This window comes from Vigna umbellata, chromosome 5 (assembly GCF_029865625.1).
Source record: "Vigna umbellata cultivar VRB3 chromosome 5, Vumbellata_1.0, whole genome shotgun sequence".
Taxonomy (NCBI): Eukaryota; Viridiplantae; Streptophyta; class Magnoliopsida; order Fabales; family Fabaceae; genus Vigna; species Vigna umbellata.
Genome location: NC_142169.1, coordinates 20,112,123 through 20,172,884, shown reverse-complemented (window position 1 = coordinate 20,172,884; position 60,762 = coordinate 20,112,123). Strand labels below are relative to the sequence as shown.

The following is a 60,762-nucleotide window of genomic DNA, read 5'->3' as shown; positions in this document are numbered from 1 at the left end:
GCTACATACATGTTCCTAATCAAAGGAGACACAAATTTAAAGATAAGACTATACGAGAAAAATTCTTGGGATATAACACCTAGTCAAAAGGCTATCGAGTCTACAAACTACAAAAGAAAAAGCTCATCATCAGTCAAGATGTTGAAGTTGATGAAAATTCTTCTTAGAATTGAAAGAAGAAAAAGTTGTTAAAAGCAACATTTTAGTTCTAGTGCAACAATCTTAAGAAGAAAAAAAAAGAGGCAAGAAATTAAGGTACACTTTCTCCACTCCAAGAAGACTAAGATCTTTGGTAGACATATATGGATCTTGTAATACGGCCATGATTGAGCCTAACTATTATGAAGAAGCATCAAAATAGAAGTATGGGTCAAGACTATGGAAGAAGAGATTAAAATGATTGAGAAGAATAACACTTGAGAACTCGTAAATTGCACTGATGGAAAAGACATTATTGGAGTGAAATGGATATATAAAACAAAGCTCAATCCCAATGGAATTATACAAAAGCACAAAGCAAGATTAGTTGTCAAAGGCTACTAATTAAAATCAGGAATCGACTACAATAAGACATTTTCTCTAGTTGCTCGCTTAAATACAATTAGAGTTTTAATAGTTCGTGCAACACAAAAAGGATGGATTATCTATCAATTGGATGTCAAATAAGCCTTTCTAAATGGAGTGCTCAAAGAAGAGATTTATGTTGAACAACCACAAGGCTTCATCAACAAAGGCAATAAAGGTAAAGTACTAAGACTTAAAAAATCATTATACGGCCTGAAGCAAGGTCCTCGAGCATGGTATAGCAAGATTGATCAATACTTCATCGATCAAGGATTCAGGAGGAGCAAGGGTGAGCCAACACTATATATTAAGACAGAAAGTCAATATCATCTCATTGTCTCTTTATATGTCGATGATCTTATCTATATAGGAAATAATATAGAGATGATGAAAGAATTTAAAGAGACATGATGAAGACATTTAAAATGACCAACCTTGGCTTGATGAACTATTTCCTAGGTATAAAAGTGAAACAATAAAAAGAAGGTATATTTATCTCTCAAAAGAAATATATTGAAGCTCTATTAAAGAACTTCAAGATGAAAGATTGTAAACTTGTCGCTATTCCGTTGGTGGTAAACAAGAAGCTAGAAAAAGATGATGGAGCATAAGAGGCAAATGCATCACAATACACGAGTTTGATTGGAAGTCTCCTGTATCTCACAGCCACACAACCAGACATTATGAATGGTATGAGTCTTCTATCAAGATTAATGCAAAAACCAAGTCAGGTTCATTATGAAGTAGGAAAAATAATTTTAAGATATCTACAAGGCACAAAGGAGTTTGGTATATGGTACAAAACCATGACTAACTCAAGAATGATTGGTTACATAGATAGTGATTGAGCAGGATCAAGGGATCACATGAAGAGTACGTCAGAATACGCTTTCTCACTAGGACAAGGTATTTTATCTTGGGCATCAAAGAAGAACGCAATCATGGCACAATCAACAGTAGAAGTAGAGTATGTAGCAACTGTTGAAACCACGAGTCAAACAATATGACTACAAAGAATACTTGAAGAAATGGGTGAACCACAAGATGAAATGACTATTATTTATTGCGACAACAAATCAACAATAACAATAGCAAAAAATCCAGTCCATCATCAAAGAGCATAACACAGCCATTAAATATCACTTCAATCGAGATGAAGAGACAACTAAAAAAATTCGACTCGAGTACTGCCCAATAGAAAGCCAAATTTCATATATTTTTACGAAGGTGTCACCAAGACCAAGATTTGAACTACTGCGCGTTATGCTTGGAGTTACCGAATTTGCATTAAGAAGATTTATTAAATTGCAATGCAAATTTTAAAAGAATATAGAAAATCTTAAGATAGAAGTATTAAAATGTAATAAAAGTTCTAAAATATTGTAGAAATGCCTAAGATAGAAATAAAAAATCAAAAACATTCTACATACGTAAAAATCTAGAACATTTCACATAAGTTCTGACTAGCATGTTTTAGAATAATCTATGGGTCTATAAATATCCATGTACTCTACCATTTGATGTAAGACAACATTTACCAGAACTAAGACAATTACAAAATACACTTATTCTAACTTCTACTTTCACATTCTACTATATCCAAATTTTCTCTACCCCATCAACTATTTCTTTCACAACTTCAAAATACTAACACAAGTTTATTAGCTTATTCTTTTTATCTCTAAAATATCTTTATGATTACGAATTTTGGTTAAAAAAGATATTTAACCTCAATATATAATAGTTAATAGAGCTAACGATATGATAGGCTATAACTCAGACAAGACATGTATTACAAAGTTCATGTAATAATAACATATATCTATCTTACTAGCTTATTCAATGTAAGTTATTGTTAAAACTCTTTATAAAAGTTAATAATTCTAGTGGAGAAATGACATTTTATGACGTACGAAAATGATGTATTATGACGTAGTTACTGGAGACATAGTTTTGGGCGTAATAGTAAGTCTGCACATTTTATGACGTACCAGAAATTTACGTCATAATAGCTTGAACATATTATGATGTAGTTTCTGAAATCAGTCATAATATGACGAAAGATATTATAATGTAGATTTTTTGGTAAATCATAAGATGGAAAAAGATATTATAATGTAGATTTGTTGGTACGTTATAATATGGCGAAAGATATGTGGTTTTCATATTCAACGTATTATGACGTACATTGTTTAGTACGTCATAATATATGTTTTTTTAGAAAAAATATTATTACAATTGACATCCAAAGAAATTATAATCTATTCCTGTATTATCATCTCATCGAATCAATTTATAATCAATATAGCTTCAAATGAACAAATTCAATGGAACTAACAAAATAGAATTCATTTCAAACATTAAATTGTCTAATAATATTTAATACATCAATTATACATGAAACTATATTATTAAATCCAAATATTATATTAATGTACATAGACTATTGAATTGTAGCCAAGTTTCTACTAACACTTAAAATAAAAGAAGCCCAATTCCTTTTAATATGAATGATCTACATATAAATTAATAAAGTTAAACAATATTGTAATGAATAGTTGGATAAGTATTTAGTTAGTTTTCTAATACCTTATTCCATGATTCAGTAATGTTTGTACAAATAATGGTATGCATGTGTTTCATTATATAATACTCACACTCATAGTTGCCCAATTGACGTCGACACTGCAAAAACAAATAATCAAGACTGATTCAAACCAAGGACACAAAATATCATATTATACTCTAGCTAGCCTTTGCACCATGTAGCTTTGATCAATTTTGCAAAACCAATTTTCACAAAACCAACAACACAATCAATTCCTCATAAAAGTAGCAATAACAAAACAAAGGTCAACTTCTCTTACATTAGGTGTGATTATTTGCATCTTCTTCCTAGAAACAGATGGAACACCCCGCAACCTTGAATGAGCTTCCAAAGACCTATACAAAAGGTAGACATCTATTACATCATAATAATAGTATAGGAAGGAATCAAAATAGAAAGGAAAACTTACGCCTCTAATATATTTTTGATGGATAATGTGTTAGCTTTCTTATGCAAGGAACATAAGAGAACGGTGAGGAACAATAACTAGCAATTGCCAATGACCCCTACAAGTTAGAATAATATTAATTAAAAGAAACCTTTAAACTAGTCATGAAGAATTCAAAAAATATGTACTTACTTATGCAAGTAAGGTGCTAAATAGACCTCTTTACCAGCTTTTTCAAACATTTCTATCAAGTACTCTTGCAACTCCTTTGATTTATTTTCTACACTTTGAATTATAACATGACCAAGAAATCCATAGATAGTAGCATTCCTTCTCTCAATGCAGAGGTGATGCAAATAACTTAAATATGAACAAATAATGTTAAAATAAATACACAAATGCAATATGATAGTATTTTCATGGTTTGTGAAGGTTTACTTACAAATTCCAAAGTTGTAGGACTGTTGTAGGGAGGAGATAATTACCAATGACAATTTCAAAAATATCTCTATTACATACAAATAAAGTGGTAGTAGCAGTCTTACATGTGAGTTCAGGAGGCATATCTATCTCAATAGTTTTATTCCCTATTGTGACTACCGCTGCACCAAGTTGTTGGAGAGGAGACAATTGTGGTTGTGGAGGTGTAACAATGTTTGTCTTCTTAGAAACGTCTTACATTTGACCACAAAATAAGTCCAATGTTATATGCATCTAAATACAACAAATACATAAGTAATTAAGGCAAATATGAATAAAAATACTTACTAAAATTGGCTTTGCCAATCTGGCTGGCCAAATGATAAAAATACGTACTCAAAGCACTTTAATAATACAATTTCATTCTTTTACTAATGCAACCACATTTTTATTCAACATTTAACCATAATTCTACATTAATGCTCACTTTGTTCAGAGACAAAGAGCTTACCTCCATGCTACAACCTCCCTAGGCGAAGACAACCTCCTAACACCACACCTTTGCCCTAGAGTGCGCTTCACTCGACCTTCGACGCGCCACTACAATTGCAATCATTTTCCAGTGATATTTAGTGTTAACAAAATCTCTAATGCAAACCAAAAGCAATACGCATATACAGGTTAACTTATACATGCATCACAAAGAGGGCAACCACCAAAAGGTACATAATTTGAAAAGCAATAACTTACCTCTACGGTAGCGATAGCCCTAGGTGTATTAGCACCTTCGATACCCTCTCTCGCAGCGAAAGCCACTTCGTCACACAGCCCCTAGATTAGCCTCCCTCGACAACTAGAAGCTCTGCCCATGCCGCGACACAAACCCTCACGCAGCGACAACACCTCCTGACACTGCCAAACCACCGTTGTAAAGAAAGAAGAGCTCGACAAAGTGAGAAACAATGGCAATGATGGTTTCAGATTGTGAGCGACAGAGGGAGACAAAGATTAGGGCATGAGAGAGTGGAAAGCGGGGACCTGACAAATTGGGAGTGAAAGTTTGGGGGAAGCTTTCGCGAGGAGAGTATTTGGGAAAATGGAAGAGGGAAATCCCAAATTCTGATTTCATTAAGTGAATGCCTATACCGACAGCCAAAAGCCTTTGGTAAATTTTCTGCCCAATACCGAAGGGCAAAAGCCTTTGGTAATGACCATCTTAATTGACCGTCGGGAAATCCTTCAGTATATCAATTTTACCGACGGTCAAAAGGCCTTCGGTAATCAACGCATTTCTTTGTATAAACCGAGGTAAGATACAGACGTAAGAAACATATGTAAGAAACATAAACTACTCAAAAAATAACTTTAATAATTTGAATATAAGTTATGGATCCACAGTTAACTTAATCCAATGTTAATATGCAATTGTACTTATAACTAATATTTTTCTTATTTAAAATTCTGAAACTAGAAAAAAGAGGAGGAAAGAGAATTGTATAGTATGACTGATTGGGTCACCTCAAAACCGTCGGTTTAGAGCATTCAGAAAATCGAGCGAAGGACCTTAAGCGATGGTTAATGTTAAGGACAATTATGTTAAACTTAAGTATGATCATTACCAGTTGGGTCGTAATTAGACCAATGTTAATTCAAAGCCTATTCCGAAGTCTATCAAAACAAATTTGAGGTATTATGATATGTTAGTTTCATTTAATACATATTTATTGCTAGTATTATCGAATCCTTATTGATTTTAACATCGAAGTGTCATTTGTAGGTAACTTGCCAATTCAATCGAATAGTAACAAGTACGAAAAAAAAGAGAAACTTTGACCTGGATTTGGAGTTAGAAAAACACGTCAAGAAAAGGAGTTGTCCTAGATCTCACAAACCGAAACAGGAATAAAATTAGACATCTTTAAAATTTAAACGAAAGGAATAGGCCATGTATTACAATTTATTGATAATATAAAAAGGGCACAAAGCTCCTTTGGAAGGGACTTAATGTTTTACATTACTGTCCCTGTGTTGAATTGTCTTCTAATAACTTAAATCCAATGATGTCACTGAATAGGGTGAGAGAATTGCTTCTATCTTGCTTCCAACATTCTCTTCCGAACTTCTTAGTGGCACCACCTGCATTTAAAATGAATAGAACATAAAGTATAAATCACACGACTTTTTTTACATGTTTGGCCAACTTTACAAGTTTTTTCATTAACAAATGTCAGTAATTAATGTTAGTTTTTGTATTCAACACACTTTTCAGGACAGAAGTACCAATAAACCAAATGGTACCTTCGTAGGCTGTGCGAATGAATTCTCATCCATTAAATTGGTTGATGTAAGCACTGTCGTTATACAACCAAATCGTTGTGTCTCTGGGAACCCATCTATGCCTATGTCGATTGTCTCTGTGGCTGTTCCGAAGTTAACTACCTGTGCAAAATCAAAATCAACAACTCAAACATAGATTTGTTGATCAAAGGTAAAAAAGAAACAACTAGAGCTAGTCTAATTAAAGACATGCTTTTATGTTGTTTGAGGTTGTAGCACATTAGCAACACTCAGAATCTTACCTTTATTCTTATGTAATTTTTGTTATCTGTAGAATTTTTCCAAGTAATTGCAGATGCAATTAATTGATTAGATGAATTTGTGTTGAGTGTTGAGGGAAGAAATGTTGCTCCACTAGACTCAACAAAAAGCTTTTGCACCCAATAGCTGGGTGTTCCATACAGCTGATAAGAGTCGAACACAATTGCATCGGGAATCCATCTGAAAAATAACACAATTTGATCAACCTCATCTTATAAAATCTTCAGTGTTCATTCTGGGTACATAAAATATGTGATAAATGGTAGAAAATTACTTCCTGTCGTTTATATTTGAGAAAAGTGGTGCATAAGCAACCATGTCCACAATATCACTGCGTCAGGAAAAAAAATGTTAGAAATGGTTAATGTAAAAAAAGATCTTCAAAAAACATAAATTACATTAAAAGAGAAAAGAACTAAACCTATTCTTTTCAAGGCCAATAAGAAATGCAGCTTCAGCTACTGCAGCTAGAAGACTTCCATTTCCAGCATCTTCTCGCCATACAGCATACTCACTCACAAAAGCCTATACAATCATACACATTGACTATTCACGTATCACACTATGCATAAATGAACAATCTATAAAAAGTGAATTGGATAGAGTTCATACCTTTGGACCAGATCGTGACGTGCGATCGAACTGAGTAGACTTAGAAAATAAGTCTTTGGAGTTTGTGTAAGTCTAACAAAAATAAAACATTAAGAAGGATAAGTTGACAAATGAGGAAAAGACAAATTAAGCATGCTCGCCAAATATAAAAAGCAACAAACAAAAGTTCAAGAATTAATATATATCAGAACGCATTATTACATGAAAATCAAACAAATCAGCTTGATGGTTTAATAGTGCGCCAGAAGCATCACAATTTGAGATTATTTTAATATCTGGGTAGGCAGATCTTATAGCATCATGAATTATAAGGTAATTTCCTGCAAAAAGAAAAAAGGTATAAAAAATTTTAGTCGTTAAATCAATAAATTTAGAATCGTGAAAACATAACATACATACGAAGGTTTCAAACATAAATGTGCTGAAAGAATGATAAAAGTGCGTCTACCTTGATAATTAGAAAAGTCACAATCTTCATTTCCAATGGCAACATATCTCAAATCAAATGGTTTAGGATGTCCCAATCCAGCTCTAACAGAACCCCACTTTGATCCAGGAGAGCCTCTAGCGAACTCGATGCCGTCAAGGGCATCCTTTTAATACAGAGATTTCAAAACAAAAAGTAAATTGCATATAGACTTTCATGAATACCAAAAGGAAACGAGTGTCAGAAGAAAATTATACTTGCACGTAAGGTGCTAAATCTGATGGATTAATTTGTTCATGACGGCTGAAACCTAAATCAAACACACAATTAGTTAGAAAAGAAAGATAGAATCAAAATATATATGTTGTTGAGGATGAATTTGAGCTAAGGCAAGAAGAACATCAATATACCAGCGTTGAACACCCATATGGGCAATGCACCAAGGTCCTCTGCTAGCTGCTCAAGAAATATTAAATCATTATATTTATTCAACTAAAGTAGGGCTAATTTAATCATAGTTGTAAGAGAATAATATATACTCACTTGAAGATATTCAAAATAACCAATTCCATCATCACTCCAATAGTTCCAGATATCATTGTAGTGACCAGGTCTCTCTTCCCATGGTCCAATTGTATCTTTCCACTGATATCTGTTTTGCAGATGATCACCTTCAACATAGGTGCCACCTATTTAATGCAATGGACAAGGATAAATAGATTTAATTAGATTTCAGAATTTTTAAGCGAGTCTTACATATTGCTACCCCAATATACCTAATTACATAGAATTTGAACATATATACCAGGAAATCTCATAAACTTTGGTTTTAAATCTGCCACCATTTGAAAAAGATCCTTTCGGAAGCCATGACCCTGCTTAAAGAGAAGATATTGATGATGTGAAGAACAAGAACAAAACAAAATAGATTACATTATCAACAAAGGGTCATTAAGGGATGTGCCAAGTGTGATTACTGTATCATTATTGATCCAATTATTTTCTTAAAATTTAATAGCTGCATCTGTTGATTTAATGTGTTTGTTTTACTAACCATGTAAGTGTCCAATGGCATGACTGAGATTTGGTCAAACAGGTAAGTCCCTTCCTTGGTTGTGGTTATTTGAAGACTTGAAAAGTGATTGGTAGCGTTTGCTTCTACCAGTGTCTCCACCCTTCTCCATTTTCCATCTTCAGAAATTTGCCTGAACCATAACAACAAATATTTTTAAGTTGACGTTTATTCGATCAAACTACACGTATGTTTATCCGATAGTAATCCGAGATAATAAAGTAAATCTAATAAATAATAAATTTTATATATAAAATTATCTAATATTAATTCGATAATGATTGTATAGTCGATAATTCTAATAAATAATAAATTTTATTCAAATAAATTTTGGATAAATGTAATACTATATTTAAAAAGAACTTTAAATTTAATTTAATCTTTTATAAGATAAAATTTGAATTATTTTATATATTTGATATTATTTTTTTTGGAGTTAATGTAGGTCTCGAAAGACAATTATGAAAAAATATGAACTTACGTAATATTTGATAACATCTCTATGACATCAACACCAGACAATGAAAGTAGAATATTAAAGTCTCCTTCTGATTTGATATGATACACCACCTTGTATCTTTCCCCTTGCTCAATATTCTGATAATGAAAGTAGCAGTTTTAGAACGTGAAAAGTTAATAGACTATTAACATTTTCTCAATTTCTTATGAAAATAAAAGCATAACATTATGTGAGTTTGTAAATATATATCATTTTTATTTTTGTTATATAGAGAAAAATAGAAAAAAAAATGATATGTTGATGTGTGAATATGAAGTATATATTAATTTTACTTACCATGCCCCAATAACCAGGGTTGGAAATACCAACGCCACCACTTGGACAAGGATTGTGATCATTACAATACACGTTCATTTGTAACGCAGCTTTATTACGCTCAAAGCATGAGCTATGATTAATTGATACAGAAATTAATGATTCATTTCCTATAGTTGACCAATGATAAATATCGTTCGGGCCTCCAGCTTCAAACCCTATAATTAAATTCATAATATTAGTAGAAAAAATTAAAAATCAGTTAAAGTATATTGAAATCTAATTGACTTCAATCTATGGAATGAAAAAACAAGACGAAGAAAAACATAGAATTAAGGAAATAACCTCTATTGCGAACAAGTTCTGCCCACAGTCCTCCAGCACAAGCATGATTAATCTCCTGCAAAAATAATTTCAAAGAAATTGGTTACTTTTAGGAAATTGAAATGAAATTGGTTTTTCTTGTATATAAATGAATATGCATTAAATTTTTTATAACTTTTTTATTTAATAAAAATTTCTTGATAGTTAAAAATTCTATTTAAAACTAAAAATTGTATATGTTTATATATAATTGATAAACATAATAATTAAATTATGCAGAATTTAATGTGCTTATGCATTTATATAAGTAGTTATATAAATAAAAATCAAATAGAGGTAGTAGACATAATTCACAAAATAAACATAGGGGTGCGTAATGTAATCATTCCATCTTTTCACTGAAATATGAATATGTGTGTGTGTATATATATATATATATATATATATATATATATATATGTATATATATATATGTATATATATATATGTATATATATATATATGTATATATATATATATGTATATATATATATATGTATATATATATATATGTATATATATATATATATATGTATATATATATATATATGTATATATATATATATATATGTATATATATATATATATATATGTATATATATATATATATATGTATATATATATATATATATGTATATATATATATATATATATATTTAAAAGTACCTCAACGAATACTCCAAGGAAAGTGTCAGGAATTGCTTTACGGGAAACATTGGTGGCATCATGCACAATTAGGTTTGAGTTTGCATCAACACAGCAATGCTCAAAACTAAGAAAATAAATGGCGAATAAGAAATAGAAGAGGACATGTAATGACGCTTTTGAAGAACAAAACGCCATTTCTGTGATGATATATTCTTGGCTAACTAATATACCATATTTATAAGCAAGCAAAATCTATGGAAGGAAAAATAAATCGTCGTGTTTATCTATTATGAGAAAGGAAAAACTTTAAATCCTTTAAACACTTTAGTAGGAACATTAATATTTTAACATTTTAATAAAATATATATTTATCAGCTACAAATCTCTTGTTATTATTATTAAATTTTATTGAATCCTTCTTATTGTTGATAATAGTGTCGTCAAAATGGGTTAAAACCCGTGAGCCAACCCAGTTCATCATGGGCTTGAGTCGGGTTGGGTTGAAAAAAAATTTAAAAAGTTTGATGTGAGTCAATTTTGACTCGGCTTACTAAGAATCCAGCTCACATGGGTTGAACCCGTGGTGGGTCGGACTGGCTCACCAACCCACCTATTTTTTTTAATTAAATCAAATTAATTAAATTAATTATTCAAATTCTATTTTTTTTATTGAAATCAAATTAATTAAATTAATTATTCAAAACGCACAACCTTTACTTAGCAATAAAGCCTTTCTCGTTGCTGTTTTTCCAAAGTTCCCCTCTGGAAATAAAACCGTAAGATTACAGATTGGATAATATTATAGATGGAGATAAAGAAGAAGATGTTTCAAGAAAGCATAATAATGTGGATTTATCCATTCATGACTCCAATTTAATAGATGGATAATATTATAGATTTGATAATTCAGGATTTGTTTTATTTGTTTTTAGCCCTATGTACAAGCATGACAGTTTTATCTTGTGCTATATATTTTTGTTAACGGTTATATATGTAGTTTCTTGGTCAAACGGTTGTGTATGTCTTATTAAACTAAATTGGCAAAATTTTATACTTAATAGCTTAGAATATATATAACAATATATTTCTTTTGTTTAATTTTCTTTTATATCAATTGGTCCAATTATTATTGTTTCAATTTCGTCGATCAAAGTATAAGAATCTCAGAAAAAAAGATGAAAAAAAAGTTAATTAAGTGAGTCAATGAACTAACCCGTTTAACCCACCCGTGGTGGATTGAATCGGATTCGATTTTTTTTGACTCTCTAACAAATGAGTCGGATTGAGTTGGCTCACTAGATTACTAACCCGTGGTGGGTCGAGTCAAGACGGACAGCGAGTTACCCGTTTTGACGTTCATAGTATCATATCAAACTAATAACTTTATTGCACCAGTACTACTAAGTCTAATTACGTGTCATTACGAAAATTTTTAATTCCAATATAAAAAGGTTTATTTATATGATAATCTAGAAACACTCAGTTCGAAATTTTAAATGGATAACTACGAGAGAATGAATAATCTGAAATATAAAAAATGCCTTATATTGATATATAAAATAAAGAAAGAAATATGTATAAAGATTTTCTTATTATATCAAGGATAAGGAATTAATGTATGAGAGCTGGTTACAGATTTATGCACTAGTTGAAACATTCCTTTTAACACATCTTCTAGAAACTTATAAAATCATAACTAAAACCTACTCACTTATGTATGAATCCTACAACTTTCATTATTTTGGCTAAATTTTAATAAATAATATTGTACATATCCGATAAAAAACTCTGTTAAGTTAGGCTCAAGAATGTCTATTTTATTAATCTAAAATGATGGAAATGTTTTGAGATATATTTGTTGGTAATATTTGGGTTAAATATATTTTTCGTCCATTAAGTATCACATGATTTTGATTTTAGTCTCTACTCGAAACTTTGATGGTTTTCAGTCCTCATAGTTTTGAAACTCTTACTATTAGTCCTTAAAATTGGACGGCGTTAACTTTTAGTAGATGTGGCAAACGACAAGGCCACGTTTTATGTCAGCTACCCTCTTCACTCTCTGCCACGTTGGTTGTTTAAGTTTTGAAATGAGATTAAGTATGTTAAGTGCGCATTTGGTTGAAGCGCACTTCGTCATCTCTTATAAATGAGATTTTAAGAAGTTGGGTTCTTCTTCGTGAATGCAGTTGGGGCAAAGAAAGCTGAGGAGGTAGATCTGAAGGTTGGAGTTCGTCTTCTTGAGGAGGTAAGTTGATACATTTTGTTTTGTTGTTCTTCGTGTGAATATAAGGATTGGGGATATAGGGTTTGGGTGGGCACGAAAGCTGATGAAGGGATTTCTTTGTTGTAGTGAAATGAAAGGTGAGAGTGGAGGAAATGGTTGGACGCGAAGGTCAATTGGTTCGGGAAAGTCACAAAGTTGTGATCATCTTCACGGTTACCATCTAAATTGTGTGTTGTGGTGAAACATTGTTGCTTTTGAAGGCAACTATTGTGAAGAACAAAGGAAGACTGTTTTATAGATGTAGAAATTGGGCAGTAAGTGATTAAATCTTTCAGTTCATGTGCTGAATTTTGTATCAATCGTGTGTTATTTTGATTGCAGAGTAATTCAAGTTGTAATTACTTTGAATGACATGATGAAGGAGTTTCTAAAATTGAAGGAAGCTTTGAAAGAAAACATGAAGAACTTGGAATGTGTTTGGAAAATGAAAAACTTGTACTGGATTTAAGGAAGAAGAACGACAAGCTGAAAAGGAAATTAGAACAAGAGAAGAAAGTTGGAAAAATGATATTGTTGTTTGTTTTGTCATGGGCGTTAACAATTTTCTTTTGTATTATGTTTTTGTTGAAGATGAATTGTAATTAAGAATTATGGTTGAATAAAATGAGGTACTTGAGTTTGTCTCCAAATTCTGCTGACTAAATTCTCCAAATTATTTACTTGTGTTGCCACTTGATGAATTTTTTTCCCTTTAACATTCCACTGTTAATGGACTTTTGTTCTATGTTAATAAAGAAAACATTAGGCAACATAGACACCGAACGATATTAGTATAGACACCGAACGGTCTATACTTCCATACTTCCCTTTGGCTACCGCTCGACATCTACTTCCCTCCTCCTTCCAACTGCCGTTCGGTACTTCCCTCCTTCATTCTGGCTACCGATCAGCCTTTGCTTCCATCCTTCCTTCCAGTTACCGTTCGGTAGTTCCCTCCTTCCTTCCAACTACCATTCAACAATCCTATAGCTTTCTAAAAATAATTATTTTACCCAAATAGCACTAGCAATGAATAGAAGAACATGTTCTTAACTCCTTAAAATTAATTATAAACAGCTACTCATGGTTCACCCACTTCCATCTCCCGGAACTGCCTCCACTCAGAGATGCCACTTGAGTTTACCTGCTAAAATTGACGAAGCAGAGTATCCTGCTTGACTAAGCAGCCAAACATTTGTAAGTAAAAGCCTGACCAAACATTTGTAAATCTGAACTTGGAATAATATGAAGTGGTCTCATACTATTAAATATTGTAAGTTAAGTGGTCCCTTACCACTGACAAAAAATATTGTAATAGCAGTACTAAAGTAAGTTAAGTGGTCCCTTACAGTTACATATGATGGTAGATGTTAAAAGCAACCACTGTACCCACTACTGCTGTTCCCTAACTGGGTGATGTGACTTACAAAATACATTAAAATAATGTTTGGCTACAATAAATCTTCAATTGGTACTAGCTTGGGACCCTAGATGTTGTGCAGCCAGTAGTCGTGAGGATGTTCTTCTTCCACCTTGGTGACTTCTTGCAGGTCCTACTCCACTGTCACTTGATCCAGGTTGTGATGTTGTTTGAGGTCGTTCTACTTGAGAAGTCCCCCTTCTTGATGTTCCTCCACCTTGTGACGTTGATGGAGCTGGTTGTGCTTGTGAACCCCTGCAGTGGAAGTTGCCCTTGTGTTGCCAGATTCTCCTGCACTTGAATTGCCCCTTGTGTTCTGTAAATGGAAGTAAGTGACATTGTAATTACATAGTGTAAATAATTATGAATGTGTAAATAAGTGAAGTTGTAAAAGAGTGATTTTGTATCTTTTCCTTTCCCCTTTTACATGTTCTTACATTATGACCAAATTCATTGCAGCTGCTACACTTCATAACAAGATTCTTCTTTGACAATTTTGTATGACTCACATATTCATCAGCCTCCCTTCTTCTTAGTTTTTTAGGCCTCCCAGGGGTGTTTTATAAATTGGAGGCAGTAGCGCACCAGATTCAAAAGTAGACCACAGTTGTTGTCCATTGATTGGAACAATTTCAGGGCCATAACAAGTTTCATAAGTCTCTTTCTTGTAATAAGGATGTACATAGTCTTCAGGGTTTTCTACTTTGTAATTTATGGCAGCCATAGCGTGTCTGCAAGGTATTCCTACCAAATCCCAAAAGTAACAACTACATGAATGATTACTTAGGTCAACTACAAACTTGTCCATTGTAAACCCGTGAGTGACTTCAAATTTTGCAGCCCCTGCCCAAGTTGGAATTCAATTTCCACTCTTCTCTACTTCCCTATCAAGCCTTTTTCGTGGTTTAGGCATCACAACTCCTATATATGTCTTTGCGTTTTCACTAAGTGTTGCAAACCTACTCATAATGTAAGTTCTAATCCATTCCATCATAGTTATGATAGGTTTGTCTCTAGCTATTAAAATTGTACTATTAAATGAGTCAGACAAATTATTTATCAAGACATCGCATCTAGGATAACTACTGAATGCATGTTTACACCAACACTTGGTTGGAATAACTAGCAACCAATTGTAAGCATCAATGTTAACATTCTTCAACTCACCCATTTTCTTTTCCCAGTCCCGTTGAAATGTGGCCTTCGCAACCCCCATCATAAGATTTCTAATAAGCACTCCTCCACCAAATTTCTTCTTGTAATTGTTATACAAGTGCCTTAAGCACAATCTATGTTCCACTCCATGCAAGATGTCATAAAAAAACTGTCATTAGTCCCTGCGAAACCCAAAAGGTCTTGGTCAATAGTAAATAATGTCACTACTACGAAATAAAAATAGGAAAACATTAAAATGAAAATACCTTTTGTTGATCAGAAATGAAAACCCATCATTGACAATCAATGCCACCAATATCATCCAAAAGTAGTATCAAAAACCATCTCCAGCTTTCTTTGCATTCATTTCCAACCACAGCAAAAGCTAGTGGGAAATATTGGTCATTGCGGTCTCTGCCCACTGCCACCAACAACTGACCACCATATGTTGTCTTCAGATGATAATCATCTACCCCTATGAAGGGCCTGCAACTTCCTAAGAAGCCTTGCTTACAACCCTCTAAACACATATAAAATGACCCAAATCTTGGTGGCAAACTTGGTTGGGGTTGATTCACTTTAATTTTAAAGGTTCCAGACTTCACTCTTACCAATTCACCTACATAATCATATAGACAACCATATTGTTGTTCTCCATCACCAACCAAAGAATCCAAAGCAATTTGTTTGGCCTTTCCAGCTTTCCAAGCAATTATTCCAACACTGAATGACTTCTTAATGTCATCAATGATTTGGTTGACTGTCATGTTAGCCACATTTACAAACCTGTCTACTAATACTCGTGCAATTCAGTTTACATTTGCACTTTTGTTTCCAAAAACCCTTCCACAACAGTGTCGTCCAACCAAGGTTTTGACCCTAAATGTTTGCTTGCCTCCTACCTTGCTAGCCATAATAAGAAATCCACATTTGTTTTTACAAACTGCCCCTACTCTGTTCAAGTCGTTCTTCACAAACTTAACCTCTTTTCCATTTAATACACTATGCTCCATTAGTGCATTTTTAAATTCCTTCAATGAACAAAACTCCATCCCCAATTCGAATTTGAAGTTCTTGTTCATATCATCTTGTCTATACTTTTTAAAGTTGCCCTTTTTCAACCTCACATCCTCATCACTATCTACATTTGAATCCAATTCATCACTATTGTATTCTTCATTGATGTCATGATCTCCAACTTCTTCATTCATTATAAATGAACCTTCCTAACATTGCCTCTTCTAGTCACACGTTTCTTCTACGAACTTGGTTCACCCTATCCTTCTCAACACCAAACCCATCATCATCATTAGTCATTATGTTTTCTTCACTGTCATCCAGACATTCTTCAGCTGAAGCTTCTACTTCCCCCTCAACCACATTCCCTCATTCCTCTTCTTCACGAAGATAATCATGTTCATCACCACCATCACACTCTTCTTCTTCCTCACCCATTTCAACCTCTTCACGTTCATAATCACCATCACACTCTTCCCTTTCCTCACCCATTTCAACCTCTTCATGTTCCTCACCATCATTACACTCTTCCTCACCCATTTCAACCTCTCCGGCCACATTAACACCCTATTGCTCAACACATTCACCCTCTTCTACAGCACCATCACCCTCTTCTAGACCCATTCCACCCTCTTCTACAATCTCAGCCACTTCTTCCTCATGTAAATTAACCTCTTCGTCACCCACTTTGGAAACCACTTCCTCCATGTCTATGTTTCCTTTATCTGCCACTTCACCACAACTAAGAAAGTGAACTTCCACTGCCTCACTAGGAACATGTTGAACATAGATTTCTACCTCTTCCTTATTCTCCTCTACATAGTTAGCCAAATACAGTTCTTCCCTGTCATCACTCAATAATCTCACATTATTCATCAGCCTTTGTTTCGACCCTTTCCACCATAGTTTGAAGTCTGCATCATACTTAAATTCTTTAACTATTCCAACTGCTTCAAAATATGACCAACGATCCGGATCAAGTCCTTTGATCACGTGTATCTCTCCTCCAACATACTGTAGCCCCTTATTAGTAACAAACTTCCCCATGTGATGCAAACAAATGTCGAAAACCATTTCTAGACCTACATTCAGACATCAACACTTTATGCCCAAATTGGAACAACAACCATAACCGAAAAAGAAAAACAATAGCTTAGCTTACCTTTACGCTTGTCTTTCACACCCATCTTTTCTTTCACGAGCACCACAAAGACCACCACAAGGACCACCACAAGGACCACCGCAAGGACCACCTTGATAGAATGCTTCGAGTGGAAGGTTTAGAGGACAATGCTTGGAGTACAACCCTTCGAGTAAAACAACTTTTTCCCAATTGAAAAAAAAACTTTGCCTAATTAAGAACCCTAATTGTTAATCTGATTTCAATCAACAACACATGTCAATCACTTAATCTCATTTAACTTAAACAACCAACGTGGCAGATAGTGAAGAGGGTAGCTGGCATAAAACGTGGCCTCGTCGTTTGCCACATCTACTAAAAGTTAACGCCGTCCAATTTTAAGGACTAATAGTAAGAGTTTCAAAACTATGAGGACTAAAAACCATCAAAGTTTCGAGTATGGACTAAAACCAAAATCGTGTGATACTTAAGGGATGAAAAACATATTTAACCCTAAATATTTATATATTAAGTATATATGTGACAAAATGTTAATAGTTTAATTACATCATGATATTCCTTAATAATATATGTTAACAAAATATTTTGTATATTAGGTCAGATATCACATTATTATTATTATTCTAATTATTTTATATTTTTGTACTTTTGGACAAGTTGTCGAGCTCATATATGTTTTCAACCAGACTTTTTTTCTTGTAGTTGGACTCTCATGTAAACCTGTTGTGTTTCTTGCTCGAACCGAACTCTTGTATGTTTGGATGAGTTATCCTACTTCTAATTGGACTCCTAGGTTGAGCTGGTTGGTTTTTCTATTTTAGTTAGACTCATAACTTGAGTTGTTTCTTCTAATTTAAGCTTAAGGACCGATTTGTTTAGCTCTAGGACTGACCTACCAGGTTCCTAAACCAAGATGTCAAATTCTCCTAAAGACTAATCAAGTTGTTGGGTTCTAGTCACAACTAGATTTTCAAGCTCTTTCTCCTAGACTAAGCTATCTCATTGCTTGAAGTCAGGTTTCCAGGTTCTCGTCATAGCTAGGTTGTCGAGTTATTATTCGATTGAGTTGTTGAGCTCTTCTTTTAGATCAGTTACCAAACTCCCTAACTAGGTCTGTTGCCAAGCTTTAATTACAAAAAACACACAGAATATCGATGGACAAAATCTGTCGATAACAACCAAAATTCGTTGATAATTGATTATTTTTGATAGTTTATCGATGGTCAAATATCTATCGATAATTTTGCTGTTTGTAACCATTATCAATGGATACCGACGAATATACCCGTCGATAATTATCGAAGAATGACTGCAATCAGTAATTACCGACAATCCATATCCGTTGATATATGGTTGATAAGTGACAAGTAGAGTTCAATGCAAAATCGTTGGATATGATTTATTGCTTAACTTGCTATCTTGTGGTAATTAATGTAACTGGAAATTTCTATTGATAGGTAATTATTTTAACTGTTTCTTGACATGTATTACAAAGTTCCAGTAATAATAGCATATATCTATCTTGCTAGCTTGTTCAATGTGTATGTTATTGTTATTGTTATAGATTCACGATTAACTTAATTCAGATAATTGACTTTAATAACTAATTTTTCTTATTAAAAATATCCGAGACCAGATTAAAAAAGGAGGAAAGAGAATAAAATGAAACATCTTAAAAATTTAAACGAAAGGAATAGGCTGTATATTACAATTTATTGATGATATAAAAAGGGCACAAAATCTCCTTTGGAACCGACTTAATGTTTTACATTACTGTTCTTGTGTTGAATTGTCTTCTAATAAATTAAATCGAATGATGTAACTGAATAGGGTGAGAGAATTGCTTCTATCTTGCTTCCAACATTCCCTTCCGAACTTGTTAGTGGCACCACCTGCATTTAAAATGAAAAGAACATCAATTATAAATCACACGACTTTTTTCAGATGTTTGGCCAACATTACAAATATTTTCATGTCAGTAATTAATGTTAGTTTTTGTATTCAACACACGTTTTCGGAAAGAAGTACCAATAAATCAAGTGGTACCTTCGTAGGCTGTGCGAAGGAATTCTCATCCATTACATGGGTTGATGTAAGCACTGTCATTATACAATCAAATCGTTGTGTCTGTGGGAATCCATGTAGGCCTATGTCGAGTCTCTCTATGGCTGTTCCGAAGTTAACTACCTGTGCAACTCAAAATCAACAACTCAAACATAGATTTGTTGATCAAAGGTAAAAAAGAAACAAATAGAGCTAGTCTAATTAAAGACATGCTTTTGTGTTGTTTGAGGTTCTAGCACATTAGCAACACTCAGAATCTTACCTTTATTCTTATGTAATTTTTGTTATCTGTAGAATTTTTCCAACTAATTGTAGATGCAATTAGTTGATTAGATGAATTTGTGTTGAGTGTTGAGGGAAGAAATGTTGCTCCACTAGACTCAACAAAAAGCTTTTGCACCCAATAGCTGGGTGTTCCATACAGCTGATAAGAGTCGAACACAATTGCATCGGGAACCCATCTGAAAAATCACACACAATTTGATCAACCTCATCTTATACAATCTTTAGTGTTCATTCTGGGTACATAAAAAATGTGATAAATGGTAGAAAATTACTTCCTGTCGTTTATATTTGAGAAAAGTGGTGCATAAGAAACCATGTCTACAATATCACTGCATCAGGAAAAAATACTGTTAGAAATGGTTAATGTAAAAAAAAAAAAAAGAACTTCATAAAACATACATTACATTAAAAGAAAAAAGAATTAAACCTGTTCTTTTCAAGGCCAATAAGAAATGCAGCTTCAGCCACTGCAGCTAGAACACTTCCATTTCCAGCATCTTTTCTCCATACAGCATACTCACTCACAAAAGCCTGTATACACATTGATTATTCACGTATCAAACTATGTATAAATGAACAATTATAATAAGTGAATTGGACAGAGTTCATTAAAACTAAAAATTGATAAAACCTTTGGACCAGATCGTGACGTGTTATCGAACTTAGTAGACATGGAAAATATGTCATTGGAGGTTGTGTAAGTCTAACAAAAAAAAAAAATCAATAAGTTGACAAATGAAAAAAAGACAAATTAAGCATGCTTGCCAAATATAAAGCAACAAATGAAAGTTCAAGAATTAATATATATCAGAACGTATTATTACATGAAAATCAAACAAATCAGCTGGATGGTTTAATGGTGTGCCAGAAGCATCGCAATTTGAGATTATTTTAATATCTGGGTAGGCAGATCTTATAGCCTCATATATCTTAATGTAATTTTCTGCAAAAAAGAAAAATTGTATAAAAAAATTTAGTGGTTAAATCAATAAATTTAGAATCGTGAAAACATAACATATATACGAAGGTTTAAGACATATATGTGGTGAAAGAACGATAAAAGTGTCTACCTTGATAATTAGAAAAGTCACAATCTTCATTTCCAATGGCAACATATCTCAAATCAAATGGTTTAGGATGTCCCAATCCAGCTCTAACAGAACCCCACTTTGATTCAGGAGAGCCTCTTGCGAACTCGATGCCGTCAAGGGCATCCTTTTAATATAGAGATTTCAAAACAAAGAGTAAATTGTATATAGAGTTTCATGAATATACCAAAAGGAAATGAGTATCAGAAGAAAATTATACTTGTACGTAAGGTGCTAGATCTGATATATTAATTTGTTCATTACGGCTAAAACCTAAATCATACACACGATTAGTTAGAAAAGAAAGATAGAATCAAAATATATATGTTGTTGAGGATGAATTTGAGCTAAGGCAAGAAGAACATCAATATACCAGCGTTGAACACCCATACGGGCAATGCACCAAGGTCCTCTGCTAGCTGTTCAAGAAATATTAAATCATTATGTTTATTCAACTAAATTAGGGCAAATTTAATCATAGTTGCAACAAAATAATATATACTAACTTGGAGATATTCAAAATAACCAATTGCATCATCACTCCAATAGTTCCAGATATCATTGTAGTGACCAGGTCTCTCTTCCCATGGTCCAATTGTGTATTTCCACTGATATCTGTTTTGTATATGATAACCTTCAACATAGGTGCCACCTAATTAATGCAATTGACAAGGATAAATTAAGTTAATTAGATTATAGAATTTTGAAGTGAGTGTTATATAGTTCTACCTCATATATCTAATTACAGAGAATTTGAACATATATACCAGGAAATCTCATAAACTTTGGTTTCAAATCTGCCACCATTTGAAAAAGATCCTTTCGGAAGCCATGACCCTGCTTAAAGAGAAGATATTGAATTGATGTGAAGAACAAGAACATAACAAAATAGATTACATTATCAACAAAAGGTCATTAAGGAATGTGCCAAGTGTGATTACTCTATCATTATTGATCCAAACATTTTCTTAAAATTTAATGTGTTTGTTTTACTAACCATGTAAGTGTTCAATGGCATGACTGAGACTTGGTCAAACAAGTAGGTCCCTTCCTTGGTTGTGGTTATTTGAAGACTTGAATAGTGATTGGTAGCGTTTGCTTCCACCACTGTTTCCACCCTTCTCCATTTTCCATCTTTAGAAACTTGCCTGAACCAATAATGACATAATAATCTTAAATAATAAATATTTAGTGTAAAACTATCTAATAGCAATTCCATTTTGACAGTTCGTATTGCAGAATAATAAATTTTATTAAAATAAATTTCTAATAATTGTGATATTATATTAAAAAAGAAAATTTAACTTAATTCAGATTATTTATAAAATAAAATTTGAATAATCTTATATATTATAAATTTATCTTATTATTTTTAGTTGTTAAATTACATTTGATAATCATGTGAAAATATCAACTTACGTGATCGTTGAGAATATCTCTGTAAGATTGACACCTGCCAATGAAAGTTGAATATTAAGGTCTCCTTCTGTTTTGATATGATACACCACCTTGTACCTTTTCCCTTGCTCAATATTCTGATGATGAAAAGTTTTAGAACGTGAAAAGTTAATAGACTATTAACATTTTCTCAATTTCTTATGAAAATTAAAAGCAAAAACATTATGTGAGTTTGTAAATATATATAATTTTTACTTTTGTTATATAGAGAAAAATAGAAAAAGAAAATGATATGTTGATTTGTTAATATGAGTATATATTAATTTTGCTTACCATGCCCCAATAACCAGGGTTGGAAATACCAACGCCACCACATGGACAAGGGTTGTGATCATTACAATACACGTTCATTTGTAACGCAGCTTTATTACGCTCAAAGCACGAGCTATAATTAATTGATACAGAAACTAATGATTCATTTCCTATAGTTGACCAGGGATAAATATTTTTCGGGCCTCCAGCTTCAAACCCTATAATTAAATTCATAATATTAGTAGAAAAAATTAAAAATCAGTTAAAGTATATTGAAATCTAATTGACTTCAATCTATGGAATGAAAAAACAAGACGAAGAAAAATAGAATTAAGGAAATAACCTCTATTGCGAACAAGTTCTGCCCACAGTCCTCCAGCACAAGCATGATTAATCTCCTGCAAAATAATTTCAAAGAAATTGGTTACTTTTAGGAAATTGAAATGAAATTGGTTTGTTCTTGTATATATATGACTATGCATTAAATTTTTTATAACTAGTTTTTATTTAATAAAATTTATTGATGGTAAACATTCAATTTAAAAATAAAATTGTATATGCTTATATATAATTTAATAAACATAATAATTAAATATGCAGTGTAATTATATAAATAAAAATTAAATAGAGGTAGTCGACATAATTCACAAAATAAACATGGGGGTACATAATGTAATCATGACAATCTTTTCACTAAAATATGAATATATATATATATATATATATATATATATATAGTATGTATGTATATATGTATGTATGTATATGTGTATAAGTACCTCAAGGAATACTCCAAGGAAAGTGTCAGGAATTTTTGTTGGTGAAACATTAGTAGCATCATGCACAATTAGGGTTGAGTTTGCATCAACACAGCAATGCTCAAAACTAAGAAAATAAATGGCGAATAAAAAATAGGAGAGGACATGTAATGACGCTTTTGAAGAACAAAACGCCATTCTTAACAAGATTCAGATGACAAATATTCTGTGATGATATATATTGTCTAACAAATAGACCATATATATAAGCAACAAAATCTATAACAGGAAAAATAAATTGTCCTTTTTATCTATTATGAGGGAAAGGAAAATTTAAATCCTTCTAAATTCGAGCACGTTGTAAAAGCTAAAACGTATTCATTATTAAATAGAAAAGTGCTTTAAATTTATTTAAAGGGAAAACTTTAAATATATTAATGCTTAATGCTACAAAAGTTGATAAGATAATGTTTTGATTAAAGTATTTATGTATCTAAGATTTATTCTTTTAACTAATTAGTAAAATCATCATGAAAAATAGTATTAATTTAAAGTAGTATGGTTTCTTTTTTTTTGTCAAAATGAAAGCATTTCATCGAAGTGGTTAATGACAAAAGGATAACATTCATTCTCCGGATAAGTTTTCTATATGTAAGATAGTTTTTCTAATTTTAGTCTCAATAAAATCTTTTATTTGCTCCTTAAAATATTACATTTTTATTTTGATCTTAATGAAATGTGTTGACTTTTGTTTTGATGCTTTAAATTACGTTTTCTTTGTTTTTAACCCTTGAAATCGTTACTTTTATTTTCTAAATGTTATTTTAAAATGAATAAATAATACGTGTTGTGGTAGTTAAATCTGGTTCATCCAACGTTTGGAGATTGGCTGGGAGGTTCCCACTTCAACGTCATTTTCACCGTTGGTTTCTTCCATTGTTTGTAAAGCCAGCGTCTAATATTTTCTTCAAGGCTTAATTGGTTACTATCTTTAAGTGGTTTTTTTAGTTTAATACTTGATTTTAAAAGTGCATAGATTAAGTTTTAAATTCGTAAAAATTTTATAAATGAAGTCTTATTTGTTAGGTTGACAATAACGTTAACTCCGTGTTAACGTGATGAATAAATCCGTACTTTTTTCTCCTCTCTCATATGTTGTGTTTATTTTTTTCTCTCTCTTCCATATTAAAGGTTTCTAATTTTATTTTTTTTTCCTTTTTCTAATTGTCAAATTCACTAATTTTTTTTATCATATTAACTTTCATGTTCTTCAATTTTCCAAGTACGAGGGAATCTGATTACTTATTTATAATCAATAATAAATTAGCCAAACTTTCTACCATGCTCCCTTATTTATTTTCTCACCAGTACATTTTCATTTTTTTTCCCTGTACGTCAACTTCTTAATTGATAAATTATAAAGTCACTCAAAAAAAGGAAAAAGAAATTTAATTTTTTCATAAGTTTAATTGATAAATTCACGCGTACACTTACATAATTTAATTAAATTTAATCTTTTTATAAATTTTAAGGAAATTTATACTACTTCAATTAATTTATAACTTACAACCTATTTAAATTGTTTCTATTACTATTCTTATCTTCAAATACACTTTTTTTTATCATTTTTAATTTTGTTTTAATTATCATTGTTTATTAGACTAAATTAAGAATTAAATAGAAGTATTAAAAAAACAATACGAATACCATTATTTAAAAAACCTAAATTAATAATTATGTTTTGAGGTCGGCAGAGTGGATTTTGAACAATTTATATTTAAAATTTATATTTATTATTAAGTTTGATATGATAAAGATAATATTTAATATATTTGTATGTAAAAAAGGATTCCTCTCTTTATTTTAAAAAATTAATATTTTTATTTTATCATAACTGTTATTAATTAAAATTTAAACAAGAGTAAAACGACGAATATAGATTTCATATTTAATTAAAATATATCAAGAGAATATAATCAATAAAGTAAACAATAAAATAAAGTCAAAACGAGACAGAATGAAGTATTAACAAACATGATAAAAAAATACAATAAAAATAAAATTATAACTTATAATATAAAAGCCAATATGTTTCTTTTTTATTAAGTACAAATAATATAACTTTTAAATAACATCATCTAAATTGTTACACTATTACAAAACTTATTAAACACAAATATTGAATTTTATCAATAAAAATAAAAATATTAAATTTTTTCTATTTTATTAAATGAATAAAAATTTAAAATTTATTAAATCCTTAATGTGTTTATTAACCTTCACAATATATATATATATATATATATATATATATATATATATATATATATATATTATAATTGATATACTTGTATTATATTTAAAGTTGTATTATATTTAAAATAAGAAGATATTATAAAAATTTATTTGATATAATATAATAAATTCATTTAATAAATTATTATAGAATGACTTTAAATTTTTATTTTATTTTATTTTTTTTGCATGAAGTTGAATGTTACATGAAGTTGAGTGTTACATTTAAAAATGAAGACATTAGGTCCCTATGTTATGAAAAGTGTATGAATAAGGTCCTATCCATTAAGTTGACAGCAACGTCGTTAAGTCCATGCTGATGTGGCCGTACTTTTTCTCTTCTCTCTTATGTTGTCCAACTTTTTTTCTCTCTTGTTCAGCTTTTTCTTTGATGATTTGTTTAACTTGTTCTTTCTTTGTGGACCTTATTCATGTACTTTTCATACATAGGGACCCAATGTCTTCATTTTTAAAATCGAGTACTAAACAGAAATTCACCTCTTAACATGACGATCAAGTAAGCATTTAAGCCAAATTAATAATAAATATAAATTTTAACTCTGCAAAGCTTGACCTCAAAACATAACTATTAATTTAAAAGTTTTTTAAATAATTATTAATTTATTAAGCAATGAGATGCAGTAGTAGTGGGAAAATTTAAGAACATGAAAGTTAATATAATAAAAAGAATTAGTGGATTTGACAGTTAGAAAAAAGAAAAAAATAAAATTGAAAACCCTTAATACGGAAGGGAAAGAAAAAACTAGACACATTAGAGGAGAGAGGAGTAAAAGTACTGATTCATTCGCCACGTCAATATGAAGTTAATGTCGTTGCTGCCAGCTTAACGGAAATGACTTTATTCATACAATTTTTACAACTTTGGAACCCAATCTATGGACTTTTAAACCTGGGTACTAAATTTAAAAAAATCACTCAACATAAGGACTAAGTAAACAATTAAGTCTTTATTCAAAGAATGGTTGACTGTTAATTTGTCATCGTATGAGGAGCCCACCTAGAGGGACGATCGGGGTTATGTTGATGATGGGTTGTCATCATCTGTTTACTCTTCAATTTTAGGATCAATCAAGTGGTTCGTCAAACTCGGTCGACGGAGTGGATACCAGTGCACCAACACCCACTATCTATGTCGAAGCAAATGTCGCGTTGGAAATTGACACCTCAAATGAAGGAGAGATAGTTGCATGATCCCTCCTGGACAATGCGGATTATGATTGGGAATCTCATGAGGTGGGGGAATCGTTACCTGTTTTTGGATGGAAAATCAATTACAAGGGTGGACCTATAGGTGTTGTTTCGTTAAGACTCCTGAGGATGGTCAAAGCTTTAACCTCATCTCCTGCACAGGAAATGAATTAGTATATAATGGGAAGGAAGATAGTCCTAAGGATTTCTTCTATATGTATTGTTACATTTTCAAAGAATTTTTCATTTGTCTCCCATTCGACAACGTCCAGATGTGTGTTCTTCATGAGCTTAATGTGGCGCCTACTCAACTTCACCCTAATAGTTAAGCTTTCATGGAAGCCTTCATTTTTTTTGTATGCGACGCTTCGCGTCACTTGCACCCTTGCCATTTTTTTGCATTTTTTCTAAACTCGCCTGAATGCGAGGAGAAGGTAGGTGTCCCTCATCTCTAAAAAAAGGGAAGTGATTGTTCACTCTATATGTCACTTCATCTAAAAGATTTAAGAATAAATACTTCAAAGTTGGAGTGAAAGATGTCGCTAGGTCCAAAGTTTGTGACGAGGTTAGTCGGCCAAAATTTCTGTTGTATTGGATTGAGAGTCTAAAGAAAATAATGACGTGGTTTAGGACGACAGTGACACCGACCAAGGTTGAAGCCATGGAGATAATCAACGAGTTACCTCATCATCTCTCTCGTTAGATTCTCATCAATAGCCTTGACTTTGTTAACCTCTGTACTAAGGTGTTTGGTAAGTGTTTCGATTGAATTTGTCCGAGAGTCGGTCGTCCTTCTTTGCTCTACTCTTTTTTTATTGTCCAATGCTCTCCGAAAACGTAATCCACTCCGATGGGTGGTTGACCTGCAGAAGACACTCCGACGCTCAAGTCAGATATGTTTCATAAAGAAGTCTATATTTTATTACGATAGAAAAGGATATATGTACCTGGATACCAATTGTATATTTATAGGACTTGTGACAGCCAAGTCCATTGATTAACCATTAGTGTAGTATATTTTTGGGCAATATAACATGCAAATCACTCATAAATAGCGTATATTCGCATTTAATATGGCCATTAAATGTATTAATTGGTCATTAATGATATTTACCTTTCCTGATTAGTTTGTCTAACAATCAGTCGGTTGCCAGGTATAGTACATTAAGCCCCCCAAGCCCCAAGCAGCTGTTTGCAGGTGCGAAGGGGTTTAAATACGCCGGACGAATTTAAAGTGGCGGGAAAGAGTGATTACCCTTTTGAATCCCTGGGCGGTGTGTTGTGGTTTGAGACCAAATGGCTGAATACTTGTGACCGCTCGGTTTAGGGCCAGCAGTTCTCGGAGAGCGTACCCTGAGTTTAGTGGACGAGAGTGAGAGTTCACGAACACTCTTCACCGCATTTTCCTCTCGGTCTTTGACTTCAGCTTTGATAAGAGAGATTTACCTCTCGGGTAAGAGGAATTTACCGCTTGATCTTTAATTGCAACGAGAGGAGTTTACCTCTCGGCCTAGTGGGATTTACCGTTCGGTCTTTGTCTTCAATCTTGACGAGGAATTTACCTCTCGGCCAAGAAGGATTTACCTCTTGGTCTTTAATTTCAACGAGAGGATTTTACCTCTCGGCCGAGTGGGATTTACTGCTCGGTCTTTGTCTTCAATCTTGACGAGAGGGATTTACCTCTCAGCCAAGATGGATTTACCTCTTAGTCTTTAATTTCAACGAGAGGAATTTACCTCTCGGCCGAGTGGGATTTACCGCTCGGTCTTTGTCTTCAATCTTAACGAGAGGGATTTACCTTTCGGCCAAGAGGGATTTACCTCTTGGTCTTTAATTTCAACGAGAGGAGTTTACATCTCGGCCGAGTGGGATTTACCGCTCGGTCTTTGTCTTCAATCTCTATGAGAGGGGTTTACCTCTCGGCCAAGAGGGATTTTACCTCTTGGTTGAGAGGAGTTTACCTGTCGGTCGAGTGGGATTTATCGTTTGGTCTTTGTCTTCAAACTCTTCCTGAGAGACGATCGTTCACGATGACGATTTGGACTGCGACTATAGCTCCTAGGGACGGTGGCTTTCCTTCGGTTATCTTAATTGTCCCGTTGATGGACCAATCACATGGCTATGAAGGTTAGGGATCAGTTGATGAAAGAACTGTATACACCATTTCTTTTAGCGGCTGCAACTAAGAATAAATGGTGGACAAAAACATTGACATTTAAGTTAGCTATGTCACAAATTTAAGATTCATGTCCCAAATTTAATGATATGTAAATATCAATTTTTAGAGAAGTCCACGTGCTCATCTGCTTTTTAGTTTACCGCCCGGCAAAGTCACGACCTGAAAGTTCCTGACAAGGTTAAACGTAAGACTTGAACCTTCCTGACAAGGTTGGACGTAGGGTTGAACATTCCTGAAATTTCTCAAAACAAAAGACATGCCTTTAGAAATTATTATGAAATTTTGTACTCTTGTTGCAAAACCTGGTATTGATCTGAAGTAGCAATGTCGAGGCCGAGTGCATGTATACACGTCTGGTTCCTCGTGGTTTCATGGGGATGTCGCTCGGCCCCACGGTGGGCGCCAAAATGTTTCGATTGAATTTGTCCGAGGGTCGGTCGTCCTTCTTTGCTCTGCTCTTTTTGATTGTCCAATGCTCTCCGAAAACGTAATCCACTTGATGGGTGGTTGACCTGCAGAAGACACTTCGACGCTCAAGTGAGATATGTTTCATAAAGAGGTCTATGTTTTATTAGGATGAAAAAGGATATCTGTACCTGGATACCAATTGTATCGATTGTATATTTATAGGACTTGTGGTAGCCAAGTCCATTGATTAACCATTAGTGCAGTATATTTTTGGCAATATAACCTGTCAATCACTCATAAATAGTGTATATTCGCATTTAATATGGCCATTAAACGTATTAATTGGTCATTAATGATATTTACCTTTCCTGATTAGTTTGTCTGACAGCCAGTCGGTTACCCGGTATAGTACAGTAAAATATCTCTTTTACCGTGTTTGCTGACCGATTATTGTTAAGATGGCTAAATTTTTTGTTTTCTTTAGATTTAATGGTGTCCCTCAATCAAAAAAGGGTATTTTCATGAAGATTGATACCCAAAGAGGTGCTGGTGAGGTAGGAACTCACAAAGCTTCGCATACTAAAGCTACTAAAGTCGAGCGGTCATTGCTGCTAAGGACGTTCAAACAACCACTACAGAATATCCTCCAATCGAGAAGCCTGAAGTGTGCCTCCTCCCCGACGGTTTGAAGCAGTTACTCTAAGTTTGCGTATTATTCAAATTTTATTTTCATTATTTTACTTTCTACGCCCCTAACTTAATTTATGTACCATTTAATGAAGGTAAATGATCTTTTTGTCCCATCGGCCAAAAATACAATTAAAATATAAGTTTCTCCCATAATCTTTTTCTTAGCATTAAACCCATATCCATTCATCCTAAACAACATTCTACTAATCAAATCAACACATCATATTGGTAATATCACACACACAATCAACATAACAACTATAATTTTAAGAAACATATAAGCATTATACACCAATTACCAAACAAATATATTCAAGTCTCAAAACTACTTTATTCCTTATTTACTGCATTTTCTATTCCTTATTTATACATTTTTCACAGGTCTTACACAAAATGTGTACAACAATCAACTTCAGAATTAAATATTTTTTTATATTTTTTAAAAAGATTTGACTTTCTAGATTAAAGATATAAAAGTATAATGTACACTTATAGGGATTTTCGTGCTTTTCGTACTTCAGTTGATAATTATTTAAATTTAAGAACCACATATATCGTCTTTAGTTTTTCTTTTGAACTAAATTACTGCTTATGAATGTAAATTTTATCCAAGAATAAAATTTAAACATATATGAGTGAGATGAAATATCGAATTTGAGTTCCAGAATATAAAATATAAATAAAATTACTCGAAAGAATATTAAAAAGAACTAAATGTTGATAATCGAATAAATAATCGTGAAATTTTTTAAGTAGAGATTTTGTTAACAAACATTCTGGTACTAAATTTCAGAAAAGTATGTCTCCAAGCTTGGTGGACAAATTACTGAGCATTAATGGAATCCATCTAAATATTATTATTCACAGTGCAACATTGTTTATTTACATGGCAAGGTATAATTCAAATCTTATAAAGTTGGTTGCAGCTGATTCATATATTCCATTCCTTCCCCTTTACTTTTTCTTCTGCATTTTGGTCAAATTTTTCATTGCATTACATAGAAGACCACGTAGAAGAACCACTCCCCTTCCTCTTCAGATTACTGGATTCTTTCAGCAAGTCAAATGATGTGAATGAACGTGGAGGGACTGTCACATTCAGGTCCTTCCCAACATTCTGAAGTCCACTCTTAATTGGCACCACCTGGTTCCATAATAGAACAATCAACAAAATCCTAAGCTAATGTTTTCACATGCATCCTAAATAGCCATAAGAAATTTCCAAGTCTAGATTCTCTCCTGGATTTTATGATGATGTTCTCCACTGAACATTAACAAAACAATGATGTTGGTACTTTAAAAATCTTTTGAAGAAGCGGCAAAGGAACAGCATAGAGAAACCCAGTAGAGAATCCAAATTCCAAATTTCCATCTTTGTTGTGTCTTCAAAATATACTTGATGTAAATTGATTTTGATGTTTGAAAATATATCAAAACAATTTTTAATACACCAAAATCACTTTATCTTGAAGATACACGGTTTATGCAAGGAGTTACAATATTAGTGTAATAAAAGGAACAATATTTCAGAAGGGTAAATTAAAAGATGGAATATGAAAGAGTGAAGATTGAGGGTACCTTCTTTGGCTGTGAGAAGGAGTTCTCATCCATTACATTTCCAGATGTAAGCACAGTCTTTGTTGATCCAGATAACTGCAATGAATTTGGTTCTAGTCCATCAATAGAGATCTTCAGGTTCACTGCGCTGGTGCCAAAGTTCACAACCTGCAAAAGTCAAGTGATTCCCAGTGATGACAGTGCTAATGAAAGAATTTCCAACAAAACAAATTTAGTATGTTGGGGGGTTTTATAGGAGAAATATACTCAAAATGAGGAATAAATGCTTCTGCAAATTCAGCGTTATGCCATTAACTATAACTATGAAAATACAACTGATTCTCAAATTCTTTAAAAATTACAGAAGAGTAACTTTTGCAAAAAAACGTGTTACCTTTATTCGTATATAATTTTTGTTATCTACAGAACTTTGAAATGTTATTGCTGATGCAAGGACTGAATTGGAGGAAGAATTCGATTGAAGTGATGAACTTAGAAGTGTTGCTCCACTTGACTCTGAGAAAAATAATTGCACCCAATAGCTAGGAGTTCCATAAGCCTGATAAGAGTTGAACACAATTGCATCTGGGTTCCACCTAATGACAGAAATACAGACAATCTTAGTTTTGCCATCAACGAAGAACAATTCTACATAATTTATTAATCACCTTAGCTTATGAATTGAAACAACTTCTTCTCAGAATATTTAGAGCAATGAAATCCTCTGAAAGCACCTTTTCTTTTCTAAATTTTTGTATACATTTAGGTGGAAAAAATTTGTTCTTGAAGCAATTGTTTAGCTGAACAAAAAAAGTTAGTAATCTGCTCAACCACCCTTTTATCAGTTTACAACCATGTCTCCTTGGAGAAATCAACAAACTTTTTTGTCTATTTTATGGTGGAATCTTTTCATAAACATCTTCTACTCAGAAAAGAACATACTGCACAGTAGGCTAGACAAAAGGGCAAACAAGATGAAAAGATAATAGAAATGTCCTGGTAAAATCATTAGAATAATTACCTCCTGTCATTGGCATTAACAAAAAGTGGAGCGTAGCTGACCATTTCGATAACATCACTGCACCAGAAAGTAAAAAATGAAAATGGTGAGTACTAACTATTAAGTGGACTGGATCAGAAACTCAGATTTCATAATGCTACAACCCAAGAATAGGAAAGGAAAAGAAAGATTTCAATGCTTTTCAGCTTTGGTTTGGGAAAAAAGTGCAAGATTTCAAGTTTGACCGTTGTATAAAATAACATCATAAGATGTCTGAGTAAACCTGTTCTTTTCGAGTCCAATAAGGAACCCGGCTTCAGCTAGGGCTGCCAAAAGGCTTCCCGTTCCAGCATCTTTTCCAGTCACAGCATATTCACTTACAAAAGCCTGTAAAAGTGTCCAAAATAGATTGAGTACAAATGGAAATGCCAATAACTAATTAAAGAGAAGAGTTTGACAGAGATCATAAAACCTTTGGACCATTTCGTGATGTGCGGTCAAATGTGTTAGCTCTAGAAAACATGTCATTCGCATTTGTATAAACCTAAGAATAGAAACAAAGTATATGAGAGATCAATTTTTTGTACATCAAGTTAAGAATGCTATTGCATCACTATACAGGTTATAATTCTAACTAGGCTAGCATTACAACATGTATCAACCACGTGTAGCATTCTTGATATTACTATACAAAAAGAAGGGGAAATATAAAAGAAATTGTGTGAAGGGATTTGTTATGAAAGACATGTGTGAAGACATTACATGATAATCATACATATCAGCTGGATGATCTAAAGCCCGAGAAGAACCATCACAGTTTGAGATAATTTGGATATCAGGATAAGCAGTTCTTATTGCATGATAGAATTTCAGGTAGTTTCCTGGCAGTCAAAGATGTAATATAGAAGGAAAAGGCATCAGATTACTCTGTTTCAATTAGAAATGGGAAAAAATATGAAATCCAGAACTATCCATTAGAATCTGTAATTATCATATATTAATAATAAATTCAACAGCAGCATTTGCCCCTCTTGGCATACATAAATAATACAGTGTCATTGTATGCTAACAATGAAAATGTTGCTTTTTCTTAGGACAGAATGAACAAGAAAAATATGCATACCACGATATTTCGGTTTTCCACAATCTTCATTCCCAACAGCAACATATCTTAGATCAAATGGCTCAGGGTGTCCCATAGCAGCTCTAAGAGAACCCCATTTTGAAGTGGGATCACCTCTTGCGAACTCAATTCCATCAAGGGCTTCCTACAATAAAAAAAAAATTCAAGACTCTTATCAACATACTTTTGAGTCAAGTTTCTTTAAAAAATAATGGAAAAAATACCTAATAAGAAGGGGAAAGGGAGTAGAAGAGTATGATAACATACTTGCACAAGAGGTAAAACCGCAGATGTATCAACTTCATCATTGTGGCTGACACCTAAACCAAAAATTCAATTAGAAAACAAAGAATTTTGTCCTTTCTCCTCGTTAGTAAGAAACTCAGTGGATGTTTGGTTTAACTATTTTGATGAAAATAATAGGTTATTTTTGGCAGCTTCGTGAGAGGGCTTTCGAAAAACTGTTATGAAAGCAATTCCAAACAAGCATTTGGTTAACAGAGATAGACATAAAATTACCATTGTTAAATACCCATATTGGTAAAGCACCCAAGTCCTCCGCAAGCTGCTCAACAATAACAACAACAACAACAATAACATGGCATCATTTACTGCTGTAACAAAAAATGAAAGTAAATTCAACTATATAGGAACTTAATAATCCTTAATATATGAAAATCAGCACTTACTTGAAGAAACTCGAAATAGCCAAGTCCATCATCAGTCCAATACATCCAAACATCACCAAAGTGCCCAGGTCTCTCCTCCCATGGTCCAACAGTTGCCTTCCACCGAAATGCATTTCTTAACCATTCTCCTTCAACGAAACAGCCACCTAATGCAATGTAATGAAAAATAGCATTCCCAGATGTTACTTCTGTTCAAACTTGAGTAAAATGGAATTCGACATTGTCAAATGATGCTTACTCACACTAGAATATGCACTAAAGAAAGTAAATAAAGAAACATTATAGTAGATATGTATCTCAAGATGAATCTTAAATGACTTTGTATCTAAAGATACATGAACGAATCTAAGGGATTCCATATCACTTATACAGTTCATATGCTTTTACCTTTTCACCCATTCTTGTGAAAATAAAAAACTAAAAAGGTATGTGACCTTAAACTTATTCTATTCAATTATTCCATTTTTATTTATCACTCACTCATTCAATACATATACTCTTGTAGATTTTTATTAATTTTGTTTTTATTCTTCTAAAATAAAGATTTCACGAACTTATATATAACTAATAGTTTGATTTGTTCGACTTTCATTCAAGTTATTTTATCTTTCTAGTTTTAAATTGCTTACACTGAACACTGTATATCATCTACATGATACAGTTGAAGTAATTTTTCATTGTATCTAAATGATATGATTCCATACAAAATTATGATTGAAGATTCAAAAAATAACTCAATGGTTCATTATTTGAATCTCGATCTGAATAACCTATCACAATTACTGTATTTAATGTATCATATCTTATTGTCTTTTTCCATAGAATCTGGTTTGTTTGTTGTATCCTGTAAAAGAAAGAGCCCTTCACGCTAATGCATGTCAGTTTAGAAAAATGTTTATCTTCTAATGCCATCTAATAGAATTTTCACCTTCATGTTTTATTTCAGAGTTGAAAAACATATAAGCAAGTGTTAAAAATACATTGGGATAGTTAAAAATACGTTAACCTTTTCTTATTTGAGCAATTATAACCAAACAAATTCCGTTTCTGACTTTCCTCTTACTTTTCTAACCTTTCAATTAAGTACACCTCCATTCAAGTATACTCATTTTGGAGATAAAAACTAGAGAGCACATAACACAGAACAAAAGTAATGTTTAAATTGTTTCATGTGTGTAAGACAAATTCTATTCGAAATTTCTCAATCTGAACCACAGTATGCTTACCTGGAAATCTGATAAATTTGGGTTTCAAAGCTGACAGCATTTCAAAAAGTTCAGTTCGGAAACCATGTCCCTGCACCATAAGAAAAGGATACAAATTAATCACTTTAATATGTACACAACTCTTATGTTCTAAGATATAGTTAATCTACTAAAGCTAAATGGTTTCAGAATGTAACACAACCTTATATGTATCCACTGGCATAGCAGACACTTGGTCCAACCATATCACACCTTTGGTGGTTGTCGTTAATTGAAGTCTTGAGTTATGATCTGTTGCTTCGGCAACCAATAAAGTCTCCACCTTTGTCCAGTTTGAAAAATCATCAGCAGTATCCCTGAAAGATCAGTATCAATATCAGTATTAAAACTACAGCACGTAAAGTCTCTGTATCACATAGTCTCTGTAGTACAAAAAACTGGTGCTCACGTGATTGCAGATGAAGCCAGGTTCCCTATACCATTTGATCCTTTTAAGGAAACTGTTAGATTAAGTGATTCAGTTGAACGAACATAGAAGATCACTTTGTATTTCTTCCCTTGTTCAATATTCTGCAAGAAGATCAAAGTAGTAAATATTTTACTTGCAGTCTCAGACATGAAAAATACAAAAATGTCAATGAATGTAACAATATAAAGATATCACAGAATCTGCAATCAGCAATTGAAATTAAATAGCAGTTTAGACTTCAAGACTACAATTTTTATGTTGTTCAGTCTTTTGTTGTTTGTTTTCTATTCAGCAAATATTTGCACTTAGGATTCATGATCAATTTGACGCAAGTGTATCAATTAGCCTCTCACCATGCCCCAGAAACCAGGGTTATAAATACCAACACCTTCATCTGGGCAGATGTTGTCACCTTCACTGTCACATAACACCTCCAATCGAAGTGCAACCTTGTTACGGTCAAAGCAAGAGGTACGATCAGTTTCAACGATTATTGATGATTCATTTCCAATGATTGTCCAAGGATCAATATTAGAAGGAATGTTAGGGCCCCCAGCTTCAAATCCTAAAACAATAATTCATAATATTTAAGCTATAGTTTAAAATAGTGACTTAACTATAACAATACAACAAAGTAAACAGCAGATCCTCCATTTGTTCACATTTGAACATTGATAAAGTAGTATCATCTATAATATCTAAAACCCTCCTTTTCATCAAATATTAGGATTAGGATAAGAAGTTTGAGGCAACCACACATTAAAAAGTGCAAAAATAAAAGGAAATCAACAGAACGACAGCTGCAGATGGGTTGAAAATATCATTTAATAACAGTGAAAAGTTCATCAATTTTATGATGGATACCATAACTAAGGAAAGAAAAATCACAAACCTTTACATATGTTAAAGTGTATCCATTTTTAAAGTTTAGTCAGTTAAAATCATGATGCATTTTAAATCAAGGTTTATGTCATGAATTCTATGTTCTCATATTCTCTTTTATTTTGTTTCAGTTATTATCACGCTCCGTATCAAGTACAACTGATCGATGGAATACTGTGCTTGTGCATCTGAACATGTAACTTGCATGAAAATACCAGAAAAAGAAAAAAGAAAAAACCCTAGAGAAACCTTCTACTGCTGCTATTGTCATTACAAAGTGTGAAAATTATGAAAATGACCTCTGTTGCTGACAAGCTCAGCCCATAATCCCCCAGCTCCAGCATGATTGATCTCCTGAAGATGAAATTCAAGAATCTGGTCATTTTCTGATACTTTCACGTGAGGCATCATCAAATTGAACACAGAGTTTAAACTACAATCCCATAATCCTAACAATGTATGCAGTTTATTTGATTAATTATTTCATATCTTCATGCTTATCTCTTACAGATCATGCATTGCACATGTTCTATCTAGTCCATTTAAAAAGAACACTCATAATAGAAAGGCAGTGGAGCTAATAAATAACAACCAACGAGTGCTAGAAACCAGACCTCAAAGAATATACCAAAAAGTGTGTCTGGTATTGGCCTTCCAGTTGCATCAGAAGCATCTACTACTAGAGTTGTTCTCAGGTCAGTAGCAAAGCATGGGAAGACAAGGCAAAGCACTATGAACAATTGGAGCAGAGAAACATTGCATAAGGGCTTGAATGAACCCATTGTTCACAACATTCAATCTACCTGCAAACTAAGTAATGGAAACGAACATAAACTTAGATTATAAAGGACGAAAAGGGAATAAAAATGTCAAAACAATCAATATGTCAGGCCAAAAAAAAGAAGCACGTTTACTGTCACCACCGTTTGATCCTGCAATATGACAATAATAATAATAACAAAGAAAGAAAAAGAAATAATATTTCAATAACTGCATGGAATTGTTCCAGTCAACTTTATCCGGAAAATCCGAAATCTAGATGTTCTTTAAAGAATTTGGTTAATTTATCACAAACAACACAAAAATAAACAAAATAGGAATTTAATAAATGACAATAAAAAGTAAATCCTGAGCTCGAATTTGACGTTCTGAATGCAATTATTACCATGCCTCATGACAAATATTGTGTGAATTTAAATAATGTTCAAAAATCCAAAGAAATAAACAGTGAATTATTGCAGGTAGCTGCACCCATGCCATGTTTACTAATAATAGCAATAAAATAATGCATAGATTATGAAACAGGTGTCACCCATAACACGATCAAGTTATAAGAAGAAAACAAAAAAAAAGACTATCATTAACAAGAAAAAGGGTCACTGATTCACTGATTGGAGAGCTAAAAACACTCACGATTATGCTTGATCGAAGCAGAAGGTAAAGTAGAATGTAAGGAGTTAAAGAAAAGGTGTCTGTTTGTGTGGAGTGGTTGGTCTGAATCTGCTGGTGTTTTACTTCTCTTTATAGAGAAAGATTTGATCAGTGAGAGTGAAGCGAAAGAGATGATGCAAAGATATTGAGTAGGTATTTTTGCCTTCGCTTCCACGGTTGAAAGAGGAACTGTGATGTCTTCAACACAGACATTTGTGGGTTGTAAATCGATTTGTTTTAAGATTTTCTTCTATTCGGTGTGCGGGACCCACCTCAGTGTGCCGTTCCAGCATCATTGCGTGGCGTAACCACATAACAGACAACCTCAATTTTTCTCACTTTTTGTTTTTTTTCTGTAGTTGATACATTTTTATCCTATCCTTTGCAGAAGAGTTTATCCACTCATAGAAACATGTCATTGTAGCAGTTCTTTTAATAAAAGTTAAATCATAAAAAGTAACATAAAATAATTATTAATAGTATAGTAATAATACATAACTTTCGTACACATATATATAATTACTTGTTTATTTTTTGTATAATATCGCGTCATAATCTCTAACTGAACTGAACAAGGTATGACAAAGCATTAGATATGCTTTAGATACATATATGGTTATAACTTGTCTCTGATTTCGGGTCTTACAACAAACTTTATTCTTACTTTTATAGTTTTAAAGCATTTTGTACTTTTGTGATTCACTTAAACTAGTTTCCTACTGGCGTAATTAATTAAGAAAATATTTATTAATATTAAAATAATTATATTTTATATTACAATGATTATATTATTTGTGTGATTTAATTAAATATTTTTTTATTTTAGATAATTTGTTTTAAAGTTTGAACATAGAACAATGGTTTTATTATAATTAATGTCTTCTTACTTTAATTCACTTATATACTTCGACGAAATAACTTTTAAAACATATAATTTAATATATTACTTTGATATTATTCGTTTAAAAAAATTAATAAATTATGGTAAAGTTATATTTAGCATGTGAAATGGTAATTTTATTTTCTATTTTTCAAATAAGTTAGTTTTCTCAATTTCATTTATCATTAAATAGTTGATATTATTATTATTATTATTATATTTGTAAGTCGTTAGTTTTTTTTACATAAATTTTAGGTTTAATTACAATTTAAACTTTTCACAAATTTTAAATATTTTTAGTTAAATTGTTACTAAAAAAATACTCTAAATTTTTGCATTTTGAGATTTGTTAGTTGGTACTATGAATTATGAATGTAAAGGCCTAAAAATGTAGGGTTATCAAGCCTTAGGTTAAGGTAGTCAGACCCGTAAAACTAAGGACATCATGACCTTAGAATGGACCTTTTAAAATCTGAGTTCATTAGCCAACTTTCCCTTCTCTTTCTAAAACTCTTATTTTTCCTAACCTTGCACCGCCTTCTCTCTACCATTCCCTCACATTCAGCCATTGCATGTTGGATTAGGTGGTGCTCAAGTGACCGCGGCGCAGTGAGCTTCGCAACCAACCGAATAGATTTTCGTTCTTCAGCGGGTAAGTAGCTCTTCACTGTTCTCCGCTGTTTGGGACTTAGGGCAAGTTGCATGTGCGTAGTGTACCCTTCTTTACGTTTTTCCTCTGCTCGTTCTAGCTCTAAGAGTTGTTTCTATCGCCACTTGGGTGATTTGTAGAGTGGGGTTGTGCCCTTGCTGTGTGAGGTGTTGTAGAGAACAGTACTATAAGTTGTGCTGTGGAGTTTTCCAGGTAAGGGGAGCTAGATATTGTTTTCAATTTGCTGGCAGTATTTGTATGTATGTTAAATTCCTTAATGGGTGTGTTGTTTGGTTTGCTTGTTTAAGCTCTAAAGTAAGTGGGTCATACATGTTGATGCGTGTGATGTATGAAATTGTAGCGTGAGGTTTGTAAACTGAATTGATTGAATCTAGCTGCTGTAATTGGGTGTGTTGAAAGTGCTTGGAGTGATAAATTTGTTATAGCTTGAATGAAATGGAAAGTTAAGTGAAATTATGGTGTTTTAGGGCAAATTGGGGGAAGTGAGGTAGTGATTTTGGACATTTGGGGCCTAAAGCGCAATTAGGATGTTGGGGCAGTCTTAGCTAGTTTATTGTGACTTGTTTGAGTCACTAAATTGATCAAAATAGGTGCAAAGCAGTAGGATTGGGTTTTGGATCCCTAAGTTGGGAAAATTGGTGTTTTAGAATTGAAATTGAGTCTTAATCACTTTAGAATGGTAGTAGGAATGTTTAGAATCATTTAGATAAGTTTAATTAAATATAAAACAAGAATTAAGGGTGTTAGAAGTTAGTAAAAATGGTTAGGAATGGTTATGTTAGGTGTTGTTCATAATTCTGCAAAAATTCTGCAGAATTATGCAGTTTCGCCGAAAGTGAACTGATAACCGTTCGGCCATGCGCTGTTGAGCGTTTGGTCTCTTAGGTAGCGTTCAGTCTTAGGTAGCGTTCAGTCTCTTAAGTAGCGTTCGGTCTCTTAGGTAGCGTTCGGTCTCTTACGTAGCGTTCGGTCTTGATAGTGCTCGTTCTTAGGTAGCGTTCGGTCTTGATAGTGCTCAGTCTCAGGTAGCGTTTGGTCTCTTAGGTAGCGTTCGGTCTCTTAGATAGTGTTCGGTCTTGATAGTACTCGGTCTTAGGTAGCGTTCGGTCTCTCAAATAGCGTTCGGTCGTAGTAGCATTCGGTCTCTCTTAGTGGGCGGTCCTAAATAGTGTTCAGCCACTTCTTCAGTCTTACCTTTTATGGACCGTTCGGTCCTGTCCTTTGGGAAGTGAGATACCGTTCGGTCTCCACCATTCACAGGGTGTTCAGTCTTGCTCATTATGTGTTGATGTTTTCTGTTCGGCCTATATTCCTATTTATTCCAGTATGTTATTTTACTAAATTGTTCCGGTTGCTTTAAGGGCTTATGTGTGCATTATCATATTGGTGTTAAAGTGAAAAGTATCAGTATTGGACGTAATTCCATGATCCTCGAGGGGGGATACATGGTGGTGCCCTCAGTGTTTAGAATGATTTGCATGGTAGCTCAGTCTTGGGGGTTATCCTGAAACTACAATGGTCAATCATTCAAAGTAGAGAGGATTGAATCATGTCGTGAGTAGTAGCAAGAGGTCCTAGTCTTGGGTGCTTCCAGTATGGTCCAAGGTGAGTGATAACGGCCTAACCTCGTGAGTGTGGTAGGGTGAAACCCATTGGCAATGGCTTTGCAAAGTAGTAGAGGTCACCACGAGTGCATGAACCACCATAGCTCAACAATCATTCTAAGTCCGGACGAGTCAAGTTTAAGTGAAACAAGTCATGTGTGTGTAGTGTATTGTATCTGTCTTTGCTTGCATATTGCTTGTGACTGCTATAACATGATTTTTATATCTAGCTCACCCTTGCTTGTGTGTTTGTGTTTGCTTGGGTATGCTTTTCTTTTGTAATGATCATCCACTTGGATGTGAGCAGAGGCGGATGAGGTGCCTCTGGAGCAGGCTTTGGAGGAAGACGATGTTGCTGCTTAGTCTCCTTAGGATTCTCTTAATATTTCTTGTCTTTTGAATTACTGTTTAGTTGTTGAGGATTTTCCTGTGATTCCTATCCTTCTGAAATACTCTATTTGCGTTTAAGTTTTAAATTATGTCTCATTTTGGGATGACTGTAAGCTTAACTATCTTATTTACAGTCTACTCTAATTGTCCTCTTTTATATAAATGTGGACTCAATATATTATATGCTTCTATATAATCTGGGATGTTACAATAAATGTGGTTTTTAAGTTTTATTTTGCTCTATGATGATGAATTACATGTTTAATTGGTAAATAGAACTGTATGTATGAGCGTTTGATTTGGCAAGTTGTGTAATATACAAAATTCTTCGTGACTTGCTTTGGATTAGTGAAATATTGTGAAATTCTGTTGAGAATGCCTATTTGAGAGTGAATTGAGTAAGTTGAAATCACAAGAAAACACTAGAGGGGGTGAAGTGTTTTCAAAACTCTTTCGCAGAGTAGAATTTAGTGGATTCTCAAAAGATAGATTATTTAAATAAAATATTCAGACGTTGGTTTTTGTGAAGGGTGCATAAAGGAAAACAGTTTTAAGAAAGCAATAAGCATAGATTTTATACTAGTTCACTTAACCAAAGCTGCGTCTAAATCTCCTTTAAGAATTCTTAAGAGGTTCCCCTAATCTTTCAAAAGATTACATGAGTTTTTGAAGTACCTAAAAAACACTAGAAAGGGGTTAAATAGTGTTAATGGAAAACTTTTCGCAACCCTTCTGATATAGCAGGTTATTGAGTTGTTGAAATCTTCTTTTAAGTAATCGTAGGCTCGACTTAATAGTATTTTGCAATAACAACTTTTAGCGTGCTATTCAAAATATATATATTGTAGTGTTTTGTTAAGAACTTCCTTTATGAAATAAATTGTTTAGCTTGAAAGATTCTTGTGTTTGAAAATAAATCACGACTGCAGATTTTTACAAGAGGATCATTTAGGTAAGAGAAGATAGATTATTTAAATAAAATATTCAGACGTTGGTTTTTGTGAAGGGTGCATAAAGGAAAACAGTTTTAAGAAAGCAATAAACATAGATTTTATACTAGTTCACTTAACCAAAGCTGCGTCTAAATCTCCTTTAAGAATTCTTAAGAGGTTCCCCTAATCTTTCAAAAGATTACATGAGTTTTTGAAGTACCTAAAAAACACTAGAAAGGGGTTAAATAGTGTTAATGGAAAAATTTTCGCAACCCTTCTGATATAGCAGGTTATTGAGTTGTTGAAATCTTCTTTTAAGTAATCGTAGGCTCGACTTAATAGTATTTTGCAATAACAGCTTTTAGCGTGCTATTCAAAATATATATATTGTAGTGTTTTGTTAAGAACTTCCTTTATGAAATAAATTGTTTAGCTTGAAAGATTCTTGTGTTTGAAAATAAATCACGACTGCAGGTTTTTACAAGAGGATCATTTAGGTAAGAGAAGAGATAATTACACAAGATATTTTATACTGGTTCGCTCCAACTGAGCTACGTCCAGTCTCCTCCGCATAAGGTTTCACTATAACCTTCAAACAATTACAAATGAGTATTAGCAATACTCCTTGTACTCAGCTACCTCGCCGAGATTTCCTTTTAGTATTAGCACCACTCCTAGTACTCAACACCTTGTCGAGATTTCCTTTGAATATTCGAACCACTTTTAGTACTCAACAACCCGCCAAGATTTCCTTTGAGTATTCTCACCACTCTTGGTACTTAGCAACCTTGCTAAGATTCCTCAACTCAATTGATTTCAGTTGTGAGTGTTTTAATTCTCTTCAGAATTGTAATCAACGATTGTTTACAAGTAGTTCAAACTATAACTCTCACTGAGAGGATTTGAATACAATACAAAGTAGTATAAACACTCACAAGTCTTCCTCTCTTCTTTCTTACAATAGTAAGCAATATGACAATGAAGCTTAAGAGTATCTCTTTTTCTCTTCTCTTCTCTTTTCTTCAACTTAGATGTATTATTTTTCTTAAGATATTCTCTTAAGTTATCCTCTGGATTTTCTTCTTGAGAGATCTTCTATTTATAGGCTTTATGGATATTTGTCTGTTAGACTGAGTTTGTAGTTAATAGCCTTGATACTTTTGTTTTCTCTTTCTTCTTTTCACAGCACTCGTTGGGTAAGTCAACTTTTTCAGAGCAAGCATGTTTTTTCAGTCCTCTGCTTGAAGTAATTTGTACGATATTTTTAGACTTTGCTTAAAGTGGGGAACTTTCTATGAATATCTCCTTTGTCTCTAATGTCCACTTTTTGATATTTGATCTATAGCATTGTGGATGCATGTAGAATAGCTTATCTGCAAAATTAGAGTAAACTATACATGCAACAGATACGTCTTTTCTTATCATTTTTGTTGTTTTTGAACGTATAATGTCATTTAATTTTTGCTCATAATAACAAAGTGCTCTTGATTTTCTACCGTTAGGTAGCATTTTACAATTAAGTTCTTTTCTTTAAAGATACCAAGTGTAAATTTATACTTTATCGTAAGATGAGGTACTTGTTAAGCTCATGGCATCATTTAGTCAAGTAAACGCTTCTTTAGCTTTTGTCTCTTTTTAGACAGATAGCGTTTAGCTTGCTTAAGTTTTCTTACACATTTTAATAATTAAGTCTTTTAATATATTTTTTCAGAGACATTGTCTCGACCTTCTTTTTTTCGAGAGAAGTTGAATACCTATTCCAAGTACTATAAGTATTAAGTGTTTTACTCAATCTCTCTTGGACGCTTTAGGCATAACATTGTTTAGTCATGTGTCTAGGTGTTTTAGCCTAAATGTTTTTCTATTTCCTAAGACCTAAGTGTTTTCTTATGTTTTTCTATGTTTGGGGATTCTGGTTCTAGTTGTGTTTGTCTGTGGTTTAGGCTCTAAGTCTTGTGTTTTCACCCTAAGTTATTTTCTAATTATCAACTTGTTTTAATGTTATTTGATTAAACTTTAAAACATAAGAACTTTTGGGCGTATAGACAATTTTGTCTTTAGCAATTTTACCTCTCCAGTCAACACGACTAGTTCACCCAGTCAACACGACTAGTTTGAGTTTAACCACTCTTGGTTCACCTAGTCAACAGACTAGTCTGAATTTAACTATTCCTGGTATACAAGTATTTTAACCACTTTTGGTCTCAACCCTGGTTAACTTTGTAGACTGTTTAACTCAACAGAGTTAAACACCTAGTATGTTAAGCCTCTTTAGAATGTACAACACAATCAATGTTATAAGCAAATACATATTAGTAATGCTCAAAGAAAGGATAACACAATACAATGAAATCTAAGAAAATTCCAAGTTACTTTCTCTATAAAGTTTTGCTTCAGATGATATATGAGGAGAGTAACAACAAGCTTGTTTTAGTGTTCAATTGATCTCTTTATTATCCTTCTTGTCTTATTTTCAAGCTTTCGTCTATTTATATCTTTTCTTATGAAATGACTGTTAGATAGAGAGCTTGACTTCATGTAGAGTTGGTAGCCTTTTTCAGTGAAAAGTCAAACTCAAGTCCACTTTGCAAAGGTACAATGCTTCGTCATAGCATTTATCGAAACGTAGCTTGTATGATGTGTCAGAGCAGAAGTCTTCAAGGGAAACATTTCCAAAATGTTCTTCATATCTTTCAATGTTTTTTTCTTGGGTGTAGTGATTTTGATCAAGTCTTTGTACTTTTGTGATTTGTACAAATATCAAGAACAAGGTATACAAGCATTGAAGCACTTTATCGTACATGCATTAAATATTTTAAACGTTGATAAACGTTAATGTGTATTGTGTGTTCAAAACATTTTATCATTTCTTAACTCATTAGTTATACATTGTTTAGTAAAGCATTCAACATATGATTATCAAACGGTGTAAAACATTATATGCTTTATATTCAAAAATTGTTTCAGAGATACAACGTTTAGCATGCTTTTGTTAAACGATACATTTCATAAGACGCTTGCTTGAATTAACATTATTTTGAATAAAACATACTTTAAGATTCAGTGTTATCAAAGAAATAGATGCTTATATTCATAAAACGCTTACATGTAAGACGTTTGTTAAGACGTTTAGATGTTATTATTAAAATATTGTTTGTTAAATATATCGTCTATTAGATTATTCTTTAGTAAATATGTTTTTTTTATTAGACGTTGTTTATAAAACTTTGTTTATGAGATAATATAATTTAGAAAAAGTTATTATAAGTTTGTTTTCACCATATACTTCAAAATACTATAATGATAAAAAAAAACCTAGTAATAGCACTACAATTATAATGTTATGCTTTATTTAATTAAAACAGTGCATATATATTTTTTTAAGAACCTTCTGTTAAATATTATATATATATATATATATATATATATATATATATATATATATATATATATGTAAAAGTAATTAAATGAAATAGTACAAACTTTACGTATTTCATATTTTTAATTAGTTTTATAATACGATAAAAATATAATATTTTTTAGGTTAGATATGTATTTAGTTTATAGACTTAAAATTTGAATTCATTAATATTTCAAATTTTGATATATTTTAGCCTTTAAATTTATAAAATAAATATATATAGTCTTTTAACTTAATAATATCAACTTTTTTTTGTTATGTTAAGCCACTTTGTAACCTCACCTTTAAGTTTAAACATATTAAAACGCTGACATAAAATATTATTTAGTACAAAAAAATTTCACACAAGTGGATAAGATTGATTATATATATATATATATATATATATATATATATATATATATATATATATATATATATATATATATATATATATATATATATTAATTTTTAAAGTTTGAAAATTAAATTCTATTCAAATTTAAAATAGAGACGAATTCCAATTTTGTATTTAAGTTGAAATTAAAAAATATTTAATTTTTTTATATTATTAGAATTGTTTAAATTTTTATTTTAATTAAATAAAATATTTAAAAATTTAATATAATTTTAAATAAGTTATTTTGTATATTTCTTTCAATTTTCCTTTTCAAGTAATTTTTCATAATTTATTTATTCTATTTTTTTATTTTATGTAAGACCATGAAAAATATTTTTCTTAGTAACAATTTTATTACTAGTAATAATAAATTTATTTGTGAAGGAAAGATATAATTAATAAGGTTATATAAATAAAACGTGATAAATTAAAAAGTAGCTCAGATAGTAAACATCTTGTAACATTTAAGACATGGATTCATACCTAATAATAAAGAAGAAAAAATAGTCCTGTTTATACCTAATAATCATCCAGTCTCAAAATAAATTTTAGCATATTATAAAAATAAAGATATAATTAAAAAACACATGTCATGTTATTTTAAAATTCATAGAGAAAAAGAAATAATTAAGAAAAGAAAAAAAAAACTAGTGTGCATGAGAGAGAATATTTTAAACCGTGTACACTTCATTTTGTTTGTCGGTGGACAGTTGCAGTAGTAGCAATTAAATGACATAAATATTTTTTGTTTTTTTGCCAAAATAATTATTATCGATGTTGGAGAGTGCTTAATCCAAAGCATGATACAGATTAAAAAGTCATAATTATTTCTCATGATTGTTCGAACTCGAGTTGCTAAAAAAGATATTTGATTCCCTTTGTTTCAGAATGCTTGTATTAAGTTAAACATAGTAGTCTATCTCAAATTAAACTACACGGAAAAACAATATTTAATTAAATCTATGGAAAAGGTTAGAACTATAAAAATAATAAAGGGGAATAATATAAAGAATTTTAAATAAATATGATAAAAACAGGTCATCTTTTAGCTTTTCCATGATTAAATTTTTTATTGACTATTAAATTGTTATTCTTTAAAATTAAAATAGAGAACATTAAATTAACTAAATAAGTTTTAATTAATTTATTTTAGATTATCATTGATTTCAATCATATTTCATTAAAAATCGTATTTTATTACTCATTCTAAACATACATTATTAAAAGTACTAATCCATTCTTCTTCCTTTTTATTAAGTAAACCAGTGTTTCAAACTCTAAATTAACCAAATATCAAATAATTTATTGAATTTCTCACTTGTTTCAAATGTTTACAAATAAAAACCTATATATTAATACTTTCTTTTGTCCAGACATAAATAAGTTAAGTGTTTTATGATACAATACACGTATCAAACATTTACATGTGAAGATTCACTTATTCACTTATATAAAAATTTTTGTAAACTTTATATGAATTCTAATTCAAGATCAAGATTAAGATTGAATTATCAATGTGTTATAAGACAATCTCAAAATCATAAATCAAAACTTGAGAAAAATAGATAAAAATAATATAATTTGATTTAATTAAAGGAATAACTTATTACTTACATAACACCTCATAATCCTATAAAATTACAAACACATCAATATAAGAGAATTAGTCTTTTATGAAGGTATGATGTAGAAGTTGAACTTGTAATACATATAAAGATTAAACTTGTGTATTTAGAGATATTATATTCACTTGAAAAGGTTGACATTCGGATTATTTGGAGAGATTGACACTCTTAACACTTAGAAAGTTGATACTCACGATCTAGATAGATCTATGTACTCGTAATAATGAAATTGGTATATTTGATTAGTAAAAGTTCTTAAGCATAGTGATTAAGAGATTGGATGTATTTTATTATTTGGGATGAACCAGTATAGTTGTTGTGTATACTTATTCTTTAATTCATATCTTTATAATGTTCATACTATAATGAAAATATAAATTAATGTTTACATACTCTATTCATCTTCTACTTTGAACTATCAAATTCTATAACACCAAAATTAATAAGAGTTTAAGGGATACGTGTATATAACAATAAGAAAATTTGAATGAGAATTGAGTAACTACTCTATCTGATAGTATATATGTTATGAAAAAATCAAATGAAAATTGAGTAAATACTCCATTGGTAATATGTTGGGTTTATAAGTTGCTTAAGTTTATAAATAAACAATAATATATATATAATTTTTAAATATATTAAAGATATAATAAAATTAGATAATAAAGTATCATATTATAAAATATTATTTGCAAATATCTTAAAAATATATTATAATATTTTAGAAAGTAGTGTAGTTAAGACATGTATTAGTTAACCACATTAACTTTTAATAATCGTTTTATTATTATAACATGTCGACAATAGCCTTAGAATATATTTAAATGATATATGATCCAATGAACAATCAATTAAAAACCAATATGACGATAGAAACATTAAGACAATTTGATGGTATTCATATATGAATTAAGGCTTATTGCCCCAATTTTAATAATTTGCTCCTCCAATCCAACATTTTCTTTGTTTAGGAGTCACCAAATTAACAGTAATAACATAAAGAGAAAATAAAAAAATAAATAAAAAAACAGGGCACATATAAAAAATAAATTGGTGGTATACACACCAATTTAATTATAAAGGTCTATGGAATTTTTGGAAGGTGGAGATCTCTTTGAAGGGACTTGAGTGATGTAGGATTGACATGCATGAACAAGTAGTTGCCAGCAAAAAGATCACCGAAATGGACTTGTCCATCCTTGAATCTTTTCAACACTTTGGCATACGAAACTCTGACGGAAGAAACCAACCTGCCTCTTTTTCTCCATAGTTTTCTCAAGCTTGAGATTTTGAGCCTGAATCTTCTCCTGATGGGAACCCTTTTGAACCTGAATCTTGGCTTCTCACTCACTCTCTCCCTTTCATCATCGGAACCCTTTTCGTGTCTTAGCTTTTGGTAACGAAGTTTGCTGAGAGGAACCGTTTGGAGGGAAGACATGGTGGGTTTTTTAGGACTGAAACAATTCATTGTACCAAAAATGAAAGGAAATGATGAGAGTTTATGCCTTGGTTCTGTGTGAGTAGTTGGTTTTCTAATGTGAGTTTGATATGACAGGTGAAAGTTGAAGGTGGATTGAAAGTGGCCACGCGAACCAAGGTCACTCTAGAAAAGATGCTCAATGCATTAAATACTGTGTGACACAGTTGGTGAGTGTACCTATATTTTATTGTGCATTAAATTTCTCTGTTGGCCTGTGTTAGAAAATTATGATTGATTTTATTTTTTATTTTACTTTTAATATTATTGTTACTATTACACATATTTTCTTTTATCAAATACTTTTAATATTTTAGACTTACAATATTTTATTAAAGTTATACACCTGGTGTTGGTTACTTATTATCACTTAAGATAATGATATTTTAATAACATTTTTTATAATATTTTAATATTATTTACGTGATTCATGTTGGTGTTTATGATTATTATCGATTATGTAGTAATTTTGGACCAATCAAAATGACACATAAATAATATTAAAATGTTATAAAAAATATTTATCATTATCCTTTAGTTAAATACTAAATATTGATTTTAATTTATGTCATATTAGAATTTATTTTTAGTTTTCTAAAATAAATAAATATAGTTATAATGATAATTTATTTTACGTGTTGAACCATGTTTAAAAAGATATATTTGAAATAAAATATATCAAATTACATAAATAGTTCAATCTTAAAATATCGTTTAAATATAAAAATAATAGTTATATCTATTATTTTTAAAATTTGATACTAAATTATATTAAAATTTGGAATAAAAATGAATTCCAATTTAATATCTATACTGAAGATTGAAATTATATTTAACTTTCAATTAAATAATGATATCGAATTTTGAACATTCAATTAGATAGAATATATTTAATTAGTAAAATAAAAATTTAGACAAATTCTAATATGTTGTATATATAGTGTATATATGCAAAAGCTTTTCTTAAGATGATTTAATATTTTTTTAACCATGGTTTTTATTTAAATTATATTAAAGAACTTATGTAAAAGTATTTTCTTTTAATGTAATAATATTGATACTATAGTTGTTTAGAAAATATCTTTTATTATTAATTTATTGAAAAAATATTTAAATATATGAAATAATATTCAGAATAATTGACAGATTGGTTATAAAACTTATAGTCTTTCCTAGAAAATTACCAAATCATATATGTGGTCTTCCTGATCTTGCAGACTTGGTTCAATCTTTAGTACCTTTTGTTTTGTCAATATTTAAAAAATAAGGGTTAAATATGTTTTTAGTCTCTAAAGTATTAGTTGTTTCTGGTTTTTGTTTCTCTTTCAAAATAAGGTACAATTTGGTCCTCATTTTTTTTTTAAATTTTGGTTTTAGTCCTCGAAAACTAACACCGTTAAAAATGTGGTAGTTTTCGAGGTTAATTTTCGAGGACTAAAACCAAAGTTTCAAGGACTAAAACTAAAGTTTCGAAAAGAATGAGACCAAATTGTACCTTATTTTGAAAAAGGAACGAAAACCAGAAACGATCAATAATTTAGGGACTAAAAACATATTTAACCCAAAAAATAATTGAACCAAAACAATATATCATTCAATTATTTTAAAAATTAAAGTGACTATAACTATATTCAGGTTTTTTAAATAAGGTTTAATACCTCTTTTGGTCTCTCGAAAGAGGGCAAATGTTCAATTACGTCCTACGTTTTTTTCGAAGTTTAATGTGTTTCCGACTTATGAAAAAAATGTGCAATTAAGTCCTTTTTGGTAACGGCGTTAATTTTTTAACGGGCCAACTAACAGGGTGGACTGAAGTTTGCAACGTGTCTAGGGAAGGTTAATACGTGGCAACCCTAATTCCCAAACCCTAGCTTCCTTGTGCCGCCAGCACCATTGGCAACCGTAGGCCGCCGTCAGCTACCCTCCCATCTTGCCGCAACCTCGCCTCACGTTTCAGGCTCCCTAAAGCTGTGATTTAGAAACCATGGTTGAGCGATCAGAATTACAATTTGGATCTGGAATCTTTGTCTAGATTTCTTTTCTTGCAGGTGCTCGTGCTTTGCGAAGGTGGAGAAACCATGGTGTGCAGGTTGCGATCTGGAGGTGCGGCGTGATGGTTCTACCGTGCGAAGAAGATGATGAACATTGGCCATGATGGGTTTCTATCGTAGGGGGAGATGGCGCGATTTAGGTCTGGTGGAGGCGCTGATGACTAGCTCAAGGTTGGGCGAAACTCACGAGCAGATGAATTGAAGAGTTGTGGCGGTGATTTAGGTTTCGAAAGATTTTTGGAATTGGGGATTTCTCCGTTTGTGTTTCTACATATGTGTGCGAGAGAGTGCTCTTGCAATGGTCATGGTGGATGGCGGTCCTTGCAGCTCTACGGCGACCTGAAAAGTGTCTCATGGTGGAGATGGAAGTCGAGGAAGATGCTGAAGATGATGATGGAGGACTCGCGACTTTGGCGTTCGCGTTCTGTATTGGTGACGGTGGTGGCTACCGGTGGCGACGCTGGTGTTGGGTGATGGCGAGGTTGCTGCAAGACGGCAGGGTGGCTGACGGCGGCCTACGGTTGCCCATGGTGTTGGCGGCACAAGGAAGCTAGGGTTTGGGAATTAGGGTTGCCACGCAATCAGAGAAACTGTACACGTCATTAACTTTTGTCTAGGGTGGCAGCTGCACCGTTAAAAAATTAACGCCGTTACCAAAAAGGACTTAATTACACATTTTTTCATAAGTCAGGAACACATTGAACTTCGAAAAAAACGTAGGACACAATTGAACATTTGCCCCTTTCGAGGGACCAAAAGAGGTATTAAACCTTTAAATAAAGTTTTATATTTGAGATAAAGAAAAAATTATATATATATATATATATATATATATATATATATATATATAATTTTGCATTCTTACTTTTCAAAAAGAATAATTTTCCTAGCAAATAAAGAAAGTTTATCAATTGAAGCACTCTCAGCAAATTTTTTATTTTGTCTCATCAATTTCAAAAAACTATCAAAGCAAATTTTATATCAATTGTTAATAATACGTAGTAGAATGTTCGTGGGCAGAGCAAAAATCAAAAGGGGTGAATTAGTTTACATAGTTAAATCGTGCCTTTTAAAAAAATTTCGTTTTTATAAACTGATTTTATAACAAAAATTGATTATTTATAAATAACAACAAGGAACTAGGTTTAAGATAAAGAGTATAGAGAAATAGAAATTCACAAAAGTATTTTTATATTTATTTAGATCAAAAGACCTTACGTCTAGTTGTTAATCTTTCTAAAGAGTGAATAACCAATAATTAAAAATAATCAACAACTTACAATCATAGAGAATAAAGTTAAGGTTAGAAAACACCTCTTTCGTCACACAAAGGATGAACAACACATCTTTCGACATACAAAGGATAAACAACACCTTCTTTGACACACAAAGATGAATAACTTTTCTAGCAATAACACCAACACTCACTTAGACACATTTAGTGAAAGTTCACGCTCTACCCATACTAGTTTTTTCAAAGTCCCTTTTCACAAACACTAAGAGTTTCTCTAGCACACAACTCTTAAACCTCTAAGTGAAAAGTTCTTTTTAAAACTAGGTTTAAGTTAAATATTTATAGACTCCTACTTTGAAAATTAGGTCATAAACTGAAGAGTCTTTTTGCAACTGTCATTTATAATCGATTATCATAAGTTGTAATTGATTATTCCATAAACTATTGAAAAATTAATTTCTCGCTATGAAAAACAATATTGTTAATGATAATCGATTATTCTAGAAACTTTTGAGAAGATCTGAAATTAATTGGGGTAATCAATTATCATTAGTGATAATTGATTATTCTATATTGGCTTTGGTGAATCATAAAACTTTTCTTAAGTGTTTTGTTGCTTAGGTTCTACTTATTAACTCTTGGTCTAATAATTTAAATAAAATACACAGATTTCAATACTTCAACAACTAAAATCTAAAGTCTTCAATGTATCTCTTGAATCCAAACGTTCTTTAAATCTTTAATACTATGCCATGAGTCGTCATCATCAAAACTCTTTATTGAAGCAAGATGTCCATCTTTTTATTTTGCAAACAATGTCACATAAGTAGTATTAATAAACATTTTTTAAGAAAATGGATCAATTGTGGCCAATGTGTAGTGGTTAAACGAAAGGAAGAATTAAAAGAGTTATCAACTTGAGTATCCACTTGATTAACATTGTAGCACGATTCTTGAAATAATTTAGAGTGTTATTTTAGACTTTTTATGTTCATTATAGGTATGATGTCAAGGCAAATGGCACAACTTTATGTTAGAGTCTATCTCCGACATAAATTTACCTAAAAGATATTTCAGTCTTATGTAAATTTATGTTAGAGGTATTAGAATCTGACATAAAGTTCAACCTATTTCAATAAAAAAAACATAGATTTATGTGTGATCATGCAATAGCATTTTTCAATATAAATTTATTATGTTTATCAATGCACAATGCATGGTTTGATGTAAATTTACATCGGACAATACATAATATGATGTAAATGTTTGTGTGTGTTTTTTAATTGAATTGGTTTTGGCACATAACCAAATATGTAAATAAAAATATTCCCAAAACAAGATATACATTCAAACTACTCTCAAAAAACTGTATAGTGTAACCTAAAAACTATTTAACATCAAAATAAATCCTAATAATAAAAGTGATAATGTAACCTAAAAAGAAAACTAAACAACAACTAAGCTACACGTGTTGGTGAAGAAAGTTTGTCCATTATTGTCTTATTTAGGTAATCTCCTCCGATGTTATAGGAAATGATTCATTGAAAACTAGAATTAGTGATGCAACATTATTATTGATATAATCACTACAAGAAAGTAATGCATTTGTGAAGAAATAATTCATAGTTAAATCCTTGTTGATCTCTCGCGAAATCATTTTATGAAAGATTAATGACGAAACAATGAAGATATTATTCCATAGCTAAGATATAGGTAGCTAATCAACGAGGAATTATTACCTTGTTATTTGTTGCAATTTTCTTAGAATATCCTACACTAAAGACTCGGTAATGAATTAAAACATGCTAACACCCTTGCTAATTAGCTACAAACTTTGTTTGTTAATTTGCTACAATTTTGTAGTAAATTTTCCTAAGTTATTCCCTAAAAAAAATATGTAGAAAAATATTTCCTAGCTAATTCATATCAAATAATAGGAATTTATCTCTAGCTATCCTATAACTTATTCCTAGTAAATATATTCTTATGTAATCCTTTTTATTCCAGTTAAAAATGTAGAAATTTTTTTTTATACGGGTTAAAAATGATTTTTATGCCTTTTCTATATAGATAGGCGGTATAGAAAGTTTCTATTTTTTAAATTTGTTTCAAAATTGATATAAAAAAGTATAACTTTTTATATGTGTTAAGCCCACAACGAGTATAGAGAGTAATCTCCCTCGTCTTATTCAACACCTTAGTCATGTGGTTGCCTTCAAAACTTTCTACTCTCCTTTTTTCTTCCTCCGTAAATCAGGTAAACTTATGCCCTATCCTTGAATCACCACTTCCAATACACAATTCAACTAACACAAACACACAAACTTTCAGTAAAACAAAAACAAATTAAAATATTACAGAGTCCAACAGAGGGGAAAATGATAGTCTTGGAATAGAAGGATTAAGGTTGAAGGAAAGAAAATCATCCAAAGCACTTGAAATAATTGGATTAAACAACTTCAGATAGAGGAAAAACAATTAAATATTTAACATTAGATAACAATAACAACCACTCAAGGCATATTGACAATACAAAATCAGGAGCGCGAACCACCACCACTGACCACTTTTCAAGAACCGCCACCATGAAGGAAGTTCAAGAGATGAATGCAAATCCAAATGAAGAGAATGAAAATAGAGATTGAACAAATAATAACTCAAGAGTGTAAATAAGATGAAATGAATAAAGGTTATAAAAACATTTATAAATAATTACATGACCTCGTTTCCTTCTATATCGATTCTATACCTTTAATTAGTATATAAAGAAATTTAAATTATTACGATTTTACCTCCACGTCACTTTTCATACAAATTCTATTTATAACCTATATAAAAAAAACTTTCTAAATTTACAAAACTTCTAGCACTTATTAATAAAAAAATATAATAACTCTTTTAAAGAGAGTTTTTTTACCTAATGCATACTTTATCTTTATGCATGTTAATGAATTTTCTTTTGAACATTTTTATATCTCTGGGAATCAGACTACATGAAGATTTCGTTAATATTTGGAAACGTGTGCAGATATTTAGACTTTGGATTTATCTTATAACCAAGGGATATTCTATAGGGGGGCTATGTCAGTCAATATCATCTTTGTACCTTTTCCAAATTAGAAACTTTATCCTTGTCATACAACTAGGTGGTGGCCTTGCTCTACCATGGTGCACAAAATAATTTTGTGAAATAAAAATAGAAAGAAACATAAGAATAATGGTACTTAAACATTTAAATTTATATTACATTCATTTGATCTTATTTTTATTATTTTTTATTCTTTTTTATTACGAACATTTTACTTATCAAATGGTAATCAAATTATCTCAAATAACATTTTTCCAGATTATAATTGAGGATACAGAAAACTATTCTCTAGAGAAAAAAATATTCTTTGACAAAACACTAATTTAACACAGTTTATCTAACATTTTTGTTATTAATTTTTCTTTAAGTCTAACCTCAAGTCCTGTTGTGTGTCACAACAGAGATCTTCTACTCTTTGTTGATAGGATCTCCTAAAGCCATGAAAGCAAATGAGAAAAGAAGGTTAGGATATTCTCTTATTATCAGATCACATTTTTTTTCAATTTTTTTTATTACTTTAAAGTTTTAGTTTTGGTGTCAGTCTGATCTCAACTACACCTCCAACATTTCATCTGCATCTCCAAAAATTTCATTTTTAACTTTCTAGTATTTCACACTCATGCACCTTCAATTTTTTCAAAAATTTCATTTTTAACTTTAATAAATATTTTTTTATTTTCTTCTCTTTCTTATTAAAAAAAACATTCTACACTACCTTAATAATAATTTAATTTAAAATTCCAATATTATTTAATACAATTTTATATTTTAATAATTATTAAAATATTTATATTATAATAATAGTTATATTAAAAATATAAAAATAAAATAATTACAATAAAAACAATAACAATAAAAATAAAATTATATTAAATAAATATTTAATATATTGAATTATATTAAAATATAAAAATAAATTAAATAATTATTAAAATTTAAATAAAAAACAGAATTTTAAAAACAATTATTTATGAGATATCAAATAAAATTATATTAAATAAAATATTTAATATATTTAAATATATTAAATTATATTAAAATATTAAATTAAATTAAATAATTATTAAAAATTAAATAAAAAATAAAATTTTAAAATCAATTATTTATCGATATTCTAACTCATCGGATCTCTGTATCCGATTAACAAAAATCTTTTCAAAATTTTGTTTCTTTCTAATTTTAATAATTATTGAATTTAATTTAATATTTTAATATAATTTAGTATATTTAAATATTAAATATGATTTTAAATATTATTTTTATATTCACTATTATTACTCTTATTTTAATTATTATTATTTTAATTTTTTTAATAAAATTATTATAAAAATATAAATCATATTTTAATAATTAATAAAATATTAAAATTTAGAAAATAGTATTATAATTTTAAATTAAATTAAGTATTTATTAAATTTTAAATAAAAATCAAAGTTGTTACGGATTTTAATATTTGATAAACAAGTTTTTTAAAATTTTGGTTTTTATTTAAAATTTAATAATATTTTTTTTAATATTTCAATATAATTTAATATATTTAAATATATTAAATCAAATTTATTATTATTATTTTATTTTTATATTTTTAATATAGTTATTATTATAATATAAATTATATTTGAATAATTAATAAAATATAAAATTATATTAAATAGTATTTAAATTTTAAATGAAATTAAATTATTATTAAGGTGGTGTAGAGAGTTTTTTAATAAGAAAGAGAAGAAAATGAAAAAATATTTATTAAAGTTAAAAATGAAATTTTTAAAAGAGTTAGAGGTGCAGGATAAGATGTTAGAAAATCAAAAATGAAATTTTTAGAGATAGAGAATGAGACGTGGAAGTATAGGATGAAACACTCGTATAGAATTTAACATTGAATTTTCAATGCTTAATACATGAGCATTGAGTATTTCTCACTGGAGCATTGGTTTAGAGGATAATAATTGTAGTTTAGTGTTAAGTTGATTTTTAATAGTTGGATTGTTAGTGCTTAATACTCTGATTTTATAACATTACAAATTTTGTTTATTTGTTTAATTTGACTGGTTTGAACTTAGTGCTAAAAGTAATTGAGCTTTATGTGCTATCATCATGCATTATTGGAACTGTAGTGAATTTGTGTGAACAATTTGGAATTGTTTTGTTTGATAATATTTTTTATTGGATCTTGGCTTCTTTTGCTTAGAATTCGTGAGTTTTTTTTTTTTCTCTGTCTATGTTTATGATGTTTCTGTGATACATTTTTACCATTTTAAATAATTTGTAACTAATGGAGTTCTTATTTATATATTTGTTTTCATTTTTATCTTTTAAACAATTATTTTTTAAAATTAAAATAATTATTTGGATATTTTTATAAAGAATATTTATATTTATTTTCTTAAATATATTAATAATTTTCTTTTTTTTATCACGAAGAAAAAAGTCAACCCAATATAACACAAATTTTTTTGTATTTCATATAACACAACACAAAAATAATATTCTTTTTTATTATCAATGTTTAAAGGTTTTTATTTTAATCAAAGAAAATATTTAACTTCTTATTTTTAATACTATTATAAATAATTACTGTATTTATTTGAATTTTTTATTTTCAAATAAATTTTAATAACTTATTTATTATAAATTTTCCATTTTACCTGTTTAATTAATTTTTAGCATATGATGAAAATAAAATAAAAGAAAACATGCCATTTTATTTTATAATTTAAATAAAAAATAATTAAAGAAAACCTAGCGGTGCAGATAATATTTTAAATTGTAAAGAGATCTGGTTTGTCAGTAGTATAAATGCAGGAATTAAATGATGTAAACATCATCTATTATTTTCATTTTCTTTTTGTGAAAAATTATTATTATTGAACTTTGTCTAATTTTTTATTAATTAATATTTTTATTTTTTATTTCATCGTACCTAATATTTTATTAATTTGATACATATAGTGTTGCTTACTTCTTTTCACTTAAGTAATGATGTAAAATTTTGAACGTTCAGTTATATAAAATATATTTAATTAAATAATAAAATTCAAACAAATTTGAATATGTATAAGAAATCATGTGAATATATATATATATATATATATATATATATATATATGTATGTATAGGCATGTTTTTTAAGATGATTTAATATTTTCTTAATAATGAATTTTATTTAAATTTTTTTAAAGAACTTATATAAAAATATTTTTTAAATATTAATTTGATACAGTATTGTTTCTTTTTGAAAAAGAATATTTTTATTATTAGTTTAGTAAAAATATATGAAATTATTTTTAGAATAATTGACAGGTCTTTAGTCTTTCATGAACATTAGACCTTTACTTTTTTCAAACATTTTATGCTTCCTCAAAATCTTATTTATTTCATGCAACTTGACTATTGTAACATGAGTAGTGTAATATAGATGAGATAGACTGCAATCTTAAAGAAAAGTATAAATATAAAAAGAATTTAATATTCTTTAACACTTAAGTACACTCATGCACACATTTTTTTTTAACTCAATATTATATCTGTTTTTTTTTTTTCAGTAGTGTTATGTTTGGACAGGTATTTTCTTTTTATTTTCAAAAACAAACAATTTGTTATAATGATTTTAATAAACTATATTTAAAATATTACCGTAATATTAGTTATTGTTTTAAAAAATAAATAATATATTTTAATAATAAAAAAACTGTTCGAGTTTAATATGTATATATACATGATTCATTATGTAATTAAGTATATATATATATATATATATATATATATATATATATATATATATATATATATATGATACAAAATAAAAAAGAATAATATGCACATAAAGTGTGTATTAAAAATTGTGTTGACGACCATGGTAACGAAAATTTGGACAAAACAAAGAGTTCAAAATATTGAAAAGGAAAATTAGAATAAAAAAATGAGAAAAACAAAAATTGAACCAAGATCTTATACATGAATAATTAAATTATTTTAAAAGTTATGGTGACATAACTAAGTGGAGTTAGATTTTATATTATTTGAGATGAAAATTTAAATTATATATATATATATATATATATATATATATATATATGAAATATATTATTGATATTTAAGTAAAATAATTTGAATCTATTCTAATTAAAATAGAGACCTCTTTATGAAACATCAAATTTAATTAAAATAGAGACTTCTTTATGAAACATCAAATTTATCGGAGTGAATTGCATTCTCGGAGATGATTAGACAATCAAAAGAATAGAGCAAAAAAGGATGACCGTCCTCAAATAATTTCAACTGAAACCATATATAATGTAATATAATATAATGATTTCAATAACATTACAAATAATTTATGTCTAAAACCTAATTCAGAGCTTATTTATGATGTTATTCAACTTAATTTATGATTCTACAATGAAATAAATTCATGTTTTATATTTTAATAAAATATATACTTTTATGAAGACATATTTAGTATTTCTATTAAATACTATTTAATATAACAAATTTC

At 30.7% G+C, this 60,762-nt stretch overlaps 5 protein-coding genes across 7 annotated transcripts; all 5 read right to left on the bottom strand.

Moving 5' to 3' along the window:
* Positions 1-6,020: 6,020 nt before the first annotated feature.
* Positions 6,021-10,670, bottom strand: LOC148197907 (alpha-L-arabinofuranosidase 1-like). Its single transcript, XM_088115673.1, has 17 exons — positions 10,494-10,670; positions 9,810-9,864; positions 9,486-9,682; positions 9,171-9,286; positions 8,672-8,822; positions 8,423-8,492; positions 8,161-8,306; positions 8,028-8,073; positions 7,875-7,927; positions 7,639-7,783; positions 7,392-7,510; positions 7,191-7,262; positions 7,000-7,103; positions 6,853-6,909; positions 6,560-6,758; positions 6,279-6,419; positions 6,021-6,116 (listed from the first exon to the last, which is right to left on the bottom strand). The coding sequence occupies exons 1-17, from the start codon at positions 10,668-10,670 to the stop codon at positions 6,021-6,023; spliced, it is 1,944 nt and encodes a 647-aa protein (XP_087971799.1).
* A 4,939-nt stretch (positions 10,671-15,609) lies between these two features.
* On the bottom strand, positions 15,610-16,527 carry LOC148197906 (uncharacterized). Its single transcript, XM_088115672.1, has 2 exons — positions 16,212-16,527; positions 15,610-16,076 (listed from the first exon to the last, which is right to left on the bottom strand). The coding sequence occupies exons 1-2, from the start codon at positions 16,525-16,527 to the stop codon at positions 15,610-15,612; spliced, it is 783 nt and encodes a 260-aa protein (XP_087971798.1).
* Positions 16,528-19,197: 2,670 nt separating this feature from the next.
* On the bottom strand, positions 19,198-23,576 carry LOC148197905 (alpha-L-arabinofuranosidase 1-like). Of its 2 annotated transcripts, XM_088116292.1 has the most exons (17): positions 23,401-23,576; positions 22,965-23,019; positions 22,643-22,839; positions 22,331-22,446; positions 21,909-22,059; positions 21,679-21,748; positions 21,418-21,563; positions 21,285-21,330; positions 21,132-21,184; positions 20,894-21,038; positions 20,648-20,766; positions 20,455-20,526; positions 20,251-20,354; positions 20,096-20,152; positions 19,801-19,999; positions 19,521-19,661; positions 19,198-19,366 (listed from the first exon to the last, which is right to left on the bottom strand). In XM_088116292.1, the coding sequence occupies exons 3-17, from the start codon at positions 22,718-22,720 to the stop codon at positions 19,271-19,273; spliced, it is 1,593 nt and encodes a 530-aa protein (XP_087972418.1). In that variant the 5' UTR covers positions 22,721-22,839; positions 22,965-23,019; positions 23,401-23,576; the 3' UTR covers positions 19,198-19,270. The 2 variants fall into 2 exon arrangements, with proteins under 2 accessions (XP_087972418.1, XP_087972417.1); XM_088116291.1 differs by lacking the exons at positions 22,965-23,019; positions 23,401-23,576 and having other exon boundaries at positions 21,285-21,326; positions 21,414-21,563; positions 22,643-22,832.
* A 7,417-nt stretch (positions 23,577-30,993) lies between these two features.
* On the bottom strand, positions 30,994-38,734 carry LOC124825241 (alpha-L-arabinofuranosidase 1-like). 2 transcript variants are annotated; one of them, XM_088116028.1, is made up of 18 exons: positions 38,499-38,734; positions 37,700-37,895; positions 37,385-37,439; positions 36,557-36,768; positions 36,183-36,304; positions 35,937-36,090; positions 35,756-35,825; positions 34,530-34,675; positions 34,360-34,405; positions 34,108-34,160; positions 33,841-33,985; positions 33,480-33,598; positions 33,190-33,261; positions 33,001-33,104; positions 32,739-32,795; positions 32,112-32,313; positions 31,739-31,885; positions 30,994-31,304 (listed from the first exon to the last, which is right to left on the bottom strand). In XM_088116028.1, exons 2-18 carry the CDS (start codon positions 37,865-37,867, stop codon positions 31,155-31,157), a joined length of 2,022 nt encoding a protein of 673 aa, XP_087972154.1. In that variant the 5' UTR covers positions 37,868-37,895; positions 38,499-38,734; the 3' UTR covers positions 30,994-31,154. The 2 variants fall into 2 exon arrangements, with proteins under 2 accessions (XP_087972154.1, XP_087972155.1); XM_088116029.1 differs by lacking the exons at positions 36,557-36,768; positions 38,499-38,734 and having other exon boundaries at positions 37,700-37,894.
* Positions 38,735-49,289: 10,555 nt separating this feature from the next.
* LOC148197904 (uncharacterized) lies at positions 49,290-49,995 on the bottom strand. Its single transcript, XM_088092154.1, has one exon. It carries the CDS (start codon positions 49,883-49,885, stop codon positions 49,502-49,504), a length of 384 nt encoding a protein of 127 aa, XP_087948280.1. The 5' UTR covers positions 49,886-49,995; the 3' UTR covers positions 49,290-49,501.
* Between the last annotated feature and the right edge of the window lie 10,767 nt (positions 49,996-60,762).

Excerpts from the sequence above, each read along its gene's own strand:
- LOC148197904 (XM_088092154.1), bottom strand. The coding sequence starts at position 49,885 with ATGAATTGTTTCAGTCCTAAAAAACCCACCATGTCTTCCCTCCAAACG.
- LOC124825241 (XM_088116028.1), bottom strand. The coding sequence starts at position 37,867 with ATGGGTTCATTCAAGCCCTTATGCAATGTTTCTCTGCTCCAATTGTTC. Across the intron at positions 36,091-36,182 it reads CTGGCTTCATCTGCAATCAC|GGATACTGCTGATGATTTTT; the intron begins GTGAGCACCAGT and ends CTGATCTTTCAG. Across the intron at positions 31,886-32,111 it reads AAAATTATATACGAATAAAG|GTTGTGAACTTTGGCACCAG; the intron begins GTAACACGTTTT and ends TGACTTTTGCAG.
- LOC148197905 (XM_088116292.1), bottom strand. The coding sequence starts at position 22,720 with ATGAACGTGTATTGTAATGATCACAACCCTTGTCCATGTGGTGGCGTT. Across the intron at positions 22,447-22,642 it reads ACCCTGGTTATTGGGGCATG|AATATTGAGCAAGGGAAAAG; the intron begins GTAAGCAAAATT and ends TTTCATCATCAG. Across the intron at positions 21,039-21,131 it reads ATCTAGCACCTTACGTACAA|GATGCCCTTGACGGCATCGA; the intron begins GTATAATTTTCT and ends CTATATTAAAAG.
- LOC148197906 (XM_088115672.1), bottom strand. The coding sequence starts at position 16,527 with ATGAATGAAGAAGTTGGAGATCATGACATCAATGAAGAATACAATAGT. Across the intron at positions 16,077-16,211 it reads TATGGCTAGCAAGGTAGGAG|TCAACCAAATCATTGATGAC; the intron begins GCAAGCAAACAT and ends CTAACATGACAG.
- LOC148197907 (XM_088115673.1), bottom strand. The coding sequence starts at position 10,670 with ATGGCGTTTTGTTCTTCAAAAGCGTCATTACATGTCCTCTTCTATTTC. Across the intron at positions 7,511-7,638 it reads TGACTTTTCTAATTATCAAG|GAAATTACCTTATAATTCAT; the intron begins GTAGACGCACTT and ends TTCTTTTTGCAG. Across the intron at positions 6,910-6,999 it reads ATTGGCCTTGAAAAGAATAG|TGATATTGTGGACATGGTTG; the intron begins GTTTAGTTCTTT and ends TTCCTGACGCAG.